Source organism: Mirounga angustirostris, unplaced genomic scaffold, assembly GCF_029215605.1.
Source record: "Mirounga angustirostris isolate CCGP_5_RB_7025 unplaced genomic scaffold, mMirAng1.0.hap1 SCAF_1, whole genome shotgun sequence".
Taxonomy (NCBI): domain Eukaryota; kingdom Metazoa; phylum Chordata; class Mammalia; order Carnivora; family Phocidae; genus Mirounga; species Mirounga angustirostris.
In genome coordinates, this window is record NW_026991709.1 from 62,959,373 (window position 1) to 63,031,461 (window position 72,089).

The window sequence follows — 72,089 nt, forward strand, 5'->3', positions numbered from 1 at the left end:
ACATTATGTTAGTTGGAAGAAACCAGACACAAAAGGTGTATTATACAATTATGTTTATGTGAAATGGCTAGATTAAGTAAATCCACAAGGGATACAAGGTAGATTATTGGTTTCCAGGAGCTAGGGAAGGGGGGATGCTACTGGGACTGACTGCTAACAAGAATAGGCTTTCCTTTTTTGGGTAATGGAGATGTCCTAGAATTAGATATTGGTGATGCTTGTACAACACAGTAAATATAGAGGAAAATAACCCCACTGAATTGTACAATTTCAAAATGGTGGATTTTATATTATGTAAACTTTATCTCAATTTAAAAAAAGAAAAAAAAAGATAACTGTAGCCATAAAAGAATATGGTACTATGAAAATAGTATTCAGAAAGTAAGAATCTGTTCTTAGAAATTAAAAACACTGATGAAAGTAAACTAAAAATTCAATAGGTTGGCAAATTAATAAATTGGACCTAACTTAAGATCTATTTATTGACACACGATAAAGTTAAAAATCTAACATATATGTAGGAAAATAAATAAATGGAAAAATGTGGAAGTATATTTAAAGGATATGAAGAAGGTGTCTGGTGGCTCAGTCGGTTAAGCATCTGCCTTCAGCTCAGGTCATGATCCCAGGGTCCTGGGATTGAGTCTCACATTGGGCTCCCTGCTCTGCAGGGAGTCTGCTTCTCCCTCTGCCCCTCCCCCCACTCATTCTCTCAATCTCTCTAAAAAATAAATAAAACATATGAAGATAGTTCCAAAGAACACCATTGATCAAACACCCTGTTTTTCAAACTGTAGATTTAGCCCTTTAATGGGTCATGATATCAAATTAATGCTATACAAGCAGGATTTTGAAAATGAAATATCAGAATGTACCATATATAGTAATGTAATGTACATATTGAATAGTATGTAAATATAGTTCTTATTTTAGATTGTGGTCAAAAGTTTAATAGTTAATGATGACATAATAAAGTATCAATCAGGGAGAAACAGTGACAATGTAGGAGCCAGTGAAAAGAAACAAGAAAAGATAATTTCCTCATCTTGGAGAGAGGCACAAAATCTTTTAGATGGAAGGACCAATCAAATACACGCATAATAAATAAAAACACCTACATCCAGGTGAAACCGAATAATTTTAGGGATAATTTTATATATTCAACAACTAAGAGGGCAGAGAACAACCCAGTGCTATCCTTGACCTTCTCAAGGAGAAAAGACTCTAAACCAAAGCATTATGCCTAGAAAAATAGCAAGCAAATGCAAGAGAAAAATGAAGGCACTTGGTGACAGGCAAGAACTTAGAAAGTTTACAATCCACACAGTCTTTATGAATAAAGAAATTACTCAAGAAGTTACTCCAGCAACAACAACAAAAAGGATAAAGGATACAAAGAGGATGACCTAGGATATACACTCAAGTACAACCCAGAAGAGGGAAAGAAAGCTTACAAGCATTGAATAAGGAATCCATTAAAATAAGATGCTGAGAGAATTCCTCTACCACAGAGTTGAAATGCCACTGGGGTAACAATGCCTTCTCTGAGTTAACCACACTTCTTAGTTTTACAGTGAATAATATGTATACAACTATAATACTGTGAATTATATGTGGCAATTTCAATTTTTAGAAATCAGCTGATGAACTCTGAAAGGTGTATGAGTATGAAATGGATAAATATTAAGGATCTTAATAGAAATTTGCTAACATAAATGACCAAAAAGTGACTTGCAGATAAGAATGATGGAAAGAAGGGTAATTGCTCTAAATCTCTCATTTTAATATCAGGAAATAAATAGAAATTGTCTAAAGTCAATAAATCAAAAAAACAGAAGTTAAACTCATAACTACAAGTTAAACTCATACTACTTAATGACTAGATAAACTAAATATAATAAGATGACCAAAAAAAGTAGAGAGAATATAAATACTTTAGAAACCTCTGCTCAGGTATTCACTCCTCCAATAGCCCACATAAGGAGGAAGAAGTCTTGTCTTTATGATTTTTTTGCAATCCTCTTGAAGGAGTATGTGGTACATTTATTGCATCAATGGCCCAATTAATGGGACTCCCTGCATCCAAGCCTTTGAGCCCTGTAAATTTGTAGTCTTCTCCCACTCTGACTCTGGGCTCAGACATTAGACTGGTTTCTTAGCAGAGCTGATGCAAGCAGAGGCTTGAAAATGCATTTTGCCTTTCCCTTTCTCCTCTTGCTTCTAATTGTCATGAGAACTTGCTCTGGCTAGTCTGATTCTGCTGGATAAAATATATATCACCAATTCCAACATGCCACCTCAGGGTTCTTTCTTGCCTTCTCTTTTTCCATTTGTATAGATTCCTTCTCTGCAGTGAGTGATTAATTCCACTTTATGTATCTCCAGACCACACTGGATACCTCTGCAGTCCTTAGCCCTGAGGCCCCTGAGCACCACCACCTCCTCAGGTCCCGGCACTGCTGCCTGCTTGGCCCCTGGCCCTGCCACTAGCTCCTTAGGTATGATTGCCCCCCTCAGCCCCCACACCCCACCTGCCACCTCCTCACTTCCTCAGACCACACTCCTGCCTCCTAGGGCAGAGGAAGAAATGAAAGGAGAAAGAAAGAGTAAGAGAAACCCCAATAAATTTCTATTTAAAAGAATTTATTTGGTAAAACTAGAACTTAGAAGAGGCTCTCATTTCCCTTCCCACTTACTAGAGATAACAGAAGAGGGGAAGGAGTTCTTAAGTCTTATAATCAAACTCTACTTTGGAGGTCTCATTATTGGTGATACTCTTCTATAGGGATTATATCTTCTCCATAATATGCATAAAAGCTGAATTCTGGTATTGAATGAAATATTCAGCAATGATACCATGAAACATAATTGTCTAATGCCTACCGTGTTTTGAAAATACAAAAAGAATTTAAGTCAATAAAATACCATTCCACAAACATCAGATGGGCAAATCTTACACTTTTTGACAATGTCATTATTGGCACGACTACTGAGACTCTCATATCATGCTGGCAGAGAATAAATTGGTACATTTTGGAGAACACTTTAAAAGTATCTACCACATTTGAAAATAAGCATGTTCTTTGACTCTGCACTTTTACTTTGAGGTGTAATTCCTAGAGAAAATTTGCAGATGTTCACAAGGAGACATGACAAACAAGTTCATCACAACCTTGATAGAGAAACTTTGGGAATGACCTAAATGTCCATCAGCCGGACAGTAAATACAGACAGTGTATTTATCAAATTTCATATATACATTGATGAAAATGAACTAGAACTACTGATAGCAACATGGCCCAACATTTAAAACATAAATACGGAGAAAAACAAAAAAAGAGTGAAAAGAATACTCTAGTATTCTCTGAGAGGAGAGAAGTCTTCAACTGTATCTGATTTTTTAAAGTTAAAAAATGTAAAGAAATATGACTAGAAATTGAGAATGTCATGTAGTAAGCACATAGGTATTTAAATTTTCCATAAAACCTTTTGTATGTTTATAGTAACTTTAACAGAAATTCTCTCTCACACATATATGTACGTGCATGCATGCACAAACATGCACACACACACACACCCTTCAAGGAGGTTCAGATGCTTTGGGAATGGTAGAATTTTTTAGGAAGGATGCCTATAAATAAATAATATTCTTTCTGCAGCCCACACACAAAAAAAACAGGTATGGTCTCTACTCTGAGAAGGTTAGCAGTATATCGGGAGAGGCAGATATTAAGCAAATAAACATAAATAAATACATAATTAGCACCTCTGGTAAGTGCTATGAACTATGGATGGCATTTATTGGAGATAGGGAGGCTGAGGGAATGGTATAGGCAGGGATGTCTTCTCGGAGATAAAATATTTAAGCTGAGGCCTAAAGGAAGAATAAGAATTAACCAAGAGAAAAGTAAAAGATTTCTTGCAGGTACAGGGAACATCATGTATAAAATCCCTGATACTATGAACAGATTGCCAAGTTCAAGGAAGTGAAAGGACTGTATTGCTGAGCAGTGTGAGTGAGAAAGTAGAGGTCATAAGACAGAGCAGAGGTCAGGATCAGGAAAGACACTGAAGTCGTTTAGGAGAGAATGTGTTATGATCTGATTTATATATTTAGAAGATTATGTTGAATGCTAGGTAGAGAACTGAATGATAGAACAAGACATTCAACACAACAGTCTCAAACCACCACACTCATATGGCATGGGGTGTAATTGCTCGCAAATCTTAGGCTAATGACTCATCTCTGGATGCATGGTACTGTAGAGGAGGAAAAAACAAAACAAAACAAAACAAAACCTTTCCTCTACCCGGTTATGTTCAGTAACTGAGGCCTTACAGATTAAACCGACAAAGACATAGTAACAGAAGAAAAGGCATACAAATTTTATTTGATGTTCATATTTTTATGTAGCATGCAGGGGGGAGGTTGGAATCATAGAAAAGCAGTGAAAATCTATTAAAGGCAGTTAGGACTGAGAGCTTATATATCATTTTAACAAAGGGCGACAAATTGTAGAGACATGACAAAATGAAGGAATAGGGGTTGAGCTTCTTGGGTAGTAAATTACGGGAAAGTAAATATATGGGGGAAACTGGTAGAAGATAGGGTTATTTTAGCATGATTTGTTTATGCAGATTTAAGTTGGTGTTGTCTTCAATGATAAGAGTCATCTCTTTTTGGTGTAGGAAAGGGGAGGAAATCACCTTCACAAGGGTAATTCATTTCCTGCTTTTAAACAGAAAGGAGGAAGAGGTGTTGTGTTGTTGTTTTTTTCCCCTGTGTCTGCTGTTTCTCAATTGCTTTCAGCTCAAAATAATCCTTATGCCAAAGTAGCATATTTTGGGGGCAGCATATTCTGATTCCCTTCAGTACACTGGTTAAACTATGGACTTTTGAGACAAAGAGAACAGAATTCAAATTTCAATTCCACCACATACTAGATCTGTGATCGTGGGCAATGCTAATGACAGACGACATTTACTGAATTCTTATTATATACCAGGCACCATTCTAATAAGTTTTATATTCATTGTCTCACTGAATTCTCAGAACAACCGTATGGAGTTACATATTATATTATTTCCATCCAGTACACATGAGAAAACTGAGATGACACGGTTTATTAACTTACCCATACCATATAACTAAGTGGTAAAGTCAGACTTTGATCTCAGGCAATCTTGAAGCCTTGTGTTCCGTTGTCACCGCATTTTCATTTCACCTACAAACTAAGGGTAAGAGACCAATTCACAGGACAAATACAAGAGTAAATGGAACAATCTATGTTAAGTTGTAAATCCAATATTAGCACAAAGTTGCTGTTTTTACATTTATTTTTTTTTAAGATTTTATTTATTTATTTGAGAGAGGGCACGTGTGTGTGAGTGGTGGGGGGAGAAGTAGAAGTAGGGAGGAAGAATTTCAAGCAGACTCCAGGCTGAGCAGAGCTCAATGCCAGGCTTGATCTCATGACCCTGAGATCATGACCTGAGTGGAAACCAAGAGTCAGATGTTTAACCAGCTGAGCCACCCAGGCACCCCTATACATTTATTTTAAAAGATAATACAACTTTGCTTTAAAAAGGTTTTAAAATTTCAAAATGCTTTAGGTGCTCATGAATTTCATAGTCCAGTAAGTTAAGAGAAGTTGAGAACATTAATGTCATGCACCAATGCATCATTTCCGCCTGGCTAAAGTCATAACTTTTCATTGAACATCAATGTTCAGAAATCGTTTATCAACAATCTTAAGAGGAAAACACAGAGTAGAAGCAAGGAACTGGTGATCATTTTGGCACTCTTTAAGAGCCATAATATAAGAGCTGGAAGGAACTGGACGAACTGGGCAGTTGACAAAATTGAGGCTTAGAAAGGTAAATACAAGGTAAGTGAATAGGTATTTTCTTAATTCAATAGTGTGATTGAGAATAGATTCACAGACACACACACAAATATCACAAATTGATTTTCTGATGAAATAGAGGTGGTGGAGTCAACCTTTCCCAGCCAAAATACTGGCAGAACAAAGCACGGTAACCATCCCCACAGTCTCTAACTTGATATCTCTGCAGTAGAGACCCCACCAAGATATACCACTTCAGAAAAGATGCCACCTACTCTTATATGCATATAATATTTTGAATGGTGGAGCACCTCAGAAAACATGTTGAAGCTTCATAATGATGAAGCAATAGTATCATTTCATGAGCATGAAAAGCATATTAAATTATGACTAAATCTTTCTGTAAAGAGAAATTAAAAGTCAAATAATATAGCAATTATACAGCACAAACTGCAGCCCTACTTCCTGGACCATCCATTCCCAATGGCCAATCTTGGGGTGTTGCAACAGTCAGATAATTTATAGAAACCCATTTTCTATTCTGTATTTTCACAAATGCTCTAGTACTCCATTTATTCCATATTTGAAAAGACGAGACATATACCAGGAAAAAAAAAAAAAAACAACTGACCCTAATTAGCAAAAGCTCTACAGATTTCTAAAAAGATATGGAAATAAGTTCTCCTGAGGCTTAGGCAGGAAAGGTAATTCTTACTTCCAACCCCACCCTTGCTTCAAGTGGGGTGGGGTGGGAGAGAAAGAGAGAGAGAGAATCTAATGCTTTTTTTTTTTTTAAGATTTCATTTATTTGTTTTAGAGAGAAAGAGAGAACCTTACACTTTTTTTAAAAAGGGTTTTATTTATTTATTTATTTATTTATTTATTTATTTATTTGAGAGAGAGAGATCACCCATGAGCAGGGGAGGAGCAGAGGGGGATGGAGAGGGAGAGGGAAAGAATCTCAAGCAGACTCCACACTCAGTGGAGCCTGGTGCAGGGCCTGATCCCAGGCTTGAGATCATGACCTGAGCCAAAACCAAGAGTCGGACACTTAATCAACTGAGCCACCCCGGCGCCCTGAGGATCTTACTTTTATTTACTTTAATTCTATATTATTGCATTGCTTAGATAGAAAAGTGAAAACCAAGATGAAAGATGGAGAAGGCACCCCAAGTTTAACAAAAAAAGAGCAACAGGAAAAAACCAGTGGAAGCAAATGGGAAACACAGGCTTTTACACCAGATAGAATGGCCTTTATATTTCATTCTTCCTAGCTTAATCATCTTGAGCCTCAGTTACCATGTCTGAAAAATAACATGTACTTCATGGAGGATTTCTTTTTGAGGATCAAATGACATTATGTATATAAGGTGTCAGCAGTGCCTGGCACATAGTAGATGCTCAATAAATGGTACTTATTATTATATTATTAAAATTCAATGTTGAGGTCTCTAAAGCCAGACAACTCTACTTTTTAGTCTTTTACTGCTACCAAACCGCATACTGCATGGAGAAGTAATGCACAAAAGAAATGTTTAATGCTTAATGAATTGTTGAGTAATTCCACATTTTTTCAGTGGTTCCCAGGCTCAGCATCCAGTGAGGGATGGATGGGGTTCAGCACTGCTTCCATGCCTGACTATGCATAAAAATATAGTCCTCCCTTAAGCCCTCAAAGAGAAGGCAGGTATAGTAGATTTGCTTATTGGGAAAATTTTCAATATTCATAATCCAAAACCTCAGGAAGGATTTATTTACCAAGACTCCAGCCTGGAATCTAGAGTTTTCCCCTTCTCCTTTGTCAAGTGCCTTCTCCCACAACAGGTGATGCAGTTTGTGACATGGTCAACTCCTTTTACGGTGCAAGATTGTTATTCTGAGTATAAACTATGTAATCCTACTACTGTAAGCTTCATATTTGTCTTTGTATTTCCAGCATCTAAACAAAGCAAACACATAGTAGATATTCACGTGGCTGGGTCCATCTCTCAAACATAATATACACATAAAGTATGCCATACATCAGACAAAATACATGGCATATCTCATTTTCTTCATGAAAACACTGTGCAGTAAGTACTATTACCATCCTCATTTTACAGAAGAGAAAACTGAGGTTTAGTAATTTGTTCAAGGTTACATATTCACAGAGTTCTCTAGACAAATCAGCCTATTGGATTAGAAAGCCCAGACTTTGAACCACTACTTTAACTATGTCCTTTCTCTTTGGGGTGTTGTGTTAATCTTTCCAAGGAACCCTTTCCTGCCCATTAAAGTTAAGCTTCCTCCTCTGTTTTTTCCACGACCATATCCTGTGCCTTTCTTTCAGAGCACTTATCCTAATTTGAAATTATATATTCACTCAAGTATTTATTTGCTTGTTTCCCCCATTGGACTGCAATCCTCTCAAAGGTAGGGTTAAGTCTGTTTTATTTGCTAACCTACGTGCTGCACCTCATAAGATGCTTGATGCGTAGTAAATGCTCGACAAATACGTCAGTGGAGATGGAAAAATAAATTCAGAGTTATGTGAATGAAGGTCAGAAGAAATATAAGTTCCTACTTATATTGGTTGGCTACTCATCCTGGTTTCCCCAGCAACTGGTCAATGCTTGATACAACAGGAACTCATTAAATGTTTGCCAAATGAATGATTAGGAGTTGGTTATATATAAACAGACTTGTATTAGTGATTTTAAGTCATTAAATTCTTCCTTTCATTCATTCTTCATTTAGCAAGGAAAACATGAATTGCAACCTCATAGAGTTCTCTTCTAGTGGAGAAGAAAGACACTAAAAGTTTAGAAATAATTTTAAACATTTCTAGTTTTTACCATAAGGATTTTTGGCTCTTACCTTCTAGCTGTGTGTTTTTGAGTCCATTCTTTCTTCTTCCCCAGTTAAGTTCATTCCTAGGGTCTTTCAAAGCTATAATCACTCTTTCTCTCTCCGTGATCTCCTGCATGTAGACCTGCAGCCTCAAAGTAAGGTTTCTGGTCTCATGCAAGGTGTACGGAACTGGGAACTTGAGAAAGAGGCACCGTAATCTGTGTGTTAACAAGCTCTCTACTAGAGCCCTGGTTCTCAAACTTACTGTGCTTCCTAATCACCTGAAGACCTTGTTAACACACAGGTTCCCGTGCTCCACCCTCAGAGTTTCTGATTCAGAAGATCTGGGATAGGACCTAAGAATTGGCATTTCTAGCAAGTTCTCAGGTGATGTTAATGCTACTGGCCCAGGAACTGTACTCTGAGAAGCATCCATCTAGAGTTCAGACGTAAATCTAGAGTTCTCAAACCTGACTATATATTTGAGTTCCCCAGGGATTCAACACCTAGTCTGTACTCCAGAACAAATCAGAACGTCTGGGTGTAGATCCACATTTTCTTAAGTTCCCCAGGTGATTCCAATATATAGCCCAAGTTTGAGAATCACTCTTGACACCAAATCAATGCTTCTCAACCTTAATGTACATAGTGTTGCCTAAGGTCTGGGGCAAACCCCTTGCTTGTAAAATGTAGTCTCCTGAGCAGCAGTCTGAACATCTCCTGGGGCTTATAAGAAATGTAGATTGTTGGCCTCACCTCAAACCTCTGCTTTAGAATCTGCATTTTAACAAGACCTTGAGGTGATTTTTAACCACATTAGAGTTTAGACGTGTATCCATGCACACACAAGAGCATGCTTTCTCCAAGTCCTCCTGTCCTTGTTCTATTATTTGCCACATTTTGCCCCGAATTGTACATCATACAATTCTCCTTTCTATCCACTCAAGGTCTTCAGACTTCCTGAACAATAGAAAATGTGCAGTCCCTTTGTGGCTACATCACATAGTGCTGTGATTTCCATAATTTTCGATGAGCAGGGCATCCCAGGGAATGAGGTACTGGGTGGATGTACCCAAAGGGGAGGCAGATGTTTTTAGATGGGATGGGTATTCCTTGCTAATTCTACTAATTACTGAAGCGAAAGAACCACCAGGCTCTTTATGCTTTTAGAGCAGATGGAGAAAAATTTTAAACTGCCTCTGATGAGTCAGAAATCCAAGTTCTATTCTGGGTTCTGTGACTTCGGAAACCTTGTTTATCTCAGCTCTAGCTAGTCAAGTTGTGGAATAACTTTGCCTTTAAAAAAAGAGAAGTCATAGAAAGCAGCAGTGCCAACAGCCAACTTCACATTTCCCCTGTTACTCTGGGGGATAAAAATGGCTGGGTTGGCATCAGATCAGCCTTCAGCTTTGGAGAAGAGGATGGGATGGCATGTAGAAATTCTAAGTATTCCTCTCTGGATTAAAAAAATATATGGAAAGAATAAAAAAGAGAATAGAGTGTGCAGCACACACACACACACACAAAGATTATTACTGTGTTGCTAAAATGACAGAGGAGGGGAATAATTGAGGGTTAATCAGAAAGTCACCCCTGGAGAGCTGAAGCCCCAATAAAGAAAGGATAATAACATTTATGTGAAACTTTGCTCTTTGTCTCATTCAGTCTCACAATTTTATGAAGGCCCTAGAGTATGATTATTCCCATTTTACAGGTGTTGACACCTGAGGCATAGAAGGTTGATATGTTAAGCAATGTTACATAGATCATAAATGTTAGAGGCTGACCATGTCTTATGGCCTTAAATTCTACAAGTTTTCTTGGAAACATTTCCTACGTGCTTCAAAGATGTTAAACGCTCCCCATTATTCCTAGACCTTCCTTTGATGATGTTTGTTCAAAATCTTTCACTATGGTGGCATGAGGACTCTCCCAATCTGAAAGGAATCCTATGAGGACCCACAGTGAGGCACAAAGGACATGAGCGAGATTACCCAAGTGGCCATCCAATTCTGTATTTTCCAAACATCATTTTAAAATAAAAATCGTATGTGTGCCTATTAAACATTTAGTTTCACCACAGGGCATTCTGAAGATTCTAGTTTAAAATATCTTGGATGGGGCCTGGAAACTTGTATTTTTTAAACATGTCTTTTATTAGAGGAGATTGGGGAGAACTGATTTTCTTAACTCGGGATTCTGCAAGTGGAATTAGAACAATAATTAAATGGAAATAGATGCCATTTTAATATTTATATACTATCTGCCTCTTTAATCCAATGTGGATCCAAGCATCCCCCACCTGGTTCTCTATCAATTCTATATTGTTGTTTTTATTTTAATAAAATGATCTAGCAATTAAAATTAATATGACATGATCTGTAAGGGTCCTTGCTCACTGTAGGCCTGAGCTTTCTGAACTATGCTCACATACCCCTTGGATACAAATTCGTGAGCCTAAAGCTCTGATGTGTTAGCTGAAACAATCTGGCAACCCTCACCAGCATTCAATAACTCTTGCACTCAGGAAAATAATTTCACATACAATCTAAATCTTTAATATGGCAATTTAGCTCCTTTTGAAAGTGTTGCTAGCTTTCTGATACTAATGTTTACTGCCTTAAATCCTTTCTTTTTCTTGAATAGATAGGATATAAATTCCAGTAGATAAATAACCAAGAAGTTGGAAAGACTGTATGGAAAACCAGATGGGCAAGACATAGGAATCTACACTGTTCACTGATGAGGATTTATGGGGCTTGGGTGGAACTGATGCAATGTATAGACACTGAGTGAGAACATATGCAATGTTAAATTGCAGCATATGTGGATTATAGAAGTTGTCAGAGAAGGAAGTGGTGATAACAACAATTTAGAAATAATATAAAGGAGCTAGGGGCCAAATAAATCATGGTAATATAATTTAGTTAGGTTGGCTTTAGTGAGAAGAGATAACAAGAATGAATTGAGTTAACAATAATAGTTACAAAAATACTAATAGGTAACATTATTCAGGACTTCCTATGTGCCACAAACTATTCTCAGCACTTCACATGAAGTACCTCAATTAATCTTGAAATAAGCTATTGCTATCCATATTTTATAGATAAAGAAACTGAGGCAGAGAGAGGTTAATAAATTTGAGTAGGATCAAACAGCTTACATGAGGGGCTGAAGCAACAGGATTCCTAGACAAGTACATGTGATTTGGCATTGTACCTCAAGGCGGCTGAACTCACATACAGTGCACCCCCGTGCCTGGCCCAGGCCCTGCGGCCTTGATCTCTGCCATTGTCTTAGAGAATCATCTCTCACTGAAATCTAGTTTCCATATGACTGCTCACGTGTAGTTCCCCAATGAGGCCTCTTCTGGTATCTCCAGCCTACCACCCTGAAGGGGAGTTCAAGTCCACTGATGATAGGATGAGGTGATGGAAATTATTAAGTCACTCAAACATACCCCAAATTAAATAGTGTGATGGCACATTTATACCAAATTCATAAAACATAAACAGCCAGTCTTTACAATTCAGAACCAAACAACTCCATGTCCTTCATAAGTTACAGTGATTAAATTTAATCAAGGGTAATGACTACATAATCCCAGGCATAGTTCATCTGCATTTTTTGAACGTGTTAATATCTTGTTGAGGAAGGCTCTTGAGCCCTCTAGGGATTACTGTCCATGTCCTGGATGCTGCTTGAAAATTAATACAGGCCTGTACAGAGTTAGCTCATCCAAGGTCAGAATACGGATCTCATCTTCACAGGTACTCAAGCACCTATCCTGCTTTTCTGTTCATCTCTCCACCTAGTTTGAAAAGGAGGTGAAGAATTCTGGTAAATAAGGTGCCCTCTTTACTTATTACAGAATCTCCTTTGCAACCAAAAAGAAATCCCCCATGGAAATCGTTATAATGGGATTTGAGCTATAAGATATGCACATTTACGTGGAGGAGTAAAGATTGATTGACTCTTTTACTCTATGAAGAGTACAAGGTTATTTATCAATTAGATGTTTTATAGCATCCTTCCTCTGAAAGGTTCAACTTATGCACAGTTGGAGAAAAGTTTGTCCAAGGGAAATAATTTATGGGAGGTGAGGGAAGCAGGTGAGGGGAATAGTAAAAAATCATTAGGAAATATACAACCTCCTGAAAGACCAGGTATAGGAAAATGTACGTGCCAGGGAATATGCTAGCAATGGACTTGGAGAAAAAGCTGAACCTTAGTTTATCATGAGGGAAAAGAGAACTAAAATGTGCACGCACACATGCGCACACTCACAAACACACAGATTTTAAAAATAATTAACTAAAAATACTTTTAATTAAAGTGATACAAGCACCTGGAGTCTTATGATCTCCAAGCAAAACTGCCAATGAGCAGGGCCCAGATCTTCAGGGCTCTGTAACTCCAAGGTCCCGTTTTTTCCTCCTCCTAGCAGAGAGAAATATCTTTATAGATGAGAGGACGACCAGCAGGGGCTTGATCCACATCTCCCTCTTGCTTCTCCCAGATACTCTGCTCTACTTGAAAATTTTCTCCCACTCTGAGCCTTTGGCTTTGGTAAACAGAAGCTAAGAGGTCTTTGAGGTCTACTTCTAGTTTTTTCTCTGCATATAACTCCCCAAGGGAATGGACAGAGCATCAGTTACCTGTTTAAACGGGGGAGAAAAGAGAGAGAGGGAAAGGATGGGGAGCAAGAAATAAAAATTGACAGGTCAATATATTATCCATCCATACATGTGTATTATCACAACATAATGCAAATGAAAGAATTGCTAGATAAAATGTACTAGCAAAAAGCCAAAGGGCTGAGGAAGGAACAACTGTCTTTAACTGAAGGATTTCCTTTTACAACAATGCACTGGAAGGCAAATGCCTTAGGATAGCCAAAACTTCTCCATCTTTATTTGTAAAGAAAGAGTAAATCACCTATGGCAAAAATGCCACTCGGTGCCTATCTGATTATTTAAAGTACTGTAAGGTTTTTCCTCAATTAATTGACTACAGCAACACAAAGTAATTTTTTAAAATTTATTTTTACTTATTTATTTACTTAACTATCTATGTTATAGAAAACACGGGCTTAATTTGACCCTTTGGTAATTACAGACTAGATCTTTCTCAGAGATAAAATAGGCAAAATAAAACCCAATTGTTACGGTTGTCAACAGGCTTAAGATAAGAAACTATATATGAAGTTACTTTGTAAACTGTAAACTACTACAAAATGTTATTTTTGCCTTCCTTTGCAACATCTCCTTAGTGTGTACCTATTGGCTACCAGCCCCAAATTTCACCCCTACTCTCTGCCCCTAGAGACTTTTCTTACCCACCTGAAATTCATGTCTGTTCTGTTACTATTATCAGGTGAGTTGTTTCTCCTCGATGCAAGCCTATCATTGCCATTGCTTCCCTCTGCCCACATGAAAGTTCCATCCTTTTGAGGCTGATTGGCTGCCATTACAGGTGATGGAGGCTGATGCAGATGGATTCCAGCAGTTCTCATGAGTATTTTATGTGCTTTTGCTGATTTACAGCCAGTTCAGCATTCCTTTAAATGGCCATAAATTGGATTGATGTCATAAATCATATCTAGAGAAAGTGCCTGAGTCCCAGCTCAGGCAGCTATGCTAATGTCTGTGAAAATAACAAAGAAACATCCTCATTCAGGCCTGATTCTACTGCATTAAAAGGCCAAAATGTAAGGAGCTGTCAGTTACTGAGAAGGGAAAAGGTAAAAGGGGGAGAAAGGTCTTTGTAGGGATTATTAACACAGCCAGGAAGAATGTATAGATGTGTGCCAGCGAGAATAAACAGGAGTGGGGGTAGAAGAGGGGCCACTGAAAGAGTGATAAAAGAGAGTGCTGTATATGGAAAAGATAAATGCAAATGAAATATACTGTATGGCAATGGATTATATCAGCGGTTGATATATGGGATTGAGTATCAAATTGTTGAGCTGGCAGCCATTAATATGATATAGTGGATGCGATATGCCGGGTGACGGCAGTCCTGGTGCAGGGGAAGATAAAGAACACACTGCAGTCTTTCAAAACAATGGTTCAAGAAAAGACAGAAAATTATAGCACTACAAGTTTATAAAACTAAAATCGTGTGAGATAATTATGGATTCTGATAGGGTTCATTATTCTTTATCAGCTCGCTAATCTCGTAAGGAAAACAGAGGACTATCTCTTCTGCTCCTTGTGGGGGGTGGAGGATTAGGATGGGAAGTTTCCCATTCCTGTGAAGGATAGCAAAAGTGACCGGGATGTTTTCTCTGGTGAATGCATTTCCCTTTGACATTTTTGCCAAAAAGATTGGTATCCCCAGAGTCCATCTATAGAAGTGTTAGGAGCTGACGCTCATCTCCAGGATTTCTAAGAATTTAGTTTACTCGAAGAAGTTATCTGCTACTTTAATTCATTTACCTATTCCTTCATCAGATCTTTATGATAACCTACTATGTGCCAAGCACAGTAATGAGGTTTCAGAAATTAATACAAGGAAGTCTGCGAAACATTTCCTATTTTTTATTATCTATCCCTTGACCTTTGCATTTGGATAGTTCGCTCATACAACATGCTGCAGCAGGCCCGTATAAGAAAGCCACAGGACAGTGTTTGGTCAGATGTCTTTAAACCCAGTGAATTCCAGGTCCACTGCTAGTTCTCAGTCTCCTGGCCCTTGGGTCCCTACTCTACTCTGGCACCACGGTTTTCACAATTGGTTAGACTCCTCTTTTTGGTGTTGGACCTTAGTTTCCTACTCAGCTTTTGGCTTTGTTCACTGCCCTAGCTTGACATCTCCCATGGCTCAAAGCCAGTATGAGAGAAATCCTCCCCTGAGCACTCCCACTCCCCCCTTCTGCTTCATCTCAACCACCACCACACACAAACCCCATGTCAGCATTACCGGAACCACCAACCACTACTTCACCAAGAATGGAGCATTCTGGAACTTCCTTAGAATTGTCTTTCTTTTTGATGGCCCCTTGACCTATACTTTCCCCTTTCTCTGTGTGCCACTGTTTCCATCCTTGAAACACTCCCTCTGAGGCATCTTATCCATTCCCCTATCATCCAATAACCCCCCAATCGCCAATCTGAATCTTTCATTTCCACTTCCTCCGTCCTGAACTCCAGTCCCAATCACCCTGTTGAACAGGCCTAATTCCATATCCCATACGCATTCAAATTCAGGAGGGAGAAGCCTACTCTTCTCAATGTGTTTTCTGTCTCTAGAGCATGATCACTTCCCCAGCCACTCAGGTAGAACATCAACATCTGAGTCATCTTTAATTCCTCCTTCTCTCCAACTAGTCTCTCCATGTTGTCAATTAGAAGAGTACTGCCAGTCCTACCTAAGAAATGACTTTGAAATCGATTCCTGATTCTATATTCTGATGGTCATTGCTTGAGTTTCACTTTTTCACCATGATACTGGCTCCTAACTGATCCCACTTCCAATTTTTCCCATTCCAGTAGATTCCATCCCACTCACTTTTATCAGGATATCATCCTAAAGGATATACCCAATGATGTCATGCCTCTGCTTGAAAATTCCCCATCAATTGCACTATAAAGAATAATATTTAATAGATGCATATGTGAATGTTTACTTGTTCAAAACAGAAAGATCATGTTACTCAGCAGTCATTCAATATGGCACCAACATATTTTCTGACTCTATCTTAAAGCACATAGCCCTAAACACATCTTATATTGCTTTCACCAGCCTGGAATATTTGCTAATCCCTGAACACACCTTACAGTGTCCACTGTGTCAGTGAAGCCAATTCTCACACACACACACACACACACACACCACACAAAAACTTCCCAGAGAGATTCCAAAACAAATCTATTCTTCTCTATATCTACAATTCTACCCACGGTCTCCATAAGATCCTAAAATTTCCCTAGCATCTGTAGAAGGAGATATGTGCTTTTGCCATTACCCTTTGTCATTTTTGGCCTGCTGGCAACCTCAAAGTTATCAACAGGGACACCCTCTACATCCCAGTTTGGACACTGGTCAGATTGAAAAGTTTTGAATTTCAACAGTTCCCAAACACAGGTCTACATAGCAATCACTGGAGAACTTCCTAAAATACAGACTTCCATGGCGCATTCCTAGAAATTATAATTTGGAGATCTGGAGCCCAAGAATCTGTATTTTATTTTATTTTAATTTTTTTAAAAGATTTTATTTATTTACTTGACAGAGAGAGACATAGCGAGAGAGGGAACACAAGCAAGGGGAGTGGGAGAGGGAGAGGGAGAAGCAGGCCCCCCGCTGAGCAGGGAGCCCGATGTGGGGCTCCATCCCAGGACCCTGGCACCATGACCTGAGCCAAAGGCAGACACTTAACGACTGAGCCACACAGGCGCCCCAAGAATCTGTATTTTAAACAAGATCCCCTGGATGATTTTCAGGCCCAGTCAAGTGTGGAAACCAATGGCTTACATTAGCTGGATGGCTGATAGAGCCAGGATGAATAACAGGACCAGCTTAATTATCTGGCTTTCCCATTGGAGCAGAGCAATTTAGAACAACAGAAAGTTGGCTTGGGGTGGGAGTAGCAGGGATGAAAAGATGAGGAAGAAAATTGAAGGCACCAAAATCCTTTTTAAATCCCAGAGATGATAACATTTTATTTTGAGACTGATAAATAAAAGATGGCCTCTCCCATCTGGCTTTATGATATGGAAACATTGTTAATGAGACATTTGTAAACGTGCTGCCGAGTTGTTAAAGGACCATGACTATGGCTCTTAAATTGTGAAATATGAGCACCAGGCTTCTGTGTGTTCTCTCTTACACAAATGCGAGAGTCACTAATGTGGGCACCTGACATTTTCAAAGGGTCATATTTACATTTCTCACAAATTAAGCTAATGCTGTTTAAAACCAGTGCAAATCTCACATTATATTTCAGTTTTCTTGCTTTTAAATAGTATCAGTTCTAACCATTTACCAAACCTCACTGTTTAACTTGGCAGCTCGTTAAATTGGCAGTAGAACCTGCCATCGTGGTGGCTCCTGATGACAGTAACAGTGCTGGTGTGTGTCCAGGCTGAGAGAGGTTGGAAGAACAGCACTGCCTACGTGGCCTGTGGTCACCACGGAGTCCTATTTCACATTCTTTCGTCGGTTGATTTGGTAAGTGCCCTCTCTTGAAATTGCTTTGGATGCCACTGAGAGGTCCCAGCTTTAGTGATTTTTTTTTTTAATTTTAAAATTTTGTGGGGTTTTTTGTTGTTGCTGTTGTTTAATATGTTATGTTAGTCATCATACATTACATCATTAGTTTTTGATGTAGTGTTCCATGATTCGTTGTTTGCGTATAACACCCAGTGCTCCATTCAATACGTGCCCTCTTTAATACCCATCACCAGGCTAACCCATCCCCCAACCCCCCTCCCCTCTGAAGCCCTCAGTCTGTTTCCCAGAGTCCGTAGTCTCTCATGATTCGTCTCCCCCTCCGATTTCTCCCCTTCATTTTTCCCTTCTTTCTCCTAATGTCCTCTGTGCTATTCCTTGTGTTCCACACACGAGTGAAACCATAAGATAATTGTCTTTCTCTGCTTGACTTATTTCACTTAGCATAATCCCCTCCAGTTCCATCCATTTTTTAACACGTAAGTAGACTTTTCTGTAATTGACTTAATGTATGCAATCCTATCATTATGGCTGGCTGGCTTTCATCAAGACCTTTCTGGGCTTAAGTTTCTCTATCGGCAAAAAAACAATAATAATAACCTTTTACCTCTTTACCTTAAGGATGGTCAAAGAAACAAATGATGTGTTTGCATATCTGTGCATAGGTGAGTGCTTGAGTGAGTTACTGACTTCTGCTGGGAAGGTGCTCGTGCAGACTTGGGGTAAGGAGTGTGAGCCCTGTAAGACGTTCTAGCAGCTCAAGCAAGAAGAACAAAACAAGAGGAAGGCTGTGAGAACGTAGCGCACTAGCCACACACAAATTGGTAAAGTGACAAAACCAACAAAAGCAATGGCAAGAAGCAGGAAAACGGCACGGCTGAAGTATGCTAAGTCCAGAATGTTTCTTTCTTGACCTCTGTTCAGAAGCACCATCAGCATCAGTAAGTGGACACTGCAAACAGGGATACAGGAAAAGACTGGTGAACGGTGATGGGGAAAACGTGAAGAGAAAAAAAAATGGGGAAGGTGAACCTGAAACAAACAAACAAAAAGTATGGCCTTTTTTGTTGTTGTTGTTGTTTTTAATTGGCCATTTGGGCAACAGGAAGAAGGTAAGGTGAGAGAAGAAAACCTCTTCTGCTTCGGGGAATTAGGAAAATCTCATCAATAAACAAACCACATTTTTTTTTTCAACCCAAATATCTTTGCTTCCCCAGCCTCAGGCTGTAAAATTCAATATGCAGTTAGACCCTCAGTCTACTTGACTTTGCAAAGCTTTGCCTTTCACCAGGTTTCCTTTCCAAAATGTTTCTGGGCAATGTGACAAATCTGGCCCAGTTGCTGCTCACCACACCTGCCAGTGGTCTGGCTCTGTTCACTGCTCCTCTCATCCCCAAGCTCTGCTCATCCTGCGGCAGTTACCCGCTTCCTCTTCAGAGGGGCTTACCCCAGGCAGCTGCTGCCGGCTCCTTACCCCTGCACCCTCAGTATTTTCGCTTCTAGCTTCCCCTGCAACCTTGGTAGAAGCAGAGAAAATTTGCAGTTTTAAAGAAAATGTTACAGATGGTTTGAAGATAATGAGAGAAACACAACATAAAGAATAACTCCTATCCGTCATTAGCTGTGTGGATACTCTGAGTACACAGACCTACGCCTACCCTTAAGGTTCTTTAACAGGTCACATAGCTCTGACTTACTGCTCATCTGCCTCCTCAAAGGAGAATCCAATGCACCCCCCCTCACCCTGATCAAAAGAGGCACAGGCATCTCAGTGCCCTAGCACCCAGCGGTCAAAAGACTGCAAGAAAGTGGAAATGACTTCCAACGTCAATCCAAGGCCCTCCTTCTGCGTGCTCACTTCTTGCCCCAGGATTGACCTCTCAATGAGAAGATTCTTCCATTCAGGGGAAACTCTGTCCCACCCATTGTGTGTTATCTTTGTTATCTTACCTATTTGCCCCCAGATGATCTCAAGGTATTATATTTCACAAACCTTTAATAACTCTAGGCATGGGTAATAACTACAAAGCCGACCAAACCAAATACACATCCCCACAAGGACAAGCACATCAACATGGGGCCAAGTCCTTTCCCAGCCCCCACCTATTCAGAGCTGTACCCTCTCCATCCCCCATGCGGAGGGCTGACCGCAGGCTGAGACCCTGATAATATGCTAGGAGCTTAAGACACACCCACCACATCCCCAGTTCTCACCTATTATCTCCAGAATACTTTTAAATGCACCCTCTTGTATTTTCTAAAAGTTTCCCAATTTAGACAATAAATTATATGGTCTCCCTAATTTGAGGGGCATTAAACATTTCACTGAAACAAGCATGTTAATAAAGGCCCTGATCATTACTTTCCTAGACCATTGTATAAACATCTAACCTGAAATATCTGCCTCCGCACTTAGCTGCTGCTCATTTATTTAACAAATATCACTAGGCACCTATAATATATTTGGATTATTCTGGAGACTGTGTATATAAGAATAAAACAAACAAGGTTACTACTTTCCTGCAGCCTATAACCTATTTTTAGAAATATTTTGAAAACAAAAACCTGGCCATGACATTTCCCTGCCCTAAATCTTTTAAAAGTCCCTATTGTGGCCAGACCCCCAAAGATCCCCCCTATCACCAAACCCCCCAGGCTCTCTAACTTTGTCTTTTAATATAATTTACATTTCACCAACAATATCATCTATCCCCCACATCCCTTCCTGCTTCAGCCATTTGTATATGCTCTTTACTTTCTCACAATATCCCTACTCACTTTTTCTCTCGTGGAATCCCTTACTTTTCTGTCAAGTTTCAACTTGATGTCATTTAATTTCTACGGTTTTCCCTCAGACTTGAAGGCAGAATTAATCACTCCCTTATCTGTGAGCCCAAAGTAGTTTATAAACACATTTGTCTTAGCACATATTGTATCACAGTTTGGTTAATATGTTTATAGGTCTTTCTCTCCCACTAGACTGTGGGCTACCCATGGCAAAAAATATCCAAGTGGCTCAACAAATATTTGCTGAATTTCACTGGAAATTTTAGGACATTAATATGTTTAAGCACAAGATTTTTGTAAGAATCTTTGATAGAAGGTTGGTAAGAATACCAGAGGATATGATAAAGAATGTGCAGTGGTTTTCGTAGAGGGGTGGAAAAATCTAAAATTTGGTGAATATAATGTAAATAACAGAAAATGTCAAAGGACAAAGGTTTCTAAAAAGAATATGTATTATGTTTGTATCAAAAATAAGTGGTTAAGAATAGCAGCAACAGGTACGTGTTATTCTTCCGCCCAGAGGAACTCTGCAGAAGAACCACCTGCAGGTTCAGCAAAGCATTCTCCTTTGCCAGTCTTGGCTTAGCTCCAGCATGAGACCCCCAGCTTCAAATAAAATACATATTCTTAATGGTGGAAGGAGGCAGTAGATCCAGCAAGAGAAGCAAAGCAAAGCTCAAAATAACTTTGGAACTTCCACATAGATAGATATATTTTAAAAAAAGAGAGGACTAAAGACATATAAAAGAGAAAAAATAAACAAATAGTATTGTTTTGTACATCCTTAGATTTTATATAAATGGATTTATTCTATCTCCACCACAATTTACTTTTTCATTCAATTTTTTGTTCTAAATATCCATTTTGATACGGTATATTTCAAACCACTATCTCTCTAGATCTCCAATCTTGGTTAAAATGCCTGCATATGATACATATGAGCTGGCATTATACATATAAATTATTTATAACAATGCCATGCACGTAGTTAAGACTCAATAAAGGTTACCTGTTATTATTATTTTCACCATATTGTCATTTATTCATATGAATATTCACAATTTATATATCCATTCCCCTTATGATGAACTTTTACATAGTATCCAATATTTTACTTATACAAAAAAAATGTTGTAATAGATATACATGTCTCCTTGTAGATATGTGTGAGAATATCTTATGCCTGGATGTGAATCGCTGGATTGAAGGATGTGCTAGGTTGTTATAATGATTAATAAACCATGCCTCCCTGTATCCATGCCCCTGTATTGTCTCCTGACTCTAGGCTTGTCCATGTGACTGTGGCCAAGAGGCTCTCTCACATTTCTACACCTCTTATAAGTAAGGCACTAATTGGCCTTTTGCTCCAGCCTATTTTTTCAAGAATGTTAGTATAACAAATAGCCTTAGAGGATGAAGAGAGTGTCTCCCTGCAGAGCAAAGGACAGATTTGCTTAACATCCTACATCATGTATCATCCCACATCAAAGAGATGATGTCTTCCTCTGGGGCAAGGGCAGATTTGCTTATAATAGGTCCTAAAAGATTTAGGTTCTATAAGCTCAGAGTTCCTCAGCTGTGATTGAAACCCACCACAGTTGAAGCATCCACTCCTGTGTCCCTCTCATATGACTTGAGAGGCAAGAAAAACTGTTGTAAATGTGATGCTCATGCTACTTACTGTGCTGTAACAGGATCCTTTGGATCTGGTCCGAGAGACTAGTATCTTCTTACCATCTTCCAGAAGGCTATAGCAGGCTAATTTGTTAACTTGCAAGGAAAATAAAATCTCACATCCTCCACATTTCTCAATAGATAATAGCAAATGTGATAAAAGAAGAGGACTAAAATCTGCTTGCACATAGCCGGTTGCCTTCTCTTGACTGTGGAAACTCTTGACAACGTGAAAAAGTCCAGGTTAATGTGTAGGATGATAAAGAGCCTGAGGAGAGAAGCCCATCATATCCCAGTCAAGACCTAAAATCATTAGTGAATCTAGATGGCATTATAAGTAAGCAGAGATGAACCTTCTGAACCCAAGTTGATGGCCCACAGACTTGGGAGCTGTCAGTTGTTTTAAACCACTAAGTTTGGAGATGGTTAGTTATATGGCAAAAGATTACTTTAAAAAGGTTACTGATTTTAAGGTAGGTAGTCACTTAGAACCTAATATATATCAGGTATTGATACACATACCAGAGCTAGGGCAATGAACACAACTGAGATACATTTCAGTGGATAAATTCAGCAATAGCTACCTTTGATACTAAAAAAAAATTGATCCACAAAGACTTTGTATCAATAGTCATTTGAAGCAATTCACTTGAAGGAATGCATGAACATTCCCTTTTACCATTTTCTTACTAACAGTTATTCTAGGAATTATATGTGAAATTATATATAATTACTGTTTTAATTTTCATTTCCCTGATTACTAGTGATTTGTTTTTATATTTTATTTTGTATTTGGGATTCCTATTCATAGTGAATTTCTGGCTCCTGTCCTTTATCCATCTTACCATTGGACTTTTTACTTATTTACTCATTGCTCTTTATATATATAAACATTAATGCTTTACCAGTTAAGTGGGTTGCAAGTAAATCTCACAGTTTGATCATAAATTATTTGTTTCCCCACTTCCTGCATCAAAAACACTTTTTAAATGTTTCTCCAGCTTTGTAATAAGTCTTAAAATCTGGTAGAGGGCAAGTCCTCCTTCTTGATTTTCATTCAATTATCTTGGCTAATTCAGTTTCTGTTTGCCTCCCTTACATTTGCCCCTGTATACATATATCTTGCCAAGTCCCACAAAGATTACTGTAGTGTTGCTTTTTAAATTTTAATTAACTTGGATTTATTGTTAAATTTGAGGTTAAATGATGTCTTTTAAGATCATGAGTCTTCCCATCTATGTCCATGATACCTCTCCATTTTCTCTGCAATGATTTCACAAATCTTTTATAGGGCTTATTCTTAGATGGACACAGACAAACAGATAGATATTTGCTATTGTGATTGCAAAGTTTTTAAAGAAAACTATATTATCTTCTTGGTTGTCATAGATGCCTTTGGGGTCTTATGTCACATCACCTCCCCTCACCTCTGATTTCAGCCTTAGTTGTAGCAGACAATTCCATGTGAAGGACTTTCTGAGCCTTCTCTGAATCCACAGAAGCCCACTAGGGGCACACCACACACACAGCAGAGAAGTTGGGGGGAGTTAGTGTCATCAAGAACAAATCCCAACCAATGGGGGCACAGGAGCCATGGATAAATGACCCAGCGTCCTCTCCTTTCAACCAGTAATTTTGAAACTTTGTGTGCTTCTCTGATGTCACAGTGAAATTAAACACCCATCATCTGTAGCAGTGACTTCAATAATTCACCCATGTATTGACTTTTGCTCCTCTCCTTCTTCACTCTCCTGCTTCCTGACTACTGCTCCTTGAGTTCATATCAAAAATTAATTAGCTGCACCCAATTCTTGTTTTAGGTTCTGCTTTCAGGGGAAACTCAAACTAAGAAATTGACATATAGAAATACTATTGATTTTTTTGTCTATTGATTAATTTCCAACAATTTTGCTGAATTCTTTGATTTATTCTAATAGATTGGAATAGATCTTGGATTGTCTATGTACTTAGTCACATTGTCTCTGAATAAATAAATATTCCTTTCAAAATCTGACTATTCTTATGCGTTATTTCTTGTCCCATTACAAAGACTAGGACTTAACAATACTGTGTTGAATAAGAGGAGTAATATCTGGTATCTTTAAATTCTTTTTGACTTTATAAATAATGCTGCTGTACTCATTGTGCATATTTCCTATAGGGTTTTTTTGGTAAGATTTTATTTATTTCTTCAACAGAGAGACACAGCGAGAGAGGGAACACAAACAGAGGGGAGTAGGAGAAGGAGAAGCAGGCTTCCCGCTGAGCAGGAAGCCCAATGTTGGACTCGATCCCAGGACCCCGGGATCATGACCTGAGCCGAAGGCAGACGCTTAATGACTGAGCCACCCAGGTGCCCCTCCTATAGGTTTTTGATAGAGACACATTATGAAGGTGAAGAAGTTTTCTTCTATTATGAATGAGTGTTAAATGAAGTTGAATGCTTTTCCCTGAATCTACTGATAAAATAATATTTTTCCTCTTTTAATCAGTGTTTTATAACATGAAACTGTTCTTGCATTTCTGAGAACACTACTTGCCAGTATCTTTATCCAGTTTTGATATAATTTCTGCTTTGCCTCCAAAATGCATTGGAAAATGTTTCCTATTTAGCTTTTCTGTGTAAAAGTGAATATAAGATAGGTAATAATTTCACTAAAAGTTTGGTAAACACTTGTAAAATTGTGTTAGTCTGGGGCTAAGTTGTTAATATATTTTGACAAATAATAATGATTATAAGTTTATTTCAGGTTCAATTGCTTTTTAAATTAGTAAAATTTACTCTTCTGGGAACTGTCCATATCAACTATGTTTTAAACATGAGTATTAAAGAGTTGATCATTTCTTATGATTTTAAACCTCTCTATATACCTTGTTATACTCTTAATTCCTAATATATATTATTAGTAGTTTATTTTTTCCAATTATATTGCCAGATGACTATTTCACTTGTCTTTTTTTTTTTTTAAGATTTTATTTATTCACTTGAGAGACAGACAGAGGGAGAGAGAGAGAAAGAGAGAGAGAGAGAACAGGCAGAGGGGAGAGGCAGAGGGAGAAGCCGACTTCCAGCTAAGCCGGGAGCCCAATGTAGGCTCAATGTGGGACTCGACCCCAGGACGTGGAGATCATGACCTGAGCCAAAGGCAGATGCTTAACCATTTGGGCCACCTGGGTGCCCCTCACTTGTCTTTTTTTAATAACCAGTCTTTGACTTTGGTTGATTCATTCTTGTATTTTTTTGGATTTGTTTTTCTTGGTAATGTTTTCTATTTCAACAATCCTTACTCCTACGTCTCTCTTTTGTACTATTTGTTTTGGGTTTACTTGGTTATTATATTTTATAGATTTATTGAGATATGCTTGACACAAAATAAGTTGGACACATCTTAAGTTTACAATTAGTATAAGTTGTGACATAATTATACACCTGTGAAACAATCAGCATAATTAAGATATTGAACATTTCTGTCACCCTAAGGGGTTCCTCATGCTCTTTTGTAATGCATCCATTACTCTTTCTTCCTATTGCATAATCTTCAGACAATCACTGGTATGTGCCCAGTTGATATAGATTATTGTTCATTTCTAGAATTTCATATAAATTAAAACAGAGTATGTGCTTTTTTTTGGCCTGGTTTCTTTCACTAAGCATACCTCTTTTGGGATTCATCTATTTTGAGGCATGTGACAGTAGTTTGTTCTTCTTATTGCTGAATACTATTGTGCAGATTATACAAATTTGTTAGTCCATTCAATGTTGAAGGATTTTGATTGCCTTCAGTTTCTATTACAAGTAAAGTAACTAAAAAGATTGGTGTATTGGCTATTTCTCTTAGTTAAATACCTTCGAATGGAATGGCTATTTCATATAGGAAATCATGTTTAAATTTTTATGAAAATGCCAAACTGTTTTCCAAAATAGTACTGTTTAACACTTCCACAAGTGCTACATGAGAATTCCTGTTGCTGTGATTCCTTGCTAAAACTTGGTAGCAACAACCTTTTCAAATTTATTTGTTTTACAGGGTGTGTAGAGTTATCTCATTGTGATTTTAATTTGCATTGTCCTAATGATGTTAAGCATCTTCTCATGTACTTATTTTCTATCTATATATTTTCTTTGGATAAGTGTCTATTAAAACATTTTGCCCATTTTATTGTTTCTCTTACTATTACTGCATTGTAAGTGTTCTTTATTCTAGACACAAGTCCATTTTCAATATGTTTTGTAAATGTGTTTTCACAGTCTATGGTTTTTCTTTTTGATTTCTTAAATTTCTTTTAAAAAACATTATTTCATTTTGATGAAAATGGATTATTTTTTATAGCACTTTCTTTTTCATCTCTCACCTAAAAATCTTTACCAAACTCAATGTCATTTAGAGCTTACATTTAGATTTGTGGTCCACATAAATGCATTTATTGTGAGGTAAGAGTTGTTTTCTCTCTCTCTTATTTTTTTTTTTTGCATTTTTCTATCTATATTCATGAGAAATTATCTTTTCCTCATTGAATTGTCTTAAGCCCATTATCAAAATCATATAACTGAGACAAACCAACATGGTGCCTGCAGCCTGTGGGTGCCTGGTCCAAGGCCTGTGGTGTGCACTGGAGTGGAGAAGGCAGGGAGTTCCGAGTCCACCCCCTCAGCCCATCCATGGACTCATTTTAATTCTCACAATCATCCCATGAGTTGTACCACTCTGGCTTTCAAGATCCTCTTCCCGCCAACCCTCCACGCACTCAGCTGAAAAGAACTGTGCCTTTCCCAAGAGCAGCATCATTGGCCTGACATAAGACAATTCAGCCATTGGTCAGAAATAGATCTGCTTTGGGCACCTGGGTGGCTCAGTCATTAAGCATCTGCCTTCGGCTCAGGTCGTGATCCCAGGGTCCTGGGATTGAGTCCCACATCGGGCTCCCTGCTCGGCAGGAAGCCTGCTTCTCCCTCTCCCACTCCCTCTGCTTGTGTTCCTGCTCTCGCTATCTCTCTCTCTGTCAAATAAATAAATAAAATCTTTTTTTTTTTTTAAAAGAAATAGATCAGCTTCATGAGTACTACCTCCTCCAGAAAAAAAAAGCCTGTTCTGTCATTCAGGAAGGTAATCTTTTTCTTTTCTTTTCTTTTTAAAGATTTTATTTATTTATTTGACAGAGAGAGACATAGTGAGAGAGGGAACACAAGCAGGAGGAGTGGAGAGCGAGAAGCAGGCTTCCAGCTGAGCAGGGAGCCCGATAACAGGGCTTGATCCCAGGACCCTGGGATCATGACCTGAGCCGAAGACAGATGCTTAATGACTGAGCCACCCAGGCGCCCCTCAGGAAGGTAATCTAAGACCACATGTCACCTGCCTTGTTTTTGTTCCAGGATCACATGTGGAACTCTGCAGTGGCCCCTGTGAGATGGCTGAAGAATGGTTCTGTGTGGACTATGCCAAGCATGGCATGGCCAGTTGTAAAAAAAATGCAAGAAAAAGATTGTGAAGAGTGTATCCAGATCAGCAAAGTAGTGCCCATCCCTTCTCAGAGTCCAGGGATGATGAGAGTGGTATCATATTAAATGCATGTTGGTACAGCCACTTTGGAAAACAGTGTGGAGATTCCTCAAAAAATTAAAAATAGAGCTACCTTATGACCCAGCAATTGCACTACTGGGTATTTACCCCAAAGACACAGATGTAGTGAAAAGAAGAGCCATATGCACCCCAATGTTCATAGCAGCAACGTCCGCAATAGCCAAATTGTGGAAAGAGCTGAGACGCCCTTCAACAGATGAATGGATAAAGAAGATGTGGTCCATATATACAATGGAATATTACTCAGCCATCAGAAAGGATGAATACCCAACTTTTTCATCAACATGGATGGGACTGGAGGAGATTATGCTAAGTGAAATAAGTTAAGCAGAGAAAGACAATTATCTTATGGTTTCACTTATTTGTGGAAATTAAGGAATAGCATGGAGGACATTAGGAGAAGGAAGGGGAAAATGAAGGGGGGGAAATCAGAGGGGGAGATGAACCATGAGAGACTATGGACTCTGGGAAACAAACTGAGGGTTTCAGAGGGGAGGTGGGGGGGATGGGTTAGTCCAGTGATGGGTATTAAGGAGGGCATGTACTGCATGAAGCACTGGGTGTTATTCGAAAATAGTGAATCATGGAACACTACATCAAAAACTAATGATGTATTATATGGTGACTAACATAATAAAATAAAATAAATTTTTAAAAAATAAATGCATGTTTGAGAAACTGGGGTGGGCCCGGGCCACCACAAAAAATATGGAGGACCACACAAAGCTGAAGGTGGGAAGAGCTGGAAGATAATGAGAAGGAACAGATAAGCCAGCACATTGCAGATCTGTCTTCCAAGGCAACAAGCACACCAAAGAAGAAAGCTATTGTCCAGGCAAAGCTAACAGCCACTGGCCAGGTGACATCTCCAGTGAAAGATGTCTCATTTGTCACCAACACCAATCCCCAGAAATTTTCTGACTTTTTAGTCAAGCCCAACTCTGAGGAAGGCTGCTCAAGCCCTACCCCTAAGGCAAGTCTGTCCTCAGCAAATGTGACCCCAAGCACAAGGATTGTCTGCTATGTGAGTTTTGGAAGTTTTGTGCCATGGTGGCTGAAAATCCTGGCTATAACATGAAGACCCAGATGATCCAGGACTTCCTTTGGAAAGGTTCAGCAGGAGATAGTTTCCACAGTGATGTGTACCTAACAGTGAAGCTGCTGCTGCCAGCTACTATTAAAAGTGTTTACAACTTGAATAATAAGTAGATTGTGAAGATTTTCAGCCACATTCTTAACTGCAACCCAAATGATATGGCATGAGACAGACCTAGAGCAGGGTGAAGTGTTGGAGACAATCAGAGTCTTCTTTGAGCAGAGCAAGTCTTTCCCCCCAACTGCCAAGAGCCTTCTTACTATTCAAAAGGTGGACAAATTCCTCTTTCAGCTCTCCAAGCTCACCAAGGAGGAAGCAGCAACAGGCCCTACAGGACATCGCCTCCAGGTGTCCAGCCAATGATCTTAAGTGCATAATCAGGTTGGTCAAACATGATCTGAAGATGAACTTGGGTACAAAACATATGTTAGATGCCCTTGAACCCAATGTCTATGAAGACTTCAAAGCCTTGTGCAACCTGTAGGACCTAGTGGAGGAGATCCTCTGCAAAGAGCAGGAGGTGGAGAAGTAGCCAGGTCAGAGATGAGCTCTGAGCACAGGCTTCACTGATGATGCCAGTATAGCCCATGTTGGCTGCAGTCTGCAAGTCCATCAAACATCAGATGAAGAAGTGTCCTAATGGCATGTTCTCTGAGATCAAGTATCATGGGGAGCGAGTCCAGGTGCATAAGAAGGGGGACCACTTCAGCCACTTCAGTCACAGACTCAAGCCTGTCCTGCTCCCCAAGGTGGCCCACTTTAAGGACTATATCCCCCAGCCTTTCTGCGGGAGCCACGGCATGATATTGGACTCTGAGGTGTTCCTGAATGACACTAGACAGCCAAACCACTGCCCTTTGGGACTTGGAGAGTGCACCAGAAAGCTGCCTTCCAGGATGTTAATGTCTGCCTCTTCGTTTTTGATTATATCTACTTTCATGTCAGCTTGATGGACAGGCCTGTGTGAGCAGTGGAAGTTTCTTCATAACATGGTTGAAATTCCCAACCAGATCATGTTCTCAGAAATGGAGCAAGTCACTAAAGCTTTAGACTTGGCTGACATGATAAACTTGGTGATCTGAGAAGAGTTGGAAGGGCTAGAGCTGAAGGATGTGAAGGATACATATGAGCCTGGAAAGCAGCACTGGCTAAAAGTGAAGGAAGACTATTTGAATGAGTGAGCCATGGGTAACACAGCTGACCCATGGGCTTTGAGGTCTTCTATGGGCATGGGAGCAAAGGTGCCATGATGTCCATCTTCCTCATGGGCCGCTATGACCCAAGCAGCCAGAAGTGATGCACAGTCATCAAGTGTGCATGAGGCCATGATGACATGATGCTTGCCCACATGCAGAAGGAACTGGATGTGGTGAAGATCCACAAGGATCCCAGCAAGATACCTAACTGGCTGAAAATCTACAAGATCTGCTATCCTGACTTCATTATTGTCCCAGACTCAAAAAAAGCTGCCACATGGAAGACACAGGGGCTGAGTCCTCCAAATCTGAGGCTCACAGAGCTGATGGCATCTCCATCTGATTCCCTCATGGTACCCAGATCCTTGACGATAAGGATTGGAAATCTGCCACTAACTTGCCCCAACTCAAGGAACTATACCAGCTGTCAAGGAGAGGGTGGAATTCACTGTGGCAACTGGAAAGGAGGGGAATTCCACTACAGGGGGTAGCAGTGGAGAGAATAAGGGTATTTCAGGGGCTGCTGGGTCTTGCAAGGCTCCCCAAAGTAGCCCTCCACAGTGCCAAGAAGGCAGGAGGGAGGCTGAGTAGCCTCAACAGCAAAGGCGGCAACAAGCTGACAGCAAAACCTTCCCCTGTGAAAACGGGAGAAAAGCAGAAGGCTCCCGATGACACCCTGTGCCAAGCAAAGGTGCTGCTGGACATCTTCACCATGGTGCAGCTCTACTTGCTACCCTCCACACCAGACTTCAGCTGCTCCTTTGTGGCATTTGATGGGAACCTGGTGCAGGAATCTGACATTGTCTCAGCCACATATGTACTGGGTTGCAGGGACAAGAACCCTGATGCTCAACAGGTCTCCCCAGAGTGGATTTGGGCATGTATCTGGAAGCAGAGGCTGGTAGCTCCCTGCTAGGACTGTGGCCCTCCCTCTTCTTCACAGGGTTAGGGATGGGAGGGGGGGGCGGTAGCCTTTCTTCAAGCAGTGCATCTTCCAGAACCTACCAACTGTGCTTCATCTCTTTCCAACCAGGAGTTAGTTGCTGTGGGTGCCGTCAGTGAAGTCAGTTCCTTCTGCTGGTTTACATAGATCTTTCAGATCTGGGTGTTGGCTGGGTTGTTTTCTTCTAAAAGAAGCTTTTTTTTTCTATAAATAAAATATCTTACAGTTTAAAAAAATCAAATGACTGTATATGTTAGAGTCTATTTTGGATTCTCTATGCTGTTCCAATGACCTAATATTCATTTATGCTAATGCCATGATGTCTAGATAACTATAGTAGTTCCTTCAGTCTTGAATAAAATACTGTAACTTTTTCATATTTGCTCATAATTTTCAAAATTGTTCTGGATATTAGAAGTCTCTGATTTTCCATATAGCTTTTAGAATCAGCTTATCAATTTTTACAGAATAAAACAATTTCTAGGATTTTTCATGGACTCAATAGATAGAGTTGGAAAGAACTGACATCTTAATATTGAGTATTCCAAACCATGATGATGGTATGTCTCTCCATTTATTTAAGTCACTTTATTTTCAGCAATATTTTATAAATTTCAGTTTATAGGTTTTGCACATAGCTTGTTAAAGTAGTCTTTATTTCATATACTTATAATATTTTAAGTGATATTTTTTTCAATTTCAATTTACAATTGTTTGTTGCTACTGTACATAATCGTTTTTGGTCTGATAAACTTTTATCCTACAACTTTACTAATTCTAGAAGCTTTTGGATCCATTACTTAGACTTTTCTATGTGGAGGACTATGTTGTCTGCAAGTAACAATAGTTTTAATCTCCCTCTAAAATCTGGGTGTATTTTATTTTTATTGTACTGCTTATTTTACTTTATCAATTTAATATTATATTTTTTTGTCTTATTGAATTGGCTCCAACCTCCAGAACAATGTTCAATGGAAGTGATGAGAGCAGTCATCTTCGCTGTCCCTGATATTGGGGGAACACATTCAACTTTCACCATTAATATGATGCTAGTTGTAAATTTTACATGTATGCTTTTTTATCTGGTGGAAGAAGTTTCCTTTTGTTTCCTGTTTGCAGTGAATTTTTTTTAATCAAAAATGAATGTTTAATTTTATTAAATGATTTACCTGCATCTAGTAAACTGCTCATATGATTTTCCTTTTTTCATAGTTTAATTTGGTGAATAATATACTGGTTGATTTTAGAGTGCCAAGACAACTTTATCTTTCAGGTATAAGTTATACTTAGCGAAGATATATTAGCTTGTATATTTTGTGGATTATATTTGCTAAAATTTTGTTAATACTTTGTGTTGATGGCCATGAGGGATATTAATATATAGTTCATATTGTCAAATTTATAAACATATGTTTACTACATTTAGTTATTATCTTTTCAGTGTTTATGGGATTTGTATTAGCTCTCTCATTCTTTTAATTTAATTTTATTTAAAGTTAAGTTAGTTAACATATAGTGTACTATTAGTTTCAGGGGTAGAATTTAGCTCTCTCATTCTTGATACTGGTTTATTATTTTTCCTCTATCTTTTCTAATCCATCTATTTAGATGATTATCAATTTAATTGATCTTCTCCAAGAAACCACTTTGGTTTCCTCAGTGTTTACTGTTTTGTTTGATTGGTATTTCATTAGTTTCTGCTTTTATTTAATTATATACTTCATAATGATTACATTTGGTTTAATTGTCTAGTTTCTTAAGATGGAAGCATAAATCATTGATTATAGATTTACTGACCCTTAATTTTCAATATTATAAAATTCCCTTTAAGCCCTTCTTTAGCTGCATCTCCAAATATTTATATGCTGTGTTTTCACTATCCATAATTTAAAAATATTTTCTAATTTCCTTTGTGATATTTTTTTGACCTGCAGATTACGTAGTAGTATGTTGACTGGATTCTAAATACTGGAGGATTTTCTAGACATCTTTCTCTTATTGATTTCTAACTTAATTCCATTGTGGTCAGAGTAAATAATTCATTTTATCTGAAATTTAAAGAATTTATTGGTATTTGTTTTATGGCCTAGAATATGGTGTATCCTATTAATTGTTTTGTGTACATTTAAAAAGAATGTTGTTGGGTGACTGCTTTATAAATATAAATCACATCAAAATACTTAATTGTACTGCTCATGTCTTCTATACCTTACTAATTTTCTTTCTATTATTCTATCAGTTAGTGGGGCATGCTGGACTTTCGTACTATTGTCAGACATTTTCATTTTACTTATGTTAAAAACCCACAACATATTTTTATTATTTTTCTTTAAAATGTTAATAATTTTTTTATAAAGTTTTTTTTTTAATATTTTATTTATTTGACAGCGAGAGACACAGCAAGAGAGGGGACACAAGGGGGGGAGTGGGAGAGGGAGAAGCAGGCTTCCCGCTGTGCAGGGAGCCTGACGTGGGGCTCGATCCCAGGACCCTGGGATCATGACCTGAGCCGAAGGCAGACGCTTAACGACTGAGCCACCCAGGCGCCCTAAAATGTTAATAATTTTTAAAGGAATTTACAAAATAAGAAAAATATATTTACCAACACATTTTCCATTTCTCATGCTTTTCATTCTTTAAGTACATCCAAATTTGCCTCAGTCATTTTTCTTCTCACTAAGGGATTCTCTTTAACATTTCTTATAGTCATAATGGTGAGTAGTATAGTGGTAGTCTACTGGTGATTATATGCTAAGTTTTTCTATATCTTAAAATTATTTCACCTTTGTTTATGAAAGATAATTTTACTTGGTTAGAGTATTCCACTCTTCTCTGATTTACATTGTTTCTGAGAAGAAATGTGCCATCATTCTTTTTTTTTTTTCCCTTTAGGGTAAAATAGGACTTTTTCCTACATCTGGTTTTGAAGATTTTCTCAGTAATCACTTTGTTTTAATGCAACTGTGTTATAATGCACCTTGGTATAGATTTCTTCTGATGGAAGTCTATTGGGTTTCTTGGTCTATGGCTTTAGAGTTTTATCAAAATTGGAAAATATTGGTCGGTATTTCTTTAAATACCTTCATCTTTCCTACTCTTTTATCTTTCTGGGACTCCAATTACACATATTAGAATGTTTAGTGTTTTCTCACTGCCACACTGATCCTTCTTAAAAAAATCTTTTTTCTCTCTGTATTTCATTTTGGATAGTTTCTATTGCATTTCTTCAGGATTATTATTTTTTTCTTCTACTATGTCTATTCTACCATTAAACCCATCTTATGTATTTTTCATCTTATACAAGACTAAATTATCTCTGGAAGCTTGATTTGGGCCATTTTGTGTCTTCCATTTCTCTCTTTTTTAAAAATTTAAATTCAATTTAGTTAAGATACAGTGTATTATTAGTTTCAGGGGTAGAACCTAGTGATTCATCAGTTGCTTAAAACACCCAGTGTTCATAACATCAAGTGCCCTCCTTAATGCCCAGCACTCAATTACCCCATCCCCCCAACCCACTTCCCTTCCAGCAACCCTCATTTGTTCCTTATAGTTAAGAGTCTGTTATGGTTTGCCTCCCTCTCTGTTTTTATTTTACGTTATTTTTTCTTCCCTTCCCCCATGTTCATCTGTTTTGTTTCTTTAATTCCACATATGAGTGAAATCATATGGTATTTGTCTTTCTCTGACTGACTTATTTCACTTAGTATAACACTCTCTAGTTCCATCCATGTCGTTATAAATGGTAAGATTTCTTTTTTGATAGCTTAGTAATATTCCATTGTATATGCATATATGACATCTTCTTTATCCATTCATTTAGTCAATTCCATATTTCTCTTTAACAACCTCATGCTTTCCTCTTTATATTGAGCATATGGTAAATATTTATAACACATATTTAATATTCTTATCTTCTAATTCTCCCATATTTATTATTTCTGTTTCTATTTCTATTGATTACTTTTTATCCTCATTATTGTTTTTATTTTTCTGCTCTTTTTTCATGCCTGGTAATTTTGTTGTTGTTGTTGTTAAAGATTTTATTTGTTTGACAGAGAGAGAGACAGCAAGAGAGGGAACACAAGCAAGGGGAGAGGGAGAAGCAGGCTTCCTGCTGAGCAGGGAGCCCAATGCGGGGCTCAATCCCAGGACCCCGGGATCATGACCCGAGCGGAAGGCAGACGCTTAATGACTGAGCCACCCAGGTGCCCCCATGCCTGGTAATTTTTGATTCAATGCCAGACTTTGTCAAGTTTATAATTTGAGTATCGATTTTTTTTCATTTCTTTAAATACTTTTGGGCATTTTTTTATTATGCAGTTAGTTGGAAACAATTTGGTCCTTTCAAATCTTGTTTTTAGGATTTGTTAGGTAAATCCAGACAGCTTTTGTACCAGGGCTCTGACTGATCAGAACAATTATTCCTGGCCCTGTGTGAGGATTGTTCCACATGATCCTTTCTAATGGGATTTCCCCCCAACTTTGTTAGTTTCCTCACCCACATGCACCAATTAGTACTCATTGAAGACTCTGGGAGAATCCTTTGCAAATCTCTGGACCTCTCTTTCCCTGTGCAATTGTCTTTTCTCTAGTATTCTTCCCTATGAATTTTAGCACTTTGGCCTCCCAACATCTGAATTCTGTCTTATAAACCACTGGACCTAATTTGACTTCCCTCTCCCTATGCTTCATCCTGGAAATTATCATTATGAAATTAGAGGTAATTATACAGCTCACCATATTTGATTCTCTTTTCTCAGATCTAACTATTTTATGCGTTGCCTCTTATCCAATGTTTGAAAATCATTGTCTCATATATTTTGTTCAGTTTTGTAATTATTTAAGGTAAGAGGTCAGATCCAGATTCACTTTTCCTGACCTAAAGCAGAAGTCTTAAACTTCGTTATTCTTTTTATAATTATTTGCTAACAAATGGATTTAAGGCTATATGTATCTTCTAAACTGAAGCTTCATCCTGAAAGTCTGATGATCACTTCTAAATATTTTGTTATTTTCATTAGGATTTCCTATTTGATTCATAAACTATGTAAAAGTATGTCTTTAGACTCCAAATTTATCAGATTTTATAGACCAACTTAGATTGCTATTTCTAATCATAATGCATATTTCTAAGGAATTTGGACTGATATTGATATTGTTTATTTTGTATTTATTAAAAGCTCCTTTTGATAAATGGATATTGTTTATTTTGCATTTATTAAATACATTATATTGTTTACACTGTATTTATTTATTTATTTATTTAAAGATTTTATTTATTCATTTGAGACACAGAGATACAGAGAGAGAGCGAGCATGAGCAGGGGGGAGGCAGAGGGATAGGGAGAAGCAGGCTCCCTGCTAAGCCAGGAGCCCGACGTGGGGCTTGATCCCAGGACCCTGAAATCATGACCTGAGCCGAAGGCAGACATTTAACCATCTGAGCCACCCAGACGCCCCTACTCTGTATTTATTAAGTTCCTTTATGGCCTAATATGTGGTCAGTTTTATATGTGCTTAAAAATAATGCTTATTCTCTATTTTTGAGATGCAGTTTTTATAAAAATCAATTGTATTAAGCTTACTCATTGTGTTGTTCAATTTTTCTGCATCTTCAGTAAGTTTCTTCTTGCATGACTCACCAGATTCTGAGATGCAATTGTTAAAAGTTTACACTAAACTTTTTGTTTAGATAAAAAATTTGTCAATCTCTCTTCGAAATTCTTTGCTTTTTTGCTTCATATATTTCAAGCCTATATTGTTAGAGGTATGAAGTTCAATATTGTTATATATTCTGAGAAATTATTCTAGTTTCCACTAAGCATAATTATTTTCACCTGCATTTATGGCTTCCTAATGTTAATATATCTATATATCTTTTTAAATATAGTATTTTACAACTAAACTAAAATTTAAAAATTAAGAAATGGCCATAATATTCTATTTTGGTTTAGTTTTATTGTGTGGTCAGAAAGAAAGTATGAATCTGTACATAGGTTTATAATAAAATGCACATGAGAATAAAATGAAATTATAGTTATTAAAGTGTTTTTATAAAAATACCTTACCAGGGGCGCCTGGGTGGCTCAGTCCTTAAGCGCCTGCCTTCGGCTCAGGTCATGATCCCAGCGTTCTGGGATCAAGCCCTGCATCGGGCTCCCCGCTCGGCGGGAAGCCTGCCTCTCCCCCTCCACTCCCCCTGCCTGTGCTCCTCTCTCACTGTGTCTCTCTCCATCAAATAAATAAATAAAATCTTTAAAAAAAAAAATACCTTACCAATACTAGGTATCATCATTCTGAATGTTACTCTTTAGTCCTCAAAAATACAAAATCTATCCTCTGGTAGTAATTACAAAAAAATGGTAGCAAGTGTAGTAATTAATTGATCTGCTAAAAAAAAATTTTTTTAACTCATTCCAAAAACCAAAAAAGTCCTAGAGCAACTGCATAAATTAATGGATTAAGCCATTAAGGGTTAAAGAGGATGGACTAACTAGAGAGTCTCATTTTCTTAATGGACATCTCTTTGATTTTTGTGAGGGACTATTTAGCTAGCGATTTTTCTCATTATTAATGACTAATGATTGCTGTCATTGTTAATCATCTGCTCATATATGTCTTAGTCAGTCCAGGCTGCTATAACAAGTACCACACACTCGGTGCCCTAAATAACAGAAATTTGTTTCTCACAGTTCTAGAGGCTGGGAAATCTCAGAGCAGGATGCCAGCATGGTGGGATTCTTGGTGAAGGCCGTCTTCCTGATTTGTAAATGGTTGCCTTTTCCTTGTATTCTTATGGCAGAGAGCAAAGAGAGGAAGCAAGTTCCTTGTGTCTCTCCTTATAAGCCACTAATGCCATCATGAGGGCTCCCCTTTCATGACCTAGTTACCTCCTGAAGACCCCATCTCTGAACACCATCACAGTGGAGATTAGGATTTCAAACATATGAATTTTGTGAGGACACAAATAGTCCATAGCAACATATTTTGGCTATTTTTATTAGTGTATTCATCCATTTTGTTACTATTTATTAAAATCTTTCATTTATGTAGTAATTGTAGTAATTATTAAACATTACACAAATTTGATCATTTTAAATTTTGTGTTTTAATATTGATAATAACTTTATAGTATGTATCAATTTTCATTGTTATTTATGGAAAATATCGATCTGAATTCCAGCTTTCCTTTTCGTCTGGGCATTTTGTGGTTGGTTCTTTTTTTTAACTATTTAATCATCTAGAATGCATCATTCCCCCAAATATATCTTACTTCCTATATTGGCTTCATGTGAACTGTGTCATAATCTGTATATAAATGTGGTTGGATCTACCCTTATGCTTTCTACTTGGTACAATTAATCAGTCAGTTCTTCATACCAAACTATTTTAATGACTTTGGCATTCTAATGCATTTTATTATTAACCAGTACAAACCACTTCTCATTATTCTTTTATTTTCAGAATTTGTGGGATGTTAGAATCATTAATTTTCCAAGATGACCTTTAGAAACATCTTTAAAACTTTTCAAAAACATTCATTGATATTTTGACTGGAATTATATCATATTATAAATTGTGCTATCTGGAGAATTAATATTTTTAGTATTAAGTAAGTCGTGGTATTTGTTTCATATATTCATTATATTTAGTGGGGTTATTTTGCACTTACCTTACATTTCTTATTAGGATTATTGTACATATTTTATACTTATTACTGCTTATTAGTAAGATGACCATATAATTTATTATTCAAACCAGTAGACTTTAATAATGAAAGGGAACACTATAATAATAACAAGCATAAACAGGATCTCATAGTTATAGTTAGTTACACACAGTTAATCACATAGTTAATGTGATTTTTTGAAATTTTATTTTCTAATAATGTCACTAAATAGCAATGGTGTCTATGTACATATATATTTTTTAAACAAGCCAACCTTTCTACCACTATGTTAAATGTAATCATTTATACTTTCTCTTATTTTTTCAGATTATCAAATATGTCACTTACAGGGCGCCTGGGTGGCTCAGTCGTTAAGCGTCTGCCTTTGGCTCAGGTCGTGATCCCAGGGTCCTGGGATCGAGCCCCGCATCGGGCTCCCTGCTCAGTGGGGAGTCTGCTTCTCCCTCTCCCACTCCCCCTGCTTGTGTTCCTGCTCTTGCTGTCTCTGTCTCTGTCAAATAAATAAATAAAATCTTAAAAAAAAAAAAATGTCACTTACATATAATGATAATTTTGACATCACATAAGTATATGCCTAATTTATTTTTCTTAACTTATTGCATCATATAGAGCTTCCAGAAAAATATTAAATACTAGCAGTGAGGGAGTGTATTTTTTTTTCTTTGATTCCTTACTGGGACCACAACTAGCACCATACCATTTTGATGTAATGGTAGTTATTTCATGTGTGTGGGGGGTCCTTCCTAATTTTTTTTTTGTAAATTATACTAATTGAAGTATAACAAGCATAAAACACAATATATAAAGTCATATTATATAGCTCAATGAAATTTCACATCTGTGTAATCAGTACCAAACCAAGATAGATAATATTTCCAACCCTCTAGAAGTATCTTCTACTTCTACCCAGAGAACTACTATATTCCCACACAAAACAAATATTGTGATATATAATATCATATATCAAGTTTCCTGCTTTTGAAATAGATACACACATATGCACACTATTCCCCACAGTATGTTTTCTTTTGTGTCTTTCTTCTTTACCACTCAATATTGAGTTTATCTAAATTTATATATCTACAGTAATAGTTTTTGGGCTGTCATTGATAATTATAATTATCTATTATATGAATATACCTCTGCTTATTTATTCATCTTATTCCTTTTATGCCATTGAGGTTGTTTCCAATTTGGGTTTATTACCAATATTGCTGTGAAGTTCTTGTATACATCTTTTGGTGGGCATACACATTTCTGTTTTGAATATGCTTAGGAATTCAATTACTGTGTCATACTGTGTCATAGGGTATACATATGTTCAGCTTTAGGAGATGTTACCAGTTTTCCAAAGTAGTTGTATCAATTAACACTCACAAGGAATATGAGTGTACCAGCTATTCTATATTCTTACCTTCACATGTTTTAATTTGTTAATTTTCTTTTTAATTTTAGTAATCCAGGCTAAGTGTGTTGAAGTACATCATTGTAAATTTTAATTTACAGTACCCAGTTGGGAGGTGAGGTTGAACATCTTTTCATATATTAATTTACCATTTGGAAATCACCTTTTATAAAGTGCCTATTTAAGATATTTATCCATTTTTTGATCCATTTAAATTTTTTTCACATAGGTTTGCCTGGGTTCTTTTTTGGATGTGTGTTGTTTAATCATATACTTATAACAAATATCTTCCATTATATAGCTTGCTTTATAATTTCTTAAGGTATTTTGGTGTGTTTTGATAAAATTATCTTAATTTTAATAGCCCAATTAATCAAATTGTTTTTTTTATGATTAGTGATTTTTGCCTCTCTCAACTGATGAAGATACATACTCTCCTGTTCTTTTTTCTCTTAAGCACTTTAATTTTTAGCCTCTATATTCAGCTCTTCATATTCCATCTGGAATTGAATATTTTATATGGTATGAGTATGGATGTCAAGATTCATTTCTTCTATATGGATATCTAATTAGTTCAACATCATTTTTGAAAAGATATACTTTCACAAACTCATTATAATGCCAATTTTGTCATCATAAGTCAAGTGCTCATATATGTGTGGGTTGATTTCTAGACCCTTTATTCTGTTTCAGTGGTCTGTTTATCTATTCTTACACCAATACTATAATCATTTAATTATTATAGCTGTAAAATAGGTTTTAATATCCGACTATACATCTGTAAGCTTAGTTTTTCATGATTGTCTTGAGTATTCTTGTCCTTTATCATTTCTATATGTGGTAAATATGTGAGGTCCGGCTGGGACCCCCTTTTAGTGGAGGGGAAAGTCTTTCCTGGAGAAAAGTCTTTACTTTTCACTCCCCTTTGGGGATTGCCTTAAGTGGAGAGACAAAACTCACCCAAGGCCATGCCCCTTACCTAAGTGTAGCCCACATCTAACAACTGACCATTGTGAGGGCATACATGTCTGACTCTTGCTCAAACTGAGAAAATACTGAAGAGTCATCTCAGTTTCAAAGATCCTCATAGTACTACTTGAGTTCTCCATCGAGACTACATTTTAGTTCATTTTCTCCTTTTGTCTAATTCTGCATCCAGCCCTTCCATTCCTCAGGTGTTACGCCCAAAATATTCCTAAGAAATCTGCTGCATACTAATCTCCATCACAGTATGTGCTTCCTTAAAAACACAGTCTGACAATTGGTGCCAGGAGTGGCCCAAGAGAGTAAACTCTGGAATGGGATTTTGGATGTGGATTGCCTACCTATCACCCTGCTGGTAACGAGAAACCATTAACTCCTTGAAGTAGAATACTGAGCCCCATAACAAGATAGCAGAGCAATTGTTAAAACACTTATATATCATGAACTGGGATGGTATGCTGATGGAATGAATTCACTAATGGTATAACATATCAGGTATTTAAGAAATATGTGGGACACAGTAACTATAAGAACTGTGGAATTAAGTGAATGTAGCTAAGTTCAAATGAAGAGAATGAAAAGCTGAGTGATTAATCACAGCTAAAAGCTAAGTGAGACAGTAAAAGCGCCTCCTTGGTAGTAAAAAAACAACAAAAACAGCAGGACGGCTGAGAAAGAGATGAGAACATATCCAGAATTTAATCATAAGAGTAGTAGAGCCCAAGGGTTGAACTATTATCCTAAGCAGGTCTACCATTTACCCAAGCAATACAAATTGTGCTGGTAAAGAGGACACCAAGATCACTAACATATTCAGTTTTGGCTCTCTATAAACCATAACTGATGACTGGAGTTGCAATTACAATATGGGCTTACTGATGTCAAGAGGGAAACCTGAATGGGAAGAAATCAGAGAGGGAGACAAAACATGAGAGACTCTGGACTCTGGGAAACAAACTGAGGATTACAAAAGGGGGGGTGTGGGGGGACGGGGGTAACCGGGTGATGGGTATTAAGGAGGGCAGGTGCTGTGATGAGCATTGGGTGTTATATGCAACTAATGAATTGCTGAACACTACATCAAAAACTAATGTACTATACACTGGCTAACTGAACATAATAAAAAAATTTAAAAAATAAAAAAGAGTGATTATAGGACCCCAAAACAACAGAGGTCAGGTGGTAGGGTTTAATCATCAGAAACCAGGTGTATATATTTTTCATGAGGTTGGAGGGACAGCCAACTGGCCTGAACCACAGAGAATTATGGAAATTTTTTAAATAGAATGTAACATTCCTAGGAGCAAAATAGATAGGCAGCCAAGGGAACTACTCATCCTATATAATCAAAGAAATCAAGGGAGGCTGAGAGCAGTCACCTAAATAACATTTTTTTGACTCCTTGTCCAGTTTTTGGATGTAAGCCAGTTTTCAGACCCAGGATACACTGACTAAAGGAGAAGCCAGATGCCAAGGAAAAAAATATATGTGTTTTTCCTTTGGAAAAATATATGGTAATTATTCCCCCCATCTTTCTCCAAAGGGACTTATAGCCATTTAGTTAGGTAAACAATATCAAAACCCTTGAGGTGAGAGGGAAATGGCAGAAATTAATGTTTAAATTTGAAACCTAGAAGGAAGAAAGTGTGTTTCTCTAATATCTGCATTTATTTTTTTTTAAAGATTTTATTAATTTATTTGTCAGAGAGAGAGAGCAAGTACAAGAAGGGGGAGCGGCAGGCAGAGGGAGAAGGCAGGCTCCCCACCGAGCAGGGAGCCCGATGTGGGGTTCGATCCCAGCACCCTGAGATCATGATCTGAGCCGAAGGCAGACGCTTAACCGACTGAGCCACCCAGGCGCCCCTAATATCTACATTTAATTTATCAATTTGACTCCTGAAGAATCTAAATGGATCAGGGAAAATGACAGTGTATTACCACAAACTCAACTAAGTAGCTCAATGTGCAGCTGCTGTGCCCACTGTGGAATCTTTGCTACAAAAGATTAACATGGCTTCAGGTACATGATATGTAGCCATTGACCTGGTGAATGCATTATTTTATATTTCTATTTTCAAAAATGAAGATCAGAAACAGTTTGAATTCACTTGGAATAGACAAGAATATACATGTCATAAGATAGTCTAAAGAGCTCTGGACTGACGACATCATTCAGAACGCTATACTGGTTTATAATATCAATGATATCATATGAGATTACAGCATCTAATCAGAGAGGATAATTGAGAGAAATTGCTAGTGCAATGGAGACATGATAAAACTTGTGAATGCCAAAGAGTAGGACATAACAAAGAATCAGGAACCAACCACATCCATAAATGTTTTTGGTGTCCAGTGGTATAGGGAATACTGGGCCATTTACTTCAAAGGAACAACAAATTACTGTATCTGGTACCTCCTACTACAGACGCTTAACCGACTGAGCCACCCAAGTGCCCCTAATAGGGATAAGGGGGATAAGGAAGGGATAAACTTCGGGGGTCCTTCAGGCAACATATTACATACCTGGGAATACTGCATCAACCTATTATACAGAGTGACCTGAAAATTTGTCCGTTTCAGTGAGGCCTAGAGCAAAAAAGTGTTCTAAAGCAGGTTCAGGCTATGATGTGTGCAGCTCTGACTCTTGGATCATAAAAACCAGCACACCAAGCAGCTTCTTGGTTATGCTCTGTGATTACCATGTATCTCAGCCTATTTCTCCAAGGAACTGAGTTCTACCAATAACCTGAATAATCATGGAAGAGAATCCTGAGCTCCAGATGAGACCACAACCCTGGCCTACACCTTAATCTCAACCTGAAAGACCCTGAACAGAGAACTCTGCTATCTTGAGCCCAAACTTCTGACCTACAGAAACCAAGGGATAATAAATTTGTACTTCTTGGCACTTAGCACCACCTGCTAAGTTTGTGGTAATTTCTTGCACAGCAATAGAAAACTAATATATCCACCATTAGTATTCTTGGGGGCTATCTTAGAACTCTTAGTAGAAAAAGATGCCTTGTGGAATCTGTGGCAACTTCAATGGGAAAACCATAACGTACACGTTTCAGTGCTCTGAAACAAGGCTGTGCCATTTGAAGTGGAGAAATACACACATTTGAAAAGATAGCTCGTGGTGTGCTACTGGGCCATGGTAGAGTTGAAATACATGACCATGGGGTAACATATTTGCTCATCATAAACCAGGTTCCATGAGACCCACCAAATCATAAGTTGGATAGGTTCATTGTAAAATAGAAGTGGTATGACTGTAAGTGAGCATGAGCAGGTTAGGAAGACACAGCAAGGTGCATGAATACATTACCTCAATCCCCATGCCATCCACCACTATTGGATCAGCATTCTCCCTCAGTTCATAGTTAGGTCACATATAGATGAATTGGTTTGGGATGACTGTGCAAGCCAAAAATAGATAGCAGCTACATTATAAGTCCTACATAAGGGTAGCTTTGAAAGATATGAGTTAGGGGAAAGCTTCCCAATAGGGAGAACTTTGGGTAATGCACTTATTCATACACTTTGTGTGATGAGATTATAAATGGATTTATGCTCATTGGTATGTGGACATATGAGCATAAGCACAAAGTATAAATATTTTTATACACACTTGTATACAAAATGAGCATGTTAATACTCAAAAAGTATTCTACATAGACAAGGCACTAAATAAACAGGTAGACAAAATGATTTAACATTAATATGTTACATTCACTGATTAAATCTAATGGTCTATAGATTCTTTTAGATTCTGTTGGGATTTCTATATATATATTTCTTTGATTTCAATCTTTTAAAAAATATAGACAGGGCACATCCAGTTTTATTTTAATTTCTTCTTGTATCACTTTTGCTAATTTTTGTTTTTGAAGATATTTGCCAACCTCATCTATATTGACAAGTGTATTAGCTAAAGTTATTCTTAATATATAAATTTTAAAAGTACCTGTAACATCTGTAGTGATATCCCCTTTTTCATTTCAGAAACTGTTAATTTATGTCATCATTTTTATTTTTCTATATTCTTACTAGAGTTTACCAATTTTACTACTCTTTTTTAAAAAATATTTTTTACTTTGATTCTCTATATTTTATATTTATCATAAAATCACCTAATACTTATGTTTATTACTTCCTTCCTTCTATAATTTTTGAGTTTACATCAGTTCTCCTTTACCTACTTGAAATATATATTTAATTAATTTACTTTTCAGGTTTTTGTTTTTAATATATACATTTAAAGCTCTAAACTTCCTCTAAGTATAGTTTTAGCTGCATATCACAAATTTTTATGTTCTCTTTTGCATTTCTTTTACTATGGTGAGGTAGAAAACTCTCTCAGATAATTCCCCCACTTCCTTGCAAATGCTTCTCTTTTGCCTCCTACCTTGAAGGATAATTTTGTATAAAGGGATACTAAAGAATCCTTTTAGGATAATTTTGCTATAAAATTCTAAGTTGGTACCCATTTAATTTTAAAATTTTGAGGTTGTCATCACACTGTCTTTTGGCTTTCACCCTATATGTTTAGATGTCAATTACTCATTTGGTTATTTTTCCTTTGAAGGTAATGACTCTTATTTTAATCAAGAGTTTAGGGATTGATTTAGCCATAATTTTTCAAAAGTTTTACTATTCTGTTCCTAGATGTATTTTTCCTTGTATATATTCTTTATTTCACCAAATGAAGAACAGATTTTGTATTTAACAATAAAATATGATATGACTATAGTAGAAAGATGGGAAGAAAAAAAGAGAATTGATTCCTCAGCTCTAATAAAAGAAAGCTAATAAATGTCTCAATTTTATAGTTTAAGAAACAGAATTACAAGTGTGTGTACAAAAATGTGTATTAAAATACCAAAAGAAACAGCCTCAAGAATTGAAAGTGACTGCCTCTGGGAAGGAGCCAATGAGATTGGGAGAATGGAACAGAAGATTGCCGCTTTCTGTTATGAATGTTTTCACATTAATTGATTTTTACATAATATGCAGGTAATAAATTAATAGAAATAAAATTAATTGGAAGTAACATGAATTATATATTTAACTAATGTCAGTGATTATTCACAATATTACTTTACTCAAATTTTTAGTTATATACACTGAAATGTCTCAAGAAAATTTTTCTCGGGCGCCTGGGTGGCTCAGTTGGTTAAGCAACTGCCTTCGGCTCAGGTCATGATCCTGGAGTCCCAGGATCGAGTCCCGCATCGGGCTCCCTGCTCAGCGGGGAGCCTGCTTCTCCCTCTGACCCTCCCCCCTCTCATGTGCTCTCTCATTCTCTCTCTCTCAAATAAATAAAATCTAAAAAAAAAAAAAGAAAATTTTTTCTTTTTTTTTACTTTTTTATTGTTATGTTAATCACCATATATTGCATCATTAGTTTTTGATGTAGTGTTCCATGATTCATTGTTTGTGCATAACACCCAGTGCTCCATGCAGAACATGCCCTCTTTAATACTCATCACCAGCCTAACCCATCCTCCCACCCCAATCCCCTCTAGAACTCTGTTTGTTTTTCAGAGTCCATCGTCTCTCATAGTTCGTCTCCCACTCCGATTTCCCCCCCTTCATTCTTCCCCTCCTACTATCTTCTTTTTTTTCTTAACATATATTGCATTATTTGTTTCAGAGGTACAGATCTGTGATTCAACAGTCTTGCACAATTCACATTACTCACCATAGCACATACCCTCCCCAATGTCTATCACCCTGCCACCCCATCCTTCCCACCCCACCCCCGACTCCAGCAACCCTCAGTTTGTTTCCTGAGATTAAGAATTCCTCATATCAGTGAGGGCATATGATACATGTCTTTCTCTGATTGACTTATTTCGCTCAGCATAACACCCTCCAGTTCCATCCACGTCATTGCAAATGGCAAGATCTCATTCCTTTTTATGGCTGCGTAATATTCCATTAATATATATACGACATCTTCTTTATCCATTCATCTGTCGATGGACATCTTGGCTCTTTCCACAGTTTGGCTATTGTGGATATTGCTGCTATAAACATCAGGGCACACGTACCCCTTCGGATCACTACATTTGTATCTTTGGGGTAAATACCCAGTAGTGCAATTGCTGGATCATATGGTAGCTCTATTTTCAACCTTTTGAGGAACCTCCATACTGTTTTCCAGCGTGGTTGCACCAGCTTGCATTCCCACCAACAGTGTAGGAGGGTTCCCCTTTCTCCGCATCCCCGCCAACATCCATCGTTTCCTGACTTGTTAATTTTAGCCATTCTGACTGGTGTGAGGTGGTATCTCATTGAGGTTTTGATTTGGATTTCCCTGATGCACATAAATCAATGGAACAGAATAGAGAGCCCAGAAATGGACCCTCACCTCTATGGTCAACTAATTTCTGACAAAGCAGGAAAGAATGTCCAATGGAGAAAAGACAGTCTCTTCAACAAATGGTGTTGGGAAAATTGGACAGCCACATGCAGAAGAATGAAACTGGACCATTTCCTTACACCACACACAAAAATAGACTCCAAATGGTTGAAAGACCTAAATGTGAGACAGGAGTCCATCAAAATCCTAAAGGAGAACACAGGCAGCAACCTCTTCGACCTCAGCTGCAGCAACTTCTTCCTAGAAACATCGCCAAGGGCAAGGGAAGCAAGGGCAAAAATGAACTATTGGGACTTCATCAAGATAAAAAGCTTTTGCACAGCGAAAGAAACAGTCACCAAGCCAAAAGACAACTGAGAATGGGAGAAGATATTTGCAAATGACATGTCAGATAAAGGGCTAGTATCCAAAATCTATAAAGAACTTCTTAAACTCACTCAAAGAACAAATGATCCAATCAAGAAATGGTCAGAAGACATGAACAGACATTTTTCCAAAGAAGACATCCAAATGGCCAACAGACATGAAAAAGTGCTCAATTTTTTTTATTTAAATTCAATTAGCCAACACATAGTACATCATTAGTATCAGATGTAGTGTTCAACAATTCTTCAGTTGCGTTTAACACCCAGTGTTTATCACATCACAGTGCCTTCCTTAATGCCCATCATCCAGTTATCCCATCCCCCCACCTCCCCTCCCCTTCAGCAACCCTCAGTTTGTTTCCCATAGTTAAGAGTCTCTCATGGTTTGTCTCCCTCTCTGATTTCTTCCCATTCCGTTTTCCCTCCCTTCCCTTATGGCCTCTGCACTGTTTCTTATATTCCACATATGATAAGTGAAACCATGTGATAATTGTCTTTCTCCAATTGACTTATTTCACTTAGTATAATACCCTCCAGTTCCACCATGTCGAAGTAAATGGTATGTATTCATCCTTTCTGATAGCTGAGTAATATTCCATTGTATATATATACCACATCTTCTTTATCCATTCATTTGTCGAAGAACATCTCGGCTCCTACAGTTTGGCTATAAACATTGGGGTGCAGGTGCCCTTTTGTTTAACTACACCTATATCTTTGGGGTAAATACCTAGTAGTGCAATTGCTGCATCATAGGATAGCTCTATTTTTTACTTCTTGAGGAATCTCCATATTGTTTTCCAGAGTGACTGTACCAGCTTGCATTCCCATGGACAGTGTAAGAGGGTTCCCCTTTCTCCACATCCTCGCCAGCATTTGTTGTTTCCTGAGATGTTTATTTTAGTCATTCTGACTGTGTAAGATGGTATCTTACTGTGGTTTTGATTTGTAGTTCCCTGATGACAAGTGATGTTGAGCATTTTTTCATGTGTCTGTTGGCCATTTGTACATCTTCTTTGGAGAAATGTCTGTTCATGTCTTCTGCCCATTTCCTGACTGGATTTTTTGTATTTTGGGTGTTTGATAAGTTCTTTATATATCTTGGATACTAGCCCTTTATCTGATATGTCATTTGCAAATATCTTCTCCCATTCTGTAGGTTGCCTTTTAGTTTTGTTGACTGTTTCCTTTGCTGTTCAGAAGCTTTTTATCTTGATCAAGTCCCAATAGTTCATTTTTGCTTTTGTCTCCTTTGCCTTTGGAGATGTGTCTAGCAAGAATTTGCTGCTGCCAAAGTCAAAGAGGTTGCTGCCTACGTTCTTTGATTCTGATGGATTCCTGTCTCATATTTAGGTCTTCCATCCATTTTGAGTTTATCTTTGTGTATGGTGTAAGAGAATGGCACAGTTTCATTCTTATGCATGTGGTTGTCCAATTTTCCCAGCACCATTTACTGAAGAGACTGTTCTTTTTCCATTGGATATGTCACATTAATAAAAGAAAGGACAAGAATCATATGATCCTCTCAATTGATGCAGAAAAAAGCATTTGACAAAATCATCCTTTCTTGATTAAACTCTCCACAGTGTAGGGATAGAGGGAACATACCTCAATATCATAAAACCTATCTATGAAAAGCCCACAGAGAATATCATGCTCAATGGGGAAAAACTGAGAACTTTCCCCTTAAGGTCAGGAACATGATAGGGATGCCCACTCTCACCACTGTTGTTCAACATAGTACTAGAAGTCCTAGCCTCAGCAATCAGACAACAAAAAGAAATAAAAAGCATTCAAATGAAGAAGAACTCAAACTCTCACTCTTTGCAGATGACATGATACTTTACGTGGAAAACCCAAAACTCCACCTCCAAATTGCTAGAATTCATATATCAATTCAGCAATGCGGCAGGATACAAAATCAATGGACAGAAATCAGTTGCACTTCTATACACTGAGACTGAAGAAAGAGAAATTAAGGAATCAGTCCCATATACAATTGCACCAAAACCCATAAGACACCTAGGAATAAACTTAACCAAAAAGGTAAAGAATCCGTATTCTATCCTTATGTTAATCCCCATACATTACATCATCAGTTTCAGATGAAGTGTTCCATGATTCATTGTTTGTGCACAACACCCAGTGCTCCATGCAGAATGTGCCCTCCTCAATACCCACCACCAGGCTAACCCATCCTCCCACCCCCCTCCCCTCTAGAGCCCTGTTTGTTTTTCAGAGTCCATCGTCTCTCATGGTTCGTCTACCCCTCCGATTTCCCCCGCTTCATTCTTCCCCTCCCGCTACCTTCTTCTTCTTCTTTTTTTTTTTCTTAATATATATTGCATTATTTGTTTCAGAGGTACAGATCTGAGATTCAACAGTCTTGCACAATTCACAGCGCTTACCAGAGCACATACCCTCCCCAGTGTCTATCACCCAGTCACCCCATCCCTCCCACCCCACCCCCCACTCCAACAACCCTCAGTTTGATTCCTGCGATTAAGAATTCCTCATATCAGTGAGATCATATGATACATGTCTTTCTCTGTTTGACTTATTTCACTCAACATAATACCCTCCAGTTCCATCCACGTCGTTGCAAATGGCAAGATCTCATTCCTTTTGATGGCTGCATAATATTCCATTGTATATATATACCACCTCTTCTTTATCCATTCATCTGTCGATGGACATCTTGGCTCTTTCCACAGTTTGGCTATTGTGGACATTGCTGCTATAAACATCGGGGTGCACGTACCCCTTCGGATCCCTACTTTTGTATCTTTGGGGTAAATACCCAGTAGTGCAATTGCTGGATCATATGGTAGCTCTATTTTCAACCTTTTGAGGAACCTCCATACAGTTTTCCAGAGTGGCTGCACCAGCTTGCATTCCCACCAACAGTGTAGGAGGGTTCCCCTTTCTCCGCATCCCCGCCAACATCCATCGTTTCCTGACTTGTTAATTTTAGCCATTCTGACTGGTGTGAGGTGGTATCTCATGGAGGTTTTGATTTGGATTTCCCTGATGCTGAGTGATATTGAGCACTTTTTCATGTGTCTGTTGGCCATTTGGATGTCTTCTTTGGAAAAATGTCTGTTCATGTCTTTTGCCCATTTCTTGATTGGATTCTTTGTTCTTTGGGTGTTGAGTTTGATGAGTTCTTTATAGATTTTGGATACTAGCCCTTTATCTGATATGTCATTTGCAAATATCTTCTCCCATTCTGTCGGTTGTCTTTTGGTTTTGTTGACTATTTCCTTTGCTTTGCAAAAGCTTTTTATCTTGATGAAGTCCCAATAGTTCATTTTTGCCCTTGCTTCCCTTGCCTTTGGCGATGTTTCTAGGAAGAAGTTGCTTCGGCTGAGGTCAAAGAGGTTGCTGCCTGTGTTCTCCTTTAGGATTTGGATGGACTCCTGTCTCACACTGAGGTCTTTCAACCATTTGGAGTCTATTTTTGTGTGTGGTGTAAGGAAATGGTCCAGTTTCATTCTTCTGCATGTGGCTATCCAATTTTCCCAACACCATTTGTTGAAGAGACTGTCTTTTTTCCATTGGACATTCTTTCCTGCTTTGTCAAAGATGAGTTGACCATAGAGTTGAGGGTCCATTTCTGGGCTCTCTATTCTGTTCCATTGATCTATGTGTCTGTTTTTGTGCCAGTACCATGCTGTCTTGATGATGACAGCTTTGTAATAGAGCTTGAAGTCCGGAATTGTGATGCCGCCGGCTTTGCTTTTCTTTTTCAATATTCCTCTGGCTATGCGGGGTCTTTTCTGGTTCCATACAAATTTTAGGATTATTTGTTCCATTTCTTTGAAAAAACTGGATGGTATTTTGATGGGGATTGCATTGAATGTGTAGATTGCTCTAGGTAGCATTGACATCTTCACAATATTTGTTCTTCCAATCCATGAGCATGGCGTTTTTCCATTTCTTTGTGTCTTCCTCAATTTCTTTCATGAGTATTTTATAGTTTTCTGAATACAGATCCTTTGCCTCTTTGGTTAGATTTATTCCTAGGTATCTTATGGTTTTGGGTGCAATTGTAAATGGGATGGACTCTTTAATTTCTATTTCTTCTGTCTTGTTGTTGGTGTATAGGAAAGCCACTGACTTCTGTGCATTGATTTTATATCCTGCCACTTTACTGAATTCCTGTATGAGTTCTAGCAGTTTTGGGGTGGAGTCTTTTGGGTTTTCCACATAAAGTATCATATCATCTGCAAAGAGTGAGAGTTTGACTTCTTCTTTGCCAATTTGGATGCCTTTTATTTCTTTTTGTTGTCTGATTGCTGTGGCTAGGACTTCCAGTACTATGTTGAATAGCAGTGGTGATAGTGGACATCCCTGCCGCGTTCCTGATCTTAGGGGGAAAGCTCTCAGTTTTTCCCCATTGAGAATAATATTTGCTGTAGGTTTTTCATAGATGGCTTTTATGATATTGAGGTATGTACCCTCTATCCCTATACTCTGAAGAGTTTTGATCAAGAAAGGATGCTGTACTTTGTCAAATGCTTTTTCTGCATCTATTGAGAGGATCATATGATTCTTGTTCTTTCTTTTGTTAATGTGTTGTATCACATTGATTGATTTGCGGATGTTGAACCAACCTTGGAGCCCAGGGATAAATCCCACTTGGTCATGGTGAATAATCCTTTTAATGTACTGTTGGATCCTATTGGCTAGTATTTTGGTGAGAATTTTTGCATCCATGTTCATCAGGGATATTGGTCTGTAATTCTCCTTTTTGATGGGGTCTTTGTCTGGTTTTGGGATCAAGGTAATGCTGGCCTCATAAAATGAGTTTGGAAGTTTTCCTTCCGTTTCTATTTTTTGGAACAGTTTCAGAAGAATAGGTATTAATTCTTCTTGAAATGTTTGGTAGAATTCCCCTGGGAAGCCATCTGGCCCTGGGCTTTTGTTTGTTGGGAGATTTTTGATGACTGCTTCAATTTCCTTAGTGGTTATAGGTCTGTTCAGGTTTTCTATTTCATTCTGGTTCAGTTTTGGTAGTTGATACATCTCTAGGAATGCCTCCATCTCTTCCAGGTTATCTAATTTGCTGGCATAGAGTTGCTCATAATATGTTCTTATAATTGTTTGTATTTCTTTGGTGTTGGTTGTGATCTCTCCTCTTTCATTCATGATTTTGTTGATTTGGGTCATTTCTCTTTTCTTTTTGATAAGTCTGGCCAGGGGTTTATCAATCTTGTTAATTCTTTCAAAGATCCAGCTCCTAGTTTCGTTGATCTGTTCTACTGTTCTTTTAGTTTCTATTTCATTGATTTCTGCTCTGATCTTTATGATTTCTCTTCTCCTGCTGGGTTTAGGCTTTATTTGCTGTTCTTTCTCCAGCTCCTTTAGGTGTAGGGTTAGGTTGTGTACTTGAGACCTTTCTTGTTTCTTGAGAAAGGCTTGTATTGCTATATACTTTCCTCTTAGGACTGCCTTTGCTGCATCCCAAAGATTTTGAACAGTTGTGTTTTCATTTTCATTGGTTTCCATGTATTTTTTTAATTCTTCTTTAATTTCCTGGTTGACCCATTCATTCTTCAGTAGAATGCTCCTTAGCCTCCATGTATTTGAGTTCTTTCCGACTTTCCTCTTGTGATTGAGTTCTAGTTTCAAAGCATTGTGGTCTGAAAATAGGCAGGGAATGATCCCAATCTTTTGGTACCGGTAAGAATCCGTATTCTAAAAACTACAGAACACTTATGAAAGAAATTGAGGAAGACACAAAGAGATGGAAAAACATTCCATGCTCATGGACTGGAAGAATAAATATTGTTCAAATGTCTATGCTACCTAGAGCAATCTACACATTCAATGCAATCCCTATCATAATACCATCAACTTTTTTCACGGAGCTGGAACAAATAATCCTAAAATTGGTATGGAACCAGAAAAGACCCCGAATTTCCAAGGAAATGTTGAAAAAGAAAGCCAGTGCTGGCGGCACCATAATGCCTAACTTCAAGCTATACTACAAAGCTGTGATCATCAAGACAGCATAGAACTAGCACAAAAACAGACACATAGATCAATGGAACAGAATAGAGAATCCAGAAATGGATCCTCAACTCTATGGTCAACTAATCTTTGACAAATTAGGAAAGAATATCTAATGGAAAAAGAAAATTTTCAATAAAGCATATGATTTTTCTGCTGTCTGCATGCTTTCTTATCTGAACAGTTTTCTCTGTCCTTCAGAAAAACAAATTATTTAGACGAACCTACAAAAATTTTATTTTGAGGGGTTAATGTTTGAAAGAAGTTTGAGATCAAATTGATTTTTGCAATTTGTAGGTAAAGTGTTTTTGTTTGTTGGCTGGTCTATTTATGTGTTTGTTCATCACATATTGACCTGAATGTTTCCTCTATTTTTAAAATCCTTGACATTCAGAAATGTGTCCTGTCTATATATATGAATTGCTCTCTTTTCATTAATTTTCCTTAGCATTAGTGAGTCTTGGGGGGTACAAACTCAGGACTAGCACAACATTTACACCCTTTCCTGGTTTCCAAGGCCAGGTACATTTCTATGCTATTTTAATTGCTCACAGTGATCATAAGTAAAGTGACGAGAAAAAAGATTCCAATGGGTTTTTCAGATCCTTATCCCTAAATTTGGGAAAACTTAATTTTCCTTAGTGCCAATCCTGCCTTGCTGACCATTAATTATTAAAGTATAAAGGTAGTTATGGAAGAAATGCACTACCTAATTGCTAAAATAAGACTTTCTTTGCTAGGCTTTTGAGGCATTCCTTCCCTTCACAGTTATCAATTCCTTCACTTATAATTAACACTCTTTCCTTCTCTATACTCTCTGCCCTTTCAGGATACAAACATGCACAGAAAAACCTTATTCCAGCACTTTGGCAAGAGGTAAGTGTGCTACTTAAGGGAAATCTATAGTGACTGTTTCTATAATGAGAACAATACTTTTGAAAGAAAACACTTTAGAAAGTACCTTCTAATTCATCTTTTTTGGTGAAATTGTAAAAATAGATTTAATTAAACAAAGACAGTTATAAACCCATAAAATCATATGGATATTGGTAATAATTTGAAACATCATGGAAAACAAGTAAAATATTTGATAAAAATGAGACAACTACCATCATTTTAAAATGTAAAAAAGAATTACTCATTACTCTAGAAACTACAGTTCTGTAGGCTTAATTTTAGTGTCAGGAAAATGCTAACATAATGCAGTAAAAATCTTATTAATTCTTAACACAGGGGACCAGAGAAAGAAAAAAATACAGAATTGCAATTAACTTGCTTGAGATTATCTAAATTTTTTTTATTAAAGTAACACAGCATCTAGATATCTGGGGACTAGCAGTCTTCTTGCTATCCTAAATAAACCAATATTGGATTAATAAGATTTTTTGTTAACACAGGAGCAAAGTTGAAAATTAATGGAAGGAAATGGCATGCTGGGTAACATAGCTTTTTGAAGAAAATAATTTTTTTAATTATAAGAATTATTATTTCATAATAGGACTAAGTCATTGTACAGTTCTGTACAAATTACCTTATAGCAAAATAAATGTTTTGGAATGCAACTATTTTATTACTTAGATCTCTAACACTAAAGCATTTTCTACCAATAAGCAGTGATGATCTTAAAAAAATTTTGCTGAAGATCTTATAATGACATGTGATACAATGTACTTGAGTGAAATAGGTACAAGAGGAAAATAATTATGCTCATTGTATAAAAGTGCATGCTCCTGATCAAGAATTAGAGGAGCAGCACAAAACAAAAATAGAAGTGAGAATGAGTTTAACACAGGATAATTGCTGGGGTTAATATTTCATATACCTAATTCCAAAAATCGTGTGTAAGTGCCTCATTATGTAATACTAAAAAATTATTCAGGGGTGTGGGGAACCAAGATGGTGGCTTAGGAAGACCCTGAACTCACTTCCTCCTATGGACACACTAAATCTACAACTACATATGGAACAATTCCCACTGCACATATGGAATAATTCCCATTGAAAAATTAACTAAATGAATAGCTTTCTCCATAATAAGTGATAAAGGATCATATCCAGAGAAGTAGGAGAGGCAGAGACAAGAATCCCATCAAAACCCAACCCCCAGTGTTATGATACACAACAGGGAGGTATCTCTGGGCTAGAGCCTCATCCTGAGGAGTAAGGGATTTGTGCCCCACATAAGGCACTCCAACCCTTGGGACCTGCACCTAGAGACAAAGTCTCTAAAAACATTCCAGGGGACTATAGGGGCTGTGAGAATCTGAGATACTCTTTTCAGAGGGCTTGTGCATGTACTCATTCTTTGAGCACAAAGGAAGCAGTTTGAGAGGTGATTAGATTATAAGTGAAGGTGATTCAGTTGCTAATCTTAAAGTATCTGTTGGAGAAGTAGGGATTAGTTGGGATTTTCCTTGGGGACAGCATTGTTTGCATTCTTCTGCTACCTTGCTATGCAGGTGGGTGCACAGAGACACAATCTCACTAAAGCAAAGGGCTTGTCCCACTTGTCCCACCCTCAGTGCTCATCCCAAGCCTCACTAAAGTCAAGGGCATACCCTGCCCCAGCACTCTCCTGTGGCCTTGCTATAGGGAGGGGTGTGGAATTCACAGAAGGAATGCCTCTTGACTGCCTGGCTATGGTGGCCAGAGGGGCTTGTGCTCCTGGGCCCCACAGGATTGTAACAATCGGAAAGATAGTTCTGGGCAGGATACCACACCCAGACACTAGACAGACAGCAGAATGAAACACTCCGCCAGTCTGCACATGATAAAACCCCTTTAATCATCCTGGAGCTCTCACCTTGAGGGACAGGCTTCAGGAATGCTACACATCTAAAGGCTACAGAGGCACTCTCTGAGAACATAAGAAGGGAGATGCCATCTGTGCACCTTCCCTGGGCCTTGCCACAGCTTGCTAGAATATTTCAGAAAGGAGCTTATACATTGAACTGAAGCCCTGATTCTTAGAACTGTCTCCCATGGCACATTCCAAATCTCCTGGTCTGGAAGTCAGCAGAGTCTATGATTGTGGTCCCACAGGACTGTATATATCTGCAAACTTTAAAAGCTGCTGCCTGAAATCTGGCTTCCAATCAGCCTGAATTTAGGTGCTGACTGAGATTACTCCCTTTGGAACACTGACAGGTCCTGACACACCCTCAACACCTGGGACCTATCAAAAATAATACAAGCTACTTAGACAGTCACAAAGGTTCAGGAGAAAACCAAGAGCTAGAGCAAGGTTGAATGATAAGTTTCACCTCCTATACAAAGAACACTCCTTCAAGACTGGGAGGGGTAGCTATTTCACCTAATACAATAAACACACACAGTCAAACCAAATGAGGAAACAAAGGGATATGTGCCAAATGTAAGAACAAGACAAAAACCTTGGAAAAAGGACCTTAATGAAAAGGAGGTAAGAAATCTACCTGATAAAGAGTTCTAAGTAATGGTCATAAAAATGCTCACTAAACTCAGAGGAAGAATAGATGAACATTGAGAACTTCAACAAAGAGACAGAAAATATAAGGAACTACCAAAAAGAAGCCACAGAGCTAAAGAATACAATAACTGAAGTGAAAAATATACTAGAGGCATTCAACAACAGACAAGTCAGAACAAATCAGTGACCCAGAGAGAGTGGAACTTCCCCAAATAGAGCAACAAAAAGAAAAAAAGCATTTAAAAGGTGAAGATAGCTTAAGAGACTCATGGGACAACCTCAAGTGGAATACCATTCCCATTATAGGGGTTCCAGAAGGAGGAGAGAGAGAGAGAGGAACAGAAAACTTACTTAAGAAATAATGGCTGAAAACTTCCCTAACCTGGGAACAAAAGAGGCATCCAGTTCCAGGAAACAAAGAGTTCCAATTAGATGAATCCAAAGAGATTTGCACCAAGACACATTATAATTAAACTGTCAAAAGTTAAAGATAATGAATCTTAAAAGCAGGAAGAGATAAACAACTTGTTACATAAAAGGGAAACCCATATAAGACTGTCAGCTGATTTTTCAGTGGAAAGTCTGCAGGCCAGAAAGAAGTGCTATGATATACTCAAAGTGCTGAAAGGAAAGAACTACTAAACAAGGATACTCTAACCAACAAAACTATCATTCAGAATTGAAGGAGAAATAAAAAGTTTTCCAGACAAACAAAAGCTAAAGGAGTTTATAACCACTAAACCAAGAAATGTTAAAAGGTCTTCATTATGCTGAAAAGAAAAGATACTACTAATAAAAAACATATGGAAATATTAAGGGGGGCATGTGTGGTGATGAGCACTGGGAGTTATACACAACTAATGAATTGTTGGACACTACATCAAAAACTAACGATGTACTATATGTTGGCTAATTGAACATAATAAAAAACCATATGGAAGTAAAAATCTTGCTGGTAAAGATAGTGTGAAGGTTAAAGGACAAAGGTAGTAAAATCAACTATAACTACAATAATTTAGTTAAGGGATACATGAAATAAAACGATGTAAAATAAGACATCAAAAACAAAACACAGGGAAGAGTAGTAAAAATGTAGAGTTTGTAGAATGCATTCAAATTTAATGTATATATAGACTTTAATATGTAAACCTAATGATAACCACAAAGCAAAAACCTACAGTAGATAGACAAAAGATAATGAGAAAAGAGTCTAAACATAACACTAAAGAAATTCATCAAACCACAAGGAAAGAGATCAAGAGAAGAAGACGGAAACAGAGAGGAACAACAAAACAGCCAGAAACAATAAATAAACAATAAATAAAATGGCAATTAGTACATACCTATCAATAATTACCTTAAATGAAATTAGACTAACTTCTCCAATCAAAAGATTCAGAGTAGCTGAATAGATTAAAAAACAAAACAAAACAAAACAAAAAGACTCATCTATATGTTGCCCACAAGAGACTCAGTTCAGACCTAAGGAAACACACAGTCTGAAAGTAAAGGGTGGAAAAAGATTTTCTTAGCAAACAGAAATGAAAGGAAAGCTGGAGAAGCTCTGCTTATACCAGACAAAATAGACTTTAAAACAAAGACTGTAAGAAAAGATAAAGAAGGGCATTACGTAGTGATAAATCCAAGTACATATAACATTTGAAAATATTTATGTACCCAACATAGAAGCATCTAAGTATATAAATATAAAGCAAATTTAACAGACCTAAAGGGAGAAATAGCAATACAATTATAATAGTGGACCTTAATACCTCACTTACATCAATGAACAGATCATCCAGACAGGAAATCAATAAGCAAACATCAGCCTTAAACAACACATTAGACCAGATGAACTTTAAAAATATATACAGAACATTCCATTCAAAAGCAGCAGAATACACATTCTTCTCAAGTACACATGAAATATTCTCCAAAATAGATCACATGTTAGGCCACAAGGCTCAATAAATTTAAGATTGAAATCAAATCAACCATCTTTTTTCTGACCACAGTGGTATGAAACTAGAAATCAATTATAAGAGAACTAGAAAAATTTCAAATATGTGGAAATTAAACAACATGTTATTGAACTACCAACAGGTCAACAAAGAAATCAAAGGGGAAATAAAAAAATACCTTGAGACAAATGAAAATGGAAATACAACAACCCAAAATCTAAGTGATGCAGCAAAAACATTTCTAAGAGAGAAATTATAACAATACAGGCCTATCTCAAGAAACATGAAAAATGTCAAATAAATAATTTAATTTTACACCTAAAGGAACTAGAAAAAGAAAAACAAAAGAAGCCCAATGTTAGTAGAAGAAAGGAAATATTAAGATCACTATGAAAATAAACAAAATAGAAAAATAGAAAAGTTAATGAAACTAAAGATAGTTCTTTGAAAAGATAAAATTGACAAGGCTTTAGCTAGACTCATCAAAAAAAAATAGAAATCTCAAACAAATAAAATAAAAAATGAAAGAGAAGTTACAACTGATACCACATAAACAAAAAAGATCATAAGAGACTACTATGAGCAATTATAGACCAACAAATTGGACAACATGGAAGAAATGGATAAATTCTTAGAAACATACAATCTTCCAAAGCTAACTCATGAAGAAATAGAAAATCTGAACAGACCAATATGCTCATAAGGAGACTGAAACAGTAACCAAAACCTCCCAACAAACAAAAGTCCAGGACCAGGCAGCTTCCCACCTGAATTCTAACAAACATACAAAGATTTAATACCTATCATTCTCAAACTCTTCCCAAAAAAGGAAGAGGTGGAAATACTTTCAAATTTATTTTAAGAAAAGCATTATGCTCATATCAAAAGCAGACAAGGACACTACAAAAAAAGAAAATTACAGGCCGATATCCTGGTAAACATAGATGTAAAAATCCTCAAAAAATAGCAGCCCCCCGTTTGTTTCTCACAAACTGGGGATTCTGGAGGGGAGAGGGGTGGAGGATGGGTTAGCCTGGTGATGGGTATTAAAGAGGGCACGTTCTGCATGGAGTACTGGGTGTTATATGCAAACAATGAATCATGGAACACTACATCAAAAACTAATGATGTAATGTATGGTGACATAACATAATAATAATATAAAAAAAAATAGTAGCAAACCGAATCCAACAATATGTTGAAAGGATCATACACCATAATCAAGTGAGACTTGATCTCGGGGTGCAAAAGTAGCTCAACATCTATAAATTAATCAACATGATACACCACATTAACTAAATAAAGGATAAAAATCATATAATTATCTCAACAGATGCAGAAAAGAGTATCTGATAAAATTCAATATTCATTTATAATAAAAACTCTCAACAAAGTGTATAGAGGAAACATACCTCAACATAATAAAGGCCATATGTGGCAAATCCACAGCAAACATCATACCCAATGGTGAAAAGCTGAAAACTCTTCCCTTAAGATAATAAAACATGGCAAAATGCCCACTTTAACCACTTCTATTCTACATAGTGTTGGAAGTTCTAGTCATGGAAATTTGGCAGGAAAAAAAAAAAAGGCCTCCAAATAGGAAAAGAAAAAGTAAAACTGTCACTATTTGCAAATGACATGATGCTATAGATAGAAAACCCTAAAGACTTCACCAAAAAACCCTTAGGACTAATAAATGAATACAGAAAATTTGCAGGATGCAAAATTAATATATAGAAATTGGTTGCATTTCTATACACTAATAGCAAACTAGCAGAGAAATTAAGAAAACAATCTCATTTAAAATGGCACCAAAAAGAATAATACCTAGAAATAAATTTAACGAAGGAGGTGAAAGACCTGTACACTAAAATTAAGACATTAATGAAAGAAACTGAAGAAGACACCAAGAAATGGAAAGATATTCTGTGCTAATGGATTGGAAGAATTAATATTAAAATGTCCCTACTACCAAAAGCAATCAACAAATTCAATGCAATCCTTATCAAAATTCCAAGGACATTTTTCAGAGAAGTGTAACAAATAATTCTAAAATTCTTATGGAACCAAAAAGGACCCCAATAGCCAAAGCAATTTTGAGAAAGAAGAATAAAGCTGGAGGTATCATTTGCCCTTATTTCAAACTATATTATAATGCTATAGTAATCAAAGCAGTATGGTACTGACATAAAAACAGACACATAGATCAATAGAACAGAATAGAGAGCCCCAAAATAAACCCATGCATATATGGTCAGTTAATTTATGACAAAGGAGGCAAGAATATACAATGGGAAAAGGTCTGTTTCTTTAATAAATGATATTGTAAAAAAGCTGATAGCCACATGCAGAGTAATGAAAATGAACTGCCATCTTACACAATACATAAAAATTAGCTCAAAATTGATTAAAGACTTGGATGTAAGGCCAAAAACTACAAATACCCTAAAAGAAAACATAGGCAATAAGCTCCTTAACATCATTCTTGGTTATACTTTTTCGGATCTGACTTCAATGTAATGCAATGACAATCAAAGCATAAAAAACCAAAGGGGACTACATCAAATTAAAAATCTTCTGTACAATGAAAGAAACCATCAAAAAAATCAAAAGGTGGGGCAGCTGGGTGGCTCAGTCGTTCAGCATCTGCCTTCGGCTCAGGTCATGATCCCCAAGGTCCTGGGATCGAGCCCCACATTGGGCTCCCTGCTCGGCGGGAAGCCTGCTTCTCCCTCTCCCACTCCCCCTGCTTTTGTTCCCTCTCTCGCTGTGTCTCTCTGTGTCAAATAAATAAGTAAAATCTTTAAAAAAAAATCAAAAGGCAACCTTTTGAATGGCAGAAGACATCTGCGACTTGTATACCCAATAAGGGGCTAATATCCAAAATATATAAAGAACTCATACAACTCAACAACAAAAACAATCTGATAGGGGCGCCTGGGTGGCTCAGTTGGTTAAGCGACTGCCTTCGGCTCAGGTCATGATCCTTGAGTCCCGGGATCGAGTCCCGCATCGGGCTCCCTGCTCAGCAGGGAGTCTGCTTCTCCCTCTGACCCTCCTCCCTCTCATGCTCTCTGTCTTTCATTCTCTCTCTCTCAAATAAATAAATAAAATCTTTAAAAAAAACCCAATCTGATAAAAAAAAAATACGCAGAGAATCTGAATAGACATTCTTCCAAAGAATATATACAGATGGTCAACAGACATATGAAAATATACTCAACATCAGTAATCATCAGGGAAATGTAAATGAAACCCATGATGAGATATTACCTCACACCTGTCAGAATGGCTATTATCAGAAGACAATAAATAAGTGCTGGAGAAGTTGTGAAGAAAAGGGACTCTTGTACACTATTGATAGGAATGCAAATTGGTACAGGCACCATGGCAAATAGAATGCAGGTTCCTCAAAAAATTAAAAATAAAATTGTCATATGATCCAGCTATTTCACCTCTAGATATTGACCCTAAGAACATCAAAACACTAATTCAAAGAAACAGACACACACCTATGTACATTTAAGCATTACTTACAATAGCCCAGATATGGCGACAACCTAAGTATCCACTGAAAGATGAATGGATAAAGAAGATGTGGTATATATAAACAATAGAATACCACTCAGCCATGAAAAAGAAGGAAATCTTTCCATTTGCAGCAACATGGATGGATCTTGAGGATATTATGGTTAGTGAAATAAGTCAAAGACAAATACTACATGACTTCACTTGCATGTGGAATCTAAAAAACAAAGCAGATGAATAAACAAACAAAAAATCATCACAGCTAGGAGCTGTCTAAAGGGAAATGACAACTAAATGTAATGTGGTGTCCTGGATGGGGTCTCAGAACAGAAAAAGAACATTAGGTGAAAAACTAGGGAAATGTGAGTAAAGTATGGACTTTCATTAATAATAATGTATCAATGTTGATTCACTAATGGTAAGAAATTTGCCATATTAAGGTTAGATGTTAACAATAGAGGAAAGTGAATGCAGAATGGACACTCTCTGTACCACCTTTGCATTTTTTCTGTAAATGTGAAGCTATTATAAGCAATAGAGTTTTATTTTTAAAAAAGAGTAAGAATAATGTCTATATATTATATGGAGTCATCTTCAGGAAATACTAATTAGGAAATGAAGGTGCAGAAGAGAGTGCATAGTATGCTACCTTTGATGAAAGAGAAGTAGGAAAGTATGTGTGTGTGTGTGTGTGTGTGTGTGTGTGTACATACCCACTGTTCCATAGTGGGATGAGAAACCAAGAACGAGTAAAAATGGTAACCTATAGAGAAAAGACAGAATGGGAGGTGGTTTGGGGGGCCATTATCAAAGTTAGGCTTCTTTACATAGACCTTGTTTTACACATTTAGCTTTGCAACTATGTAAATATTTTGCATAATTTTAAAATAAAATTGAATTTTTGAAAAGCAAAGAAATCCCTATAATCAAAAGCAAGCTGGAACAAATGAGCCTAACTATATATCAAATTGTTGACACAGTCATTCAGAGAATTATTTCAAGTGAAGAGACGTATTTCAATAAAAGAATTTTGAAATACACAGTATTTAGGCTGCACCTCCCTAGTGGGAATTATTTTAAAAATAAAATAACCACAAAGATACCTAAACTGCATTCATTTCTCTTATTCTTGATAATAATATTGGTTTTGTTTTGAAACTGAGAGAGAGAGAAGGCATATTTTGTAAAATTCAAAGATCCTTTTGCCATGGAACACAAACAAAGACACTTGAACAGATGAGAGGCAGAACTCTTTGTTATTTACAGCTCAGAACAAGGGTTGACACACAGGCCACATAGGGGATTGATAACAGCAAGGGACAAGATAGCAGTGAGCTGGAACTGTAGGGGGAAAACTTATGTATGGCAAGTGGGGTGGGGTTATAGCTAGGTTTCACAGGCTTCCTGTGGATTGGCTAATTTGAATAATTTCCCAGGTTCCTTGGCATAGGAGATGTCCCTAGTTGTCTGATACCTGGCTCCAGGATGATTAGAGTGGGTGCATAGTAACCTCAGAGTGTGAGAGCCCTGATAAGGGAAGTGGTTGGTGTGTGGATCTTAATAAGCTGCTCAAGAAGGGAAAATGACTAGCTTCTAACAGGGCCTCAAAACTGATTCAAGATAGTATTAAGAAAGAAAATACTGTATTTAGGGATACCCGGATGGCTCAGTTGGTTAAGTGTCTGCCTTCACTTCAGGTTGTGATCTCAGGGTCCTGGGACTGAGCCCCACATCAGGCTCCCTGGTCCCGTCCCCGCTTACAGGAAGCCTGGTTCTCCCTCTCCCTCAGCCCCTGCCCCTGCGTGTGTGCTCTCTCTTGCATGTGTGCTTTCTCTCTCATGAATAAAATCTTTAAAAAAAAAAAAAAAAGAATACTATATTTAGACACATACATACATACATAGAGATAGAAAGGAAACAAAGATATTTGACAGAGTAAGGAGTGAGCAAATATTATTAATACCATGAGGATCAAAGATCATCAGAATAAGAGAAAAGATAAATATTACATTAATTTAAATAGGGTTATTCAAAAACTATAATCTTTCACCCCAATTGGAAAGATGAACAGAAACTCTTGACTTAATTTCCCATTATAAAAATTGTATATTTTCTAGTTTTGTCCACTGAAAAGGACTAAAAGTAATGATAACTCAGTAGTAATTATTACCCTTAGTGCCCATACTATGATCTCTAAATCCTATCTATAATTAAGAGGATCTAGGAATTATAAGAAAAAAATAGCTAAATCTATGTTTGGGGCAGGAAATATAAATGCATAAATGTGGACAGGTTATGCCTGAAAGCAAGAAATTGTCAAAGACTACCAGGATCATGTCAAAGAGACAGAGGAGCCAAATTTAAGGGGCCCTCAACAACCAAAGATAAGATCATCTGAGTTCATAATTATATTAAAAATATTTATTGTCATTACTAAAGGTAATTGTTTTGAAAAGCAATAAAGGGAAAGATTCAAGCATCTATCCTGCCTTTTCTGTATGGATAACATTTCAATATAACCAAAAGTTGATGAGTGACAGTTATCTACATACAGAATCTCAGATAATAAATGCAGAAGAAATAATAAGAAATCACCATTTTGCAACCCTTAATTAAATAATAGATTCAGACATTTATCATCATCAGCTGCTTAAACCAGCAGTTGAAATGCTGTTGGGGGAATGTTGTTGGACGAATTTAATGGAGGCAACAGACTGACAAACTTGACCCTATTGACCAATCTTATTACTAAAAGTACAACCATCAACTATCATGTGCCTCCTGATGTAATGCAAGAGAAATAACAACAACAAAAATTAACCTGAATCTAACCAAGCTTCTAGATCTAAGTACAAGCTTACAGGAAATCTGATGACAGAATAAAAAGTTATAGGAGACTATGTGGAAGTTATCAACCAAATCAAAAGTATAGGAAATTCTACAAAATGACTGTTTTTTAACAACATAAATTGGATGAAAAAAAGAGGATAAGCTATTATTGATTAAAATAAATATAATAGATATGTCAATAAAATGCAAAATGTGAACCATGTTTAGATACTAATTCACACCAATCAATTATACACATATTTTTGAGATAATTTGGGAAAGGTTAACATAACTGAATTTTGGATAATATAATCATTTAAAAATGTTAGTGACTGTGATATTGGTATCACAGTTATGATTCTTTACATTCATGTGTGAGTTGGAAATTTGTACTGAAGTATTTATGTGTTAGATGATAGCATGCTGCAGCATGCTTTAATAATGTTCAGCAAACTCAAAAGGGAGGGTGGGAGATGATACAGACAGGTAGAGTTTAAAATCATATTCATCTGCTGCAAGAATGTTCAGATAGTCATCCAAAGCAAAAATGGTAGAATGTGGGTAACTACTGAAGCTATGTGAAGTTTATATGGAGATTCATTATATTGCATTCTCAACTTTTGTATATGTCCATATACAAACTTGAAAAAAGTTTCCAAGGCTAAGTTTCATTGTTTGTACAAGCAGTTTAAAAAGAAACAATATGGACACACTTCTCTGCCACACTCTATGGCAGATTCAGTAACAAATATTTCTCAAAATAACAACTTATCTAGACCTTTCATTCTATGTATCCAAAATAAATGAGAAATATTTTTAAAAATCTTTTCATTGCTTATACATGTCCAAAAGATTTACTGTTTCCTCCCATATTGCCATGAGAGTCAAAACTTCCAGATACAAATTTCTGTGTTAGTCAGTTTTGCTAGGTTATGCTGTGTAATAAATAGCCTCCCCCCAAATTACAGTGACTTAAAACTACTGAAGTTTTGGGTTTTTTGGGGTTTTTTTTCCCCCTTACTCTCAGTACATGTAGGTGGCTAATCACTTGCAGTTATGCTCTCTGCTGGGGTTCAGTTCCAATATTCACAAGTCTCCATTCTCAGGTCTGGCAGAAGAAGCATCTCCTATTTGGACCTATTCTCATGGCTGAGGGAAAAAACACAAAATGCTGAACTGAACCATACAATTTTCTTTAAAACATTTGTTTGGTAATAGGATGGCAAAACCTGAGAATGGAATGGAGAAATGGAAATTCTATATTCAAGAATGGGGTGCAATTATACAATGTCCCACAGAGAATTTTCCAAAAAGAACATCCTTCCCTCCATTTTTTGATGCACCAAAACATTCTTGTCAACATTTACCTGGGCTCTTGAATGTAAAGCAGCTTAGATTTACCTGTAGACTTAGTTCTTTGGGGCAAAAGCTTAGTCAAAAGATGACTGGATTGGGAAAGTTCTATGTCCACTACCTTAGGGAAACTGAGCATATTTTACCTTTAACAACCAGCTTAGTGCTCACATAAATTCACTGATCCAGCCTATTTAAGCCCTTATGGTGATGCTACCTCCAGAAGCTCATCTATTCTCCAGTCACCGGAATCTGGACAGGTCACTTTTGTCTGTCTACATTGATAGATTTCATAACTTGAATATTGGGGAAATAAAGGTTTCTCAATTTCTTCCTTACCAGAAAGTCCTTAGTTTTGTTTTGTTTTTATTTCCAGTTATTCAAAATGTTCCACACTCTCCCCTACCACCACCAATAAGCACTCTTCATGCTGAATACATCTTACACCCAAAAATAATTCATCTTTCTCCTTACTAAACTCACTAAACTAATAATAACAAAGCAAAAACTTCAACATTAATAGTATGAAATATTAAATTCAAATAAAAATTTAAAAAGGACAAACAAGGTTATTTTATATTAATAAAACTTATAACCTTCAGAATAAAAGTCATGCAATTTTATGCATCCAATGACAGAATAAAAATACATAAAGCAAAAATGTTAGAGACACAATTATTATGGGAGATCTTAATGCCACTATCTCTTTCATTAGATCTATGAACAATAAGTAGTGAAATATGTTCACAAGTGAAATTTTTTTTATTTATATTCAATTAGCCAACATTTGGTACATCTTTAGTTTTTGAGTGAAAATTTAATCAATGAAGTTGTTATGAGGTATATTTGGATTTTTAATACTACATACAGATTTTAGACTTTCTTTTCAAGAATCCATGGAACATTTACAATAATGTTTGGAGACCCATGCCCTCTTACTGAAGAAGAGGAAGAAGGAGGAGGAGGAGAAAATAAACTGATCCAGTTCCTCAGTCACTACAGAATTAAGTTAGAAACTAAGAAAAATATTTTTAAGTCAAATGAATGGAATTTAAAAATTCTCCCAAATTACTATCAAATCAAAGGGGAAAATTAAATCATAAACTATTTAGGAAATGGTAAAAATGACAGCTTATTAAAATATGGAGTGGGCCTCCAACATTGATTTTCTTTTCTTCCTACTGATTTAGAAAGTTACAAAGATAGAGACCACATTTTCCAGCCTTTTTTGTAACTAGATTTGCCATGTAACTATGGTCTGGGCAATGCAATTTAGAGAAATAACTGGTGCAACTTCCAGGTCATTACCATAATTATAGATAAAGTCACTTACTTTGGAATTTTTCTCTTTTTCTATTCTTTCGACTAGATCTGGGAGTTGTGTTGTCTTGGTTCTGATGATGCACGCAGATGAAGATAATACTGCAGGACTGGCAGAATAAGAAAATGAACTTAGGTCCCTGAATGATACTGTAAAGCAGAGCGACTTAATGGCTTGGACTTATCTGGCCTATTATACTAGAGAGAAATACATCACTATCTTGTTTGAGCAATTGTATTCTGGGATCTGTTTGTTACAGTAGCTTAGTCTGCCTCCTCACTAAGAAAGTATATGGCCAAAACTGTCGTTGCAATTTCAATGTTTAAATTTCTTTATTAATAATTAAGAAAATATGAAAGTAAGTTAGGCATCAAATACAATGGAGCCATACAGGAAAAAAAAATAGCACAATCTATCCATAGAATAGTTAAATGAATTAGAAAGATGAAGTCAGAGACTAATGAATTAGAAAAACAGAGGAGCAACAGAAATACTAAGCAAATAAAATAGATAGAAATCATAAATCAAATTAATTATAGGGTCTGTTTGGAGAGGTGCATGAGAAAAACTAATTTTTAAAAAAATAAGGATATGATAAGAAGGGTTAAAAGACCTGATGGATTTAGTAAGATGCAATTCAAATGCCAGGTCCACCAAGGAGAAGTGATATTTTCCTTCTTGAAGCCCACACACCAGCACAAGTTCTGCAGTATGTGTTTAAGAAGCTCTACTGTGGGCAGCAGCTTTGAAGGGCATCCTAGTAGCTTGATGAATGCACATTAAACCTGGGATAGCTCTGGAGATGTGTGCTGTGGGCACACACGCTAATCCCTGATCATTTCAATGGCCTTATTTAGACTGTTTAGAGAAATAAAAACCTGCCAGTTTAGAGACTGGGTGTCATGGGCAATATATTGCAAGCCCAGGCCAAATTGAATCTGAGTGAGTTTCACTATCTCAGCTTGTATGGTAGTGCATAATAAGATCAGCCTCAGAAGAAAGTTATTTTCTGACACCATAACCATCATTTATCATACATTTATCCTAAAGGGCTCCTTTGCTTCTTTTGAATGGCTCATGTTCATGATATATAAAGTTGTCCTTAGAAGAGAGTCACTAGGGGTGCCTACTCTTGATCCACTCAGGTCATGATCAGGGCCATGAGATGGAGCCCTGCTCAAGGTTCTCTGTCTCTGCCCCCACCTCTCCCCAACCCCGGTCTCTTAAAAAAAAGGAAAAAAAAAAAAAAAAAACAGAGAGAGTCCTTAGGACACAGTGAGCACTCAAAAAATAAACTGTTTTTTACTATCTCCTCCTCTGGCACATCTGAGAATGACCATTACACAGCAGAAACAGAGCCTATGCTATAATCTTATAGACTGCAGCAGAGCTCCATCCTATCAAAGGTAGAAAAAAATTTAACAAATTTAAGACCGCAGAAGCTTTGCTAGGCATGCCCCTCAGTTATGAAGAAATATCAGAAAATTTTCAAGAAAGAAAGCATACTCCTATAACCCTCTGAAATTCCATCTTTTGTCTGAATTAAAATATGTTGTAAAAAGAATTATCCCAGCCACAAGAAGGCCATAATGAGAACATCAACTACTTGGTGATGAAGCCATAAAGCTTGTGTCAGCATTTTATGAAATTATAAGATTAATCTTCTATGAAGAAATGACAGGATAGGTAGATGGAAGAGAGACAACGGAGCCCCCTTTGACTTTAGCGAAGCTTTACATTCTTTCCTTCATTACACCATTATCAACTCAATGAGAAATTATGGCCAAGACTGCCTAATTGCTAGCTGGAGGGTCATTCAGAATGAATTCCCTCCATGAGAGTAATGTTACCCAGAGGGGACATAGCAAGCAATGTTCTGTCAGCGTGAATGCTGGGACCAATTTTTTTTTAAGTTCCATCAGTGTCCTCGGTAATGGGATAAAAATGTTGTAGGATGGTAGAGGTATTTAGCAACATTCAGGTTAAGATGAGAATTCAAAATACTATTGGCAAAGAAACACAATGGATTTCAACATGTACGTGGGAAGGCTACTTTTTTTGAAAAGGAAAAATTGCATGGATCTCAAATAGAGAACCAGTAGTTAAGGATAAGAGTAACAGAAAATGTTGCCTGACTACAGTGGAGTGCAAGTAGAGCAGAAATTAACAAGCTGTGCAGAGAAGGTGAACTTCAACCCAGTGCTAACCTTCTAGGAGACAGACTGTACATAAAAGGACAGAGAAGACTAAGGTATGCAAACGTGAAACATGGAAGTGATCATAAAAGCAAATAGTACTAAAGGATGTTTCTCTATAAGAATATTTCACACATGTACCAAATACTCCACTCTAAGAATGACTCAGGATCTGCTAGCCGCCAGCATCTACCTGGGTGAGCCTCAGGGTGACCTGTTCTAGGATTAAGGTGTATTATATGATGATAGCTATTCCTTTGATTGTGACAGAATAATAATTTCTTTTTTTTTTAATTTTAAGTTTGTATTTTAACTCCAGTTAGTTAACATATAGTGTTATATTAGTTTCAGGTGTATAATATAGTGATTCAACAATTCCATACATCACCCAGTGCTCATGATGAGTGCTGATTTTGACAGAGATAGTAATTTAAAGTTGCATCCCTTAAAAAAAGGAAACAGTTGCACCCCTTCCCAATAATTCAGGTGGGTTGATCTGCTATGTCAAGACAGAGAAACTAGGAGTTTCATATTGATATGTGCATGTGGCATCATGGAGCAAATATGGGGGGGGGAGAAAAAACAGTCCCTGCTTTTACGGCACTAGCAGTTTAAAGATAGGAACACATAAAAAATTAATATTTGTTTCTTTATGATAGGATCTAAATAAGTAGTTTTCAAAATCAGAACAATAGAAAGAGGTATTTGGGCTTGAAATATTCACAGGAAGTATGGCTACTTCAGGTAGCTTGTAGTGGGGAGTGTTTGGACCTTTAGCTAGGTGTGCTTTGTGCTGTTTGTTAAGATAAGCCTCGAAAAGAAAAGAAAAGAAAAAAAAAAAAAAAGCCTGATCCAACAAAAGAGAAAAGTAACAAAAAAGCAAACAGACAAAAAAAACAAAAACAAAAACTATAAGGAACAAAAAACTGTAAGCCTGATTCCAAAGAATAAGAAAGAAAGAAGGAAAAGAGTAAGGAAAGAAGAAATAGCCTGATCTGAAAAATAAGACAATGAAACAAACAAACCAACAAATGAACAAAAACTTATAAGCCTGATCCTGATACCAAAAAAAAGGTAAAGAAAAAGAAGAAAAAATATATAAAAAAAATAAAAGATAAAAAACAACAAAATAAGAAATACAAAATTTTAAAAAAGAAAAGAAAAGAAAAGGAAAAAGAAAAGAAAAGAAAGCCTGGTCCTATTTCCACCAGAACCCAAGTTGACGCTTCAGAGCACTTTTTTTTTTTTTAAAGATTTTATTTATTTATTTGAGAGAGAGAATGAGAGACAGAGAGCACGAGAGGGGAGAGGGTCAGAGGGAGAAGCAGACTCCCCGCTGAGCAGGGAGCCCGATGTGGGACTCGATCCCGGGACTCCAGGATCATGACCTGAGCTGAAGGCAGTCGCTTAACCAACTGAGCCACCCAGGCGCCACCAGAGCACTTTTTAATCAATAGATTTGCTACATGCAGGG

At 37.2% G+C, this 72,089-nt stretch overlaps 1 pseudogene; it reads left to right on the plus strand.

Moving 5' to 3' along the window:
* Nucleotides 1-27,001: 27,001 nt before the first annotated feature.
* LOC123862839 (DNA ligase 3-like) lies at nucleotides 27,002-31,097 on the plus strand (annotated as a pseudogene).
* Nucleotides 31,098-72,089: the final 40,992 nt, after the last annotated feature.